At 39.2% G+C, this 72,089-nt stretch overlaps 1 protein-coding gene across 3 annotated transcripts; it reads right to left on the reverse strand.

Moving 5' to 3' along the window:
• Positions 1–10,921: 10,921 nt before the first annotated feature.
• On the reverse strand, positions 10,922–19,758 carry nr2f1a (nuclear receptor subfamily 2, group F, member 1a). 3 transcript variants are annotated; one of them, XM_052019544.1, is made up of 5 exons: positions 19,669–19,758; positions 19,258–19,433; positions 15,348–15,849; positions 14,100–14,627; positions 10,922–12,412 (listed from the first exon to the last, which is right to left on the reverse strand). In XM_052019544.1, exons 3-5 carry the CDS (start codon positions 15,790–15,792, stop codon positions 12,138–12,140), a joined length of 1,248 nt encoding a protein of 415 aa, XP_051875504.1. In that variant the 5' UTR covers positions 15,793–15,849; positions 19,258–19,433; positions 19,669–19,758; the 3' UTR covers positions 10,922–12,137. The 3 variants fall into 3 exon arrangements, with proteins under 3 accessions (XP_051875504.1, XP_051875503.1, XP_051875505.1); XM_052019543.1 differs by having other exon boundaries at positions 19,242–19,433; XM_052019545.1 differs by lacking the exons at positions 15,348–15,849; positions 19,258–19,433; positions 19,669–19,758 and adding an exon at positions 15,008–15,307.
• Positions 19,759–72,089: the final 52,331 nt, after the last annotated feature.

Here is a 72,089-nt window from a genome sequence, read left to right on the forward strand (position 1 = left end):
CACCGGGACGTCAGCAAATATTCTTCTAATGATTAGGTGGCAGTACAGCTTCCATTATTTTGTTCCCAACTGTGCATAAATTGTTTGATTTCTCCCTCAGTTTATTGGCGTTTGAAATATTGTTGGTAAGTGAGAGAAAAATGGTAGCGAAAACGATAAGGCAAAAAAAAAGTGAGCTCAATTGCAAACAATATAAAGAGGCTGTCGAAATATTCCTTTTAGTAAGTGGTGTTAATTCCATGCTGCCGGCGCTGTAATATTTGCCATTCCATATTAGGCAATCTGTAAATTAAATATTCAGCAGGAGATGAATAAAAAATATTGTTTAAATTGAAGGTGCATGCGTCAGCTGTACAGTCTTGCGGGGTATAATTGCATACGGTTAGGGAGAATGCATTGTGACACCACGCCTTACCTTAACACTGTCTATATATCAAACATCCCCACTTACCACATCTACGTGGCGCTGAACGCAGGGGATTTCAAACTTACTTTGATGTGCTTCATAAAACTGAGCTTCACCTGAATGATTAGCTCCCCCTCCTCCTCTTGTCTCTTATTAAAGCCACCTCATTCCTTATGTCCAGTGATAGCTTATTAAACTGTCCTTTGTCCTTCCGTGTGCTGTCTTTATAATGTTATGGAAAGCGTGAGTTAAATTTTCACACAGTAATCACGTGCAAAGTTCGAGGGACGTTAATGTATAATCCGAAGAGCAACAATTTGTAAACCGAGTTCAACTGCCTGAATGAATAGGAAGGAATAATCACTGAAACGTCAGATTTTCTTTTTTTTTCGTCCTCCACGGAAAGAATATTTGAAATATGTGCAGCATTTGAACCGTAATCAAAGAGAAGACTACGCAGAAGTATGGTCCTGAAGTTAAATATCCGTGATAACACAAAGGCTGGTTAAACTGTGAAAGAAACTTTCCTATAAACTTTAGTTTGAGAGAATTTTCGTAGCTCCCCTTCCCTTTGTACTTAAGACTCCCTTTCAGAAAGTGAGTATTCACAAAGACGTCTCTAAATAGTGTCTTGAAAGGTGTTCACATGAGGACACTGTCTCCTTTCTAGTAAAAGAGAGCGAAGATCTGACAGGTTTTGTTGTCAGTAGTATAGTGAGAGCTTTGTCAGATATTCGTTTTTCTTTCTCTAAATGCTCCAACTTAATAAAGACCCCCTGTCTTAAAGCGTGCATGCCCCTGCTGTCTCTGTCCACTCTGTGTCCAGCCTGTCCGCCAATCCCCACGTGATGTCTGCTAACATAATTTTAATGATTTTGTCAACGTACGCAGAATTAATTTTCATAAAAATGCAAAACGAACCACGTCCATTGCAAGTATGTTCCTAACCCCCTTCCCCAAATGCCCCGCTGTTGAGTAAGAAAGATTGCTCCCTGACTCGAAATTCATCCCATTTCAAAAGAAAGGATTTCAAACCTGCAAAAAAAAATTTGCCCCATTCAGATTAGGAGCGTTTATTTCTTGCCTGGCCTTTGAACAGAGAGGTCATGTCACTCAGGAAAGGGCTATTCCTTCCCTCTCCCTCTCCCCCTCGCCACAACGACAGCGTTCACTCGCTCTCACTCCAAACAAACCTCGGCCCGGGCTGGCTTTAAGGCAACATGCCACAAAGATTAAAGATTTGGCATTTTACAAGAAGACGAGGTGCTCCTGTAATCATAGCAACGGTACGTAGGCCACAAAGTGTTACCAAACAGCTAGTGATGTTCTCCCTGGAGCGCTCGAGTCTCAGGCTTGTAGGATTTTTATCGACTGTTGCTGCTTCGTTCCGTACCAAGTCTCTCTATGAATTAAAATTAAATATGGCTGACTCAATATCAGCAATAAGCCAAATATATTAAAAAGAGCGATGTGGCCGGTAAAAAGTCATTACCTGGCGCGTCTATATTAAAAAGCGCTTCGCTTACATTATGCTATTGAAGGCATTATCTGTTAGTTTTTCATTCCGTTTTTTTTTACTTGCTTGGTTATGCAGGAAAATGTATGTTGACGGGAACGTTTAGTAGTGGATTATTTACGAGGGAATCAGGGGGTCAAGTTCTGGTCTAAGTGGCACATCTGCGAAACATTGAGGCTACTAATTCACCAAAGGCTGCGTGGCTTTTATTGTAGACATATTGGGGAATTAGTAAGAGTCCGCGTCCCCCCTTCGCAAGGGGGAGGGGGCCTGATTATATCATGATGTATTGCTGGCTCCACGTTCAATCTGTAACACTGCAGCTAAACGCGAAGACGAAAAAAATCTAACAAAACACTCTAGCCATCCATTATGAAGAAAAATAGGAGCCATGCTGAGAAATTAGGTAAATAAATTCTAAATTAGAAGAATATTAACCACAACATCATTCACACAGCTCCACGCCTGTCTGTCCTGATGTGCAATTAAATTAAAGCAAATTCACATTAGAATGTTTCCAGGTTGCGATGCAGTTTATACTTTAAAAATCTCTACTTTACTCTCTTTATCTCTGTTGTAGATCCAATGCAGCGATGCTTATTTTGGGGCGGAGGGGTGGGGGAGCGCCGGGGTTATGCTATATTAAATCTAAAAAGACGATATGAATGGTTCCAGCTTTATCTCATAAAACTGTCCTGAATGTTCAAAGCAAATGTGTGCCAGTTCATCAATTTCTCCTTCCCTTTAAAACGATTCAACATTTACAATAGACCTACCTCGCACATGTCATTGCAGGAAGGCAGATGTTATTCTTTCATACGTTTCATACAGTGACTAGGTACATGCATTACGATGAAAACGTTCCAGTCAGCTCATGTTGTTTGCTAAATAATTGTTACTTCAGATATATTAAACTGAAGAGAAAATGGAATGTAATTCAAATCAATCAAACAAGCATGTGTGATTTTATTTTTACCTCAGGGAAATGATTAAAATGTTCAGAAGTAAAGAAAAACTGTCCTTTCGCCTTTATCAAAAGCGTTGTATGTGCAATTTATTTCTAAGTGTGGGCATCTACCGGTTTGCATTAACACCTAATACAATTCAAGAATATGTGCGCAGTTAAAAAGTGTTTTTATTTTAATTCGCTGTACTGTGAGTGGTATGGTGACAGGCTAGTGTTCGGGTTAGTTGTGTGTATATAGTAATCTATAGAGGGAGCGAGAGACCGTTATTAGATGCAAGTGCCGGCGACTTCTCAATACCTCTGCGTTAAAACAAGCCACTGATAAAATTGGTCTCAGCATGGTGTATAATTGCAACAGAATGTTTCCAAATAACATTTAAAGAGATAGTTGATCATATAGTCAAAATCACAGACTAGCCGCTGTGTAGTCAAATCGTTCCAACACTACTGAAGCAAGCCCAGGTGTTAGCAGAACCAGTAATGTTCCCTTCTCATGTTTAATTTTTCACATATGAGTGTAATGAAAATAAGGGAATGTGTCACATCAGTTGTATTACGGCTCAATCCCACTATAGTCCGAACAGCACCCCTGCGCACACGCTGGCCTACATGAGGAGGAGATTATTTTTACACATTTAATGAAGTAAATATGTCCACATATACGATTTGTGCACTGTAGAGGTTGTCTTTAAAAATGTATTGACGTCACTGTGATCAGAGTGTATAACAGAAGGAATCTCCTGACGTTCCCACTGAGTGTTGAAGGTTTCACTGTGTATAGCGCAAGTACTGAGACTGCAGCGACATCCCAACCGAAAGCATCTCATGTGCCCGCTTGAACTTCAAGTGTCTCCACTCTGCTCTTCGTCTATGATCTACATGGTTCCATTTACTTTACCGTTCCTCCAACGCCAGGTCCATAAGGCAAAGTCTTTCTCCCCCCCAATCAACCCCCACCCCTCTCTCGGCCACCCATCCGATCTCACATCTCCTTCCCCTCTTATCTGAGTTTGCATTTTTAATTGTCATGCTGTTAGAACCCTTTCTTGTAGCAATTCACGCTGTTCAAAACATGTTTCCTTGTGTATTCGCTAGCTTTATTCCACAACCGTGCCTGTTTATAAATCAATTCTTGCTCACTTTTTTGCAACCTTTTACTTCCAACTCCGTCTGCATCTCTTTTTCTCTGTCGCGCGCACGTATACACACACACACATGTAGATATAACTGAGATGCACATGCCACGTGTTGATAAATTTGTACTTAATGACAACCTACGTCCAATCTCAATAGAAATAAAGCTCTTACTTTTTGCAGACATCCCTCTCTGGTCGCTGCCTTCTTTAATTATGTGTGCTAGATTTCTTCCCTGTGGAAAAAAAAAGCCTGGTGTTTTGGATGGAATCTCGGTGCAGTGTTTTGTTTTGAGAAGGGACTTAGTGCCCCAAACCCAAAGGCTCCCAGTTAAGTGCAGATTGAGACATATCGGGTTCCTTATAAAAGGATCATTTCATGTGGGAGGTTGGACACAAAGTTTGGACTCGTGACTTGCATTCCTGAGCGACCTGCATATTTTAAAACAACAAAGCAAGCGAGGAACCAGGCTCAGAGCAAAACAAAAACTTGGAAGTCTGAGCGATGAGAGTCACTGTTTTAAAAAATTATATCCAATAATTGCTGTCCTTTCAGAACACTCTACAAAATGTGTATTGCAAATCTATGAGAATCTTGCCTCAATTATTTGTTTATGGCTTGAAGTTTATTTTGAAAGGACACTACATGCAACAGTTAAAATGAATTACGAAAAAGGCAAAATAACATATTTACAAGTGTATGGTGATACCAATTGTGTGCATCAGTAAAATGCAAAGTACTTTCCCAGAACTCAGCACGTTGCTACTGACTTGGCGTATAATGATTCCGTTCTTATGTAATGAGTGCAGTTATTAATGGGAAATCAAATGGGGGGAAACTCAGACGAAATGGTGACAGCTGAAGAAATGGACAGCGTCACACGGCGTGTGAAACCACAATTTAATGCTTGATGCCAAAAATGTGCCTGATTGCTTTATCCATTTCATTCATTTAACGTGTGAGTATTAAAGGTAGAAACTGAAAACGACAAATCCGGGGGAAATATCATGTAGGACACATAAACATGTGCTCAGTGCAGCTCAACGACGCTGCTGTGTTCTTCGCTAAACCGGATCGATTATTTCTACCATAAAACACTATTTGCAACACGTGTGGAAATTTGAGCCCCAGCAGAAAAATAAAGTGAAGACGAAATGAGAGAACAAATAGTGAGAACGTAGATATCTCTGTTACTTGTCTGTACAGGTCCATAGGCCGAGAATGCTAATGCGGCTTTGCCGAGAAAACTGGAGCAGCGTGCTTGTGTGTGTGTGTGTGTGTGTGTGTGTGTGTGTGTGTGTGTGTGTGTGTGTGTGTGTGTGTGTGTGTGTGTGTGTGTGTGTGTGTAGGGATCGATACCTGACCCATTGGTTTGGGCAATGTTTTATCTGGCCAAGCAATGATCTTATCACCCTTGAACGTTATATACAGCAAACGTCTTCCTAAATCAACACAAACGGTTCGCTCACAGAATGCATTTTACTAGCCCCCTTTTCAAGAAAAAAATCCTTTACGAATGGGATGCTTAATATCCGGTAGCTTTTATTTTTAATCTGAGATTCTAGACGTGTACATAACACAATTATGCAGCCGTCGTCTTGCCCGGTAACACTTTTGAGCCTGGTAGCTGACCTGTGTTTGGTCTTCTGCGGGGAGGTAGGGTTGGGAAGGGAGTGGTTGGGTGGGGGTGGGGGTGGGGTGTCTCAATGGCTGGTGGCTGGGGTAGGAGTGCTGGGGCAGACGGGTATGTTTGTGGGTGTGAGAGAGAGAAGTCACAATGTTTTGTTTTATTTTGCTCTAGAGCCTTTAAAAAAATAAATCCAATTGTCACGTACACGGCGATTATATCAAACCATCTTATGAATGATCCAGAAAGAAAATACATTTGCAACCCAGCAATGCTGTTGACAAAGCAATCTCAATGCATCTAACAAGTGTTACCCCAACCTCATCCCAACCTACAACCTACACTCTACATCACTCCTCCCCGACACGCAAGCACACACACACGCACACACACACACTTTCGTCTACAGTGTAAATAAGTTTCTTGAGAAAGTATAATATTGAATTGCAGTAACCTTTGAACTATTCGTATGATGCCATGTCATATATGCGTATTTATACAGAGTGTGATAAAATGAACAGTGATTATTAACGCAGATATATGGAGGGGTGTTAATCTAACATGAGGCATCGACTATTAAAGTATTTAACCATAAAGTATTTAACTACGTTTTATATTTTTCTGAGCACTGGCCGAAAGAAAACTTTTACTGTTTTAAAAGTTCCAATTCAAGGACAACCGTTTTGCTTTTTCTATTAAATAAATGGCTATTACGTCTCCCTTTAATCAGAGAAAAAGTCGCGGAAGGTCGTAATGGAGTTCCCAGTGGCTGACACAAGAATCTGGGTTGTGCACTTGCGCACTCTCTTCTAAAGATAACGAAATGTGTGGTGTGAACTTTTTCAGGGTGATTTTTTTTATGGAGTGGGTGGACGCTGGAACTCGGATTCATCGGTGTGGGGTTTGAAACGTTTTCCTGACAAGCGGGTATAATAAATGAGAGTCGCTTTCAGATGGATATCTCAGACGTGAAATTGCGCCCAGCTGGTTGTGTAAGCAAACAAATAGTTTCATGTAAGACTCTCGACTTGTAGGTTGATGAATAGAACACGACATCGGTAAATGGGTCTTTAACTCATTTAGGAATAAAACTCTTGGCTCTCTAAGTGAAAGACACGGAGACGCCATGTACCCAGAACAAGTCGCTATTTAAAAAAAAGTTTTATTAGTTTCCACTCCTTCACCCACATTTTTCCATTAATTCCAAATGTCACTCAATTACAATGGTCACCAGATAATTAGTGCAAAAATTGAACGAGTTTTAACTTCGACCGCACGTATGGAGATTAATAGGTGTATTTTGTGGAAATACTTGGTTCGGAAGTGCGAGAACTTGGAAGGTAAACGTACTTCTCTTATTTGACAAATGGCATCTGCCTGTAAAATAAAACCACCTCTTTCGACGACCACGATGGGGGTGGGGGCGTCCAATTTGAGTGTTTTAAAAACAAACTACTTTTCAGGATTAATCTCAAACCCTCGCTTTCTCCAAAACCATGGGATTCGCTCTGCAGCTTAAAGTCAGGCCGATCAAATATCTTTTTAATTTGTTATTTTTAAAGCGTGCTCGAACTGCAAAAAAAAAGTGGAGAGTTAAGCGGTGAAAATAGACAGGTGGAATGAAAATAAATTCATTTCGCTCGACTGGAACTGTAATAAACACATATTTAACAGAAATGGTTCAAACAACAGACAGTACTTCGCCTTTACATAGTTAGATCCCAAAGGGACTTACTTTTTTGATTTTTTTAAACAAACATTGTGATTACATCAGCTTAAAATACACCTGAAAGACACTGGACAATCCATTTGAGAAACTGAAATCAACCTAAAACAAAAGGGATATAAATTGGAATGGGGGCGGGGGAGGGGTGGAGGTGGATGGGGGAGTGATGTTAATTTAAAAGTTTTACAAAAAAAACTCGGTAAGAAAAGAACATAAAAGTAAGTGGTTAAGGGATAACCTAACAGTCGAGAGGAGAATACAATTAGGTCTTCAAGATGAATTCAGGACCTAAACTAGAGGGTAGACAAGTGTGAAAATTCAGGCAAAGAGGGGGAAGAGATGTTCTAGAAATGTTTCAGGGCAGTGGGCTCAAGAATTCGAGGAAACTGGAGAAAAGATGGGGTGCTTCGGAAAGTATAACCCAAACGGTGAGTTGAAAAACAAACTGGAACATTGGGAAAGACAAGAGGAAGAGTTGAAAAGAAAATTCGGATAAACAGAGGTTGGGGAGTGATAGTGGTGATAATTCAGGTCAAAAGGATGGGAAGGGAAGGATGATGAAAGCCTATTGAATCCTGCACCCAAGAGCTCAATAATTTGACAGAATGTACTTCCGCTTTTTAAAAATAAGAAGAGCAACATTTTTGTGAAGGAATAAAACATAATTGCAAAATGAACATCATTTATTATAAGAACAATACACGGCTGGTTTCATGTTTTATTAAAAGTACACTAACATAGTTAAATACATACACTTATCCTGCATTTGATTGCTCAGACTCATGTTCAGATTAATTTATGCATTGATAGTACTATAACCCCCTTCATCCACCACCAGATTCCCTCCCACCAAACATATACGACCCCCCCCCCCCAAAAAATAAAGACCAGCTTTTCAATTTCAGTTGCTGGGATGTAAAAGCTCGGGATATCTTATTGCTCCAACAGCTCCCCCATCCCATCTCCAAATCACCCTTTAAACTTACTAGATTTTTGGATTATTTTAAATTGTGAAACACCTTTCCTTAATTCAGGGTCTTATTTCATTTAGAATTTATTCCTAAGGCATGACACCAATCCAACCCCTCCTATTAACCATGCTGCAAAGTCAATGGTTAAAAGTCACGATGTCACAGCATGTTAGATCCTTCTCAGTAAAATAATTTGAGAGTCCTGCTTTTAACTTCAGAAGAATTTATTGGGGAGAAAAGAACAGCATGATTAGAAATTAAATCATTTGCAAAAATTTGTTTCAAGTAGGAAAGGAACAGAGGAACATTTAACTATGGAAACAGTAGTGTGTGGGAAAAGTGTTTACACTAACATTTCACAATTTTGATAGAAAGAAATCATTGTGGTAGGTAGAGTCCAACTAAAGAATACAAATAGAAGTAGCTGGAGAACATCCTCCAGGATAAGAAAGTATAATCTACGGACCAGACAGAATGGCCACACACTGTAAAATTCCCAGCTTTGTTTTTTAAAGTCTTGACGACAGAAATTAAACTACGAATTTTGCCTCCAAGATGCTTTGATTTTTTTTCTCTCTGTTTCACGAGTAAATACCGAAATTGGTCAGAAGAAAATATTATTTTTGGAGCGTCTAAAATCCTTTTAAGACCGCCATATTTGTTTGCTACCATCTGGTGTAACTGAGTCTGGCTTCACATGCTATCAAAGTATCTGAGTGGACTACGATTTCTCCAAGAAAAGGACAGACTTTAATATAAATATGTTTGTCACCCCCAATATAATCGGCGTTTTACTCAGCCTGCATCACAATACATTGTCAAATGCATCAAATAAATGTCGAATTCAGATACCTAGAGTTGAAATTAACCTTCAGTTCCAGTTTGAACGTTGATATTTTATAATAATGATCTGGACTTTGCTTTTAAAATAACTATTAATATTTGAATATTCAAATTAAATTGTATTGGTCGGAAAATCTACCGAAAGAGCGGCTCAGTTACATTTCTTAAATAGAAAATGGAAATTAAAACAACCATACAAGAGAACATTTCGAGAATAAAGCCTTAAGTGGTTTGGGTTTAGATACTGACATTTTCACAAAATGTCTGCGTAGGTTTACAGTAGTCGGTAGTAAAATAAAACACTATCGGTTATTAAACAATATGTGCTCAATGTACAAATATGTCTTAAGTGTAAAGAAAGTGGAATGCAGTATTTACACAGTGACAGACCTGCGTGTTCAATGCCATTATAGACAACATGAAGCCTATTAATTTCTGTAGAATGGAATCGCGCGGTATTAATAGGATGGGTTTGCCACCTATCCTAGAATCAACTCTTACATCTCACAATCAGAGCCATGCAATAGAAAAGGTTTGTTTATATATGTGAATTCAAACAAATAATTAGAAACAGTGCTTGAAAATAGAAAAAAATGCATTTTGGAACATAACTGCTACCCCACAATTGAAGAATGAAATACCATAGGACGCCCCGTCCTACCCTGTACTAACAAGTTTAAAAAACTATTTTAATTGGATTTAACGGTGAAACGATGAAAAATCATTTTCTATTAGGGCTTTGATGTCGATGGGCGGCCGTACAAGGGTAATGTAAAAGTCGGGGTTGAAGCAACCAGGGGCCTGAAGGGCAACGCTCACAGCGACAACAGACAATAAGTTGTAGTCAAGCCCACTGAAACTACCCTGAAATATCCATAATGTTAAGTGTAACCAGGGTGTGCGCAGTAATGTTTCAAGGGTTTTTTTTGGTACTTCATCTTGACTGCGTAGGCATGTATATAAAGTGTGGCTGCATATGTTGTTTTTCACTGCATATAAACATGTGCAGGAAAACGTATAGAGACAATCCATTTACACGTTAATTATTCCATCTAAAAGAGTCTATGGCCATCGCCTTGTGTATCCGGCAGCTTTGCGACTAGAATGTTAAAAACCCCAAGCGGCTAGATAGCAGGTTCTCGTTAAATGTAAATAGAAACAGAAAGCTTGGAGAAGAAACAGAAAGTGCACACACACGCACGCACACACACACACACACAAACATTTCACACATACACACGCACAATATACTTTCACTCCCACTAACACACAGACATTTACAGCCACTCTCTCGGCTTCACAATGTGCCTTGTGCTGCTTTACTCTGGGTTGGCTGTTACGTTTAATTTCGATGCAGAGTTGTTAAAGAAAGCTCTCCCATGACAGTGTGTGCTAGAGCTTTGACCCGGATTATAAAACATTAATGAAAGCAGCAACTGAAATCTACAACAGCCTTCTCTAGGCAAGGTACAGCAGTCTTTACATCTACCCTGTTTGGAGGCGATAGTGTTTTCAAATCTTCTTCCGAATATTGTTTTATGCAGATATAACCAGCATATAACTTTAACGGTCTTACTGAGAGCATGAGGAGGGAAGCACAATATTTATATGATTATTAAGGCCCCGCATTTATTTTCCATATATCTCTGGGATGGGAATCCTCTAAGATGTATATTGTCGATCACCGAACTGAGAACGACACCACCAGTGAACAGATAACACAGACACAGCTACGATAGATCTCTTTTATATCACTTTTGTAACTGTTCCAACATAACAACCATTTTTACAAGAATATTCCATCATACCCACAGAACAACGCCACAGTACAGCGTTTGCAAGATTACGGCGCTTGTACTTTTTTTCTAGACGTTGTGTTTATTTTAAAGTCTACAGGTAAACAGGCTTGGCAGTAGTGATAAGAAAGTTTGGTTACATGATTAAAAATTGGAAGAGGAGTGGTGATTTAGAGACTTGGTGGTGTTGGTGGGGGTGGGGGGGGGCAAATAGGAAAAAATAGTTTTTATTTCACGTGGAAAGTCGGATACATTGCGGAGGTGGGATGGGGGGCGGTTCTCATAAACAAAATAAAACTTTAATCAAGGTTAGTCCTGAATATAAATCAGCAACTTCAGCCAAACTAATTCCAGAGTTCATGGAGACCTTTGTTAAATCAAAGACAGAAGTGCCTTGGACACTCAGACCAAAACTACAGAGGCAATGGGAATCGGCACAGAATACAAATGTTCTTCAGAGCGTCCACAGCGTGAGAGTTTAAAAACACGTTTTCTCTATTAACATTTAGGAGTGCTCTCGTATAATCTGATCACTTTTAAAAACGTCAGTTTCGCCAATACTGCAGGCTGGTTGGTACGCTTAAAGCGACAAAGTTTCCTTTTTTTTAAATGTTGTGCTAAATTCTTTTATTTATTTGTTTAATTCTGATTTCAATTTTAATTCTTGGAGAACATAGTTTTGACGACATAAATCGCACTCGTTATATGAAGCAAAAGGTCATATAAAAAATTAGTATAGAATCACAGAAAACCTGGTTTGGAACCAGAAAAAAAATACAAAACAGATATAGATACACAGACACAGGACAAATTTATAATTATTTGGAAAATGTTATTTTCCCCCTAATTTCTGATTTGTTTTAAAATGCGCATACGATGTTTTTTTTAATTTTACAAAAAAAGAAAATAAAGACTAATATTTTACAAAATGATAAACAATGCTTGTGGTAAGTGTGGTTCTACATATGATGCAGGTTCAGTTCCTTTTCACAGAATAAATCCCACAGTCAACAGCTTGGCCTCTTGGAAGGTCCTTTTATTTTCACAGATATCATCCTATAAGAACTTTCAAGTCCTTGAATAGAGAGGGAGTCTCGCCTAAAATGCTTTTGTTTTTTTTGTTTTGTTTGGGGAGGGGTATCCTTCTCTCATCATTGGATGGACATATAAGGCCAGTTGAAGCTGCTCCCCGACAGTAACATATCTCTGATGAGGGTTTCAATTGGTGTTTTACCTACCAAACGGACGAAGAAGAGCTGTTCGATGACCGAGGAGGAGACGGTACGAAGAGAAGGCAGTCGCAGTAAGAGCTTGCCAAAGCGGCTCGGCTGGTTTGGGTACTGGCTCCTCACATATTCCTCCAGAGCACACTGAGATTTCTCCTGCAGGCTCTCTATATGGGCAGCATCCGACAGGCCACAGGCATCTTGACAGCCGAAGAAAAACAGAATTAGTGCCGCTATCAGACCATCTTTTGTTTTATTTTAATCCTGGTTTATTGTTTTGATATCAATCCACACACTCACTCCCCCCCCCTCTCTCTCTCTCTCTCTCTCTCTCTCTCTCACACACACACACACACACACACACACACACACACACACACACACACACACACACACACACACATCTCCAAGCTGTTGCTGACGGACTAGGTATCTGATAACACGAATCTTTTTGTTGTAAATATTTCGGTCTGATGACAAAAAAACCCAGCAAAAACATTGGATTGAAGATAACAAAGGCACTCTTAAATAATAAGTACAGATGTACGCCATTTCCCGCAGAGAACCGAGCCAGAGACACCAGTGTCCGGGAACATTGTGTGATAGATACTGGTATGTGTTATTGTTTACAGCATGCGTTGCACATACTTTCTGTGCATTCCACTGCAATGCAGTTTTTTCCTTAATTCTATAGAACCCGCTGTATAATCGAGCACGGAATTATATTAAAAAGTGTAATAAACAAGACGTGATATCCATGCATACATCACTCAGACAAAAAGGGCAATCAGAATATGCTGTGAAATCTCTATACTGGCAGTTTGGTACGGCAACTATGTTAACGAAGTGGTTATATTGTCTGCAACACTTTCCAATGAATATAGAAATATAATCTAATGAAGACAAGGTTAATCCCAGTGACTGGAGACTGGGGTTTTGCACAAATGTTCTGCAAAATAACATTTGCTGAATGAAAATAATCCAATGTATTAGTGGATGATATTTGCTGAAGCCTGTAGAATTTGAAACATTTTGTGAAACAAAAAAGAGCAGACAGTCATGCTTTCTTTCAGGATAAGGTATTGAACGATTTGTAAGCGCTTTAATTTATTTGCTGGGAAACCATATTTTATCATATGAATTAATAAAGTAAAATAGGAAGTTTGGGTCACGACCCAGCGCTTGGAAAGCATCCAGAACGAGAGGTTGAAAATACTATCCAGAAACCTAAGGTAAAGCCACAACAAGCCTCCTGCAGGCTTCAGTAACTTCAAGCGGCCCTCGCTAACAGGCTAGCGAGAAAGAAAATAGCAAAAAAAAAGCACCCTCTCGGTTATCTAAAAGCTCTTCGCTTTGGAGAACTTGGACAGCTTTGAGAAAGGCTTCCCATGAATTCCCCTCTGGCTAACAATCAAAACAAGTTCGGTCAAAGCTGGAAGAGGTGGTGGCGGTGGTGGGGAGATGGGTGGGAGTGGTAGCCGTGCTGCGGATGTAAAGCATTGGAACAGATCTATGAAATTTATTTTTAAGCAATAATAGCATCACCAATTAGTTACCTCTTGTTTTACCCTTCTCTTACTTTGTTCTATTTACCAACGGATCACAAGATGAAGGAATAATGTTTGAAGATTTAGGGGCTGTTGAAAACACGACTAATTTGTAATATTTACTGATCACTTTCTAATTTTTATTAGATTAAGTTATTTAATAAAACATGCTAGATAAAAAAATATTGGTATAGTGCCTGAGTAATATCATTCCATACATAAATAAGCTAAAACCGTATATCTCTTCTTGTTCCTATACTGTGAACAGCATTATTGATTTAGATCCAATTTACTGAACTTTCTGTCTCTTTCATCCTTCCTTTCTTTCCGAACTACTTACCTGATGTGAATAACACAATAGCTTTAAGACAGCTGTATTCTGCCGAGTCAACATGGAGAGCTTTCAGTTTTTCGACTTGCTCCTGGAAGATCCTTATGTGATCCATGAAGGCAACGACCCTGTCCGCGGACATCGGTGAGGCATGGAGGCCGGCAGCAGCCAGCAGAGGAGCCACATGCAACGGCATCGAACACTGGGCAGCATTGAGCACAAATAACTCACTCCAAGTCAGCCTTAACAGAGCCACCTGATCTGTGATCTGCAGATCTGGGAAAAAAGGGATATTCCTGGCCCATTCCACAGCGCTGAAAAGCAATCGTGCAGCCAGCTCACAAATGTTCTCGATACCCATGATGTTGTTGGGCTGCATACATTGACTCCCATACCGAGAGGTTGGGTAAGGCTCGGCCCGCAGTAGTAAGGAGATGTATCCAGACAGATAGCAATGGCCGTTCAAAGGGTCCCCATTCGTCAACGCGTACTGGCCTGGGTTTGGCTGAGTTGGAGGCATTCTTCCTCGCTGAACCGCTGACAGAAAGAAAAAACAGGAGAGGAAATGTACATCCACAGAGCGCATTACAACACACCCGAAGCTTCCGAAACGCACTGTTTTTATTACAATTATAAATAATATTTTTTAAAAGTTCGCGAATAATCAGTGAAATTTCTCCATGCAAAATTTCAATATGCGACATGGTAGAAATTAGACGTCTAAAATAGTAAATATTAAACATAGTTTTACCCGTCGAAGCAGACCACATTATGTCTCTTAAACAAATCTGAAGCATATAACATTGCAGAAAGAATCGCTGGATTGCAAAAACTCCCCCAAACTGTACCACCCACCCACGGTTACAATTGGAAAATTCTCCAAACATCTAATGCATGAATGCAAACGATTAACTTACAATTACAGGGGGGGAAAAGACCGATGTATTAACCATTTGAATCCACAAAAATATGCAGCCATGCTTGTAATTGTTAAACTCTATCAACTTTGAAGCTGGGAGATCGGGAATATTTTAGCTTAACCGAAACTGAAAAAAAGATGGATATTTTAGGAATATCCATTGGCAACCAGCATTTTTTTCAGAATCAATTGTATTTTACAATTAACTGGTTCGACTCCTCTGTTTTGGAATGAGTAAATGCCAAAGCATTTGATAAGACTGAACCAAAATCACATAGTGAGAGATTTCAAGCTCTGATCTCACACTTACAGCGATGATTAATAAAATAAATATTCACCTTCGCGTCTCATCCCAACTTTGAGGCATTTCTTCAGGCGACAGTATTGACACTGATTGCGGTGGTGCTGATCTATAGGACAATTCCGGTTGGCACGACATGTGTACGTTAAGTTTCGCCGAACACTTCTCTTGAAGAAACTTTTACAGCCCTCACATGTGAACTGGCCGTAGTGCTTGCCGCTGGATTTATCCCCACACACGACACACTCAATGTGCTGCTGTTGCTGGCTGGACGGCTGCTTCTCACCGCCCGGCTGGACGCTCTGACTGCTGCCTCCGAGCGGAGTGGAAGGCGGCCCCGGCTGGCCCGGGGTCTGCGGTGTGTGAGGAGCACCCGACGTCGTCTGCTGTTGCTGGCCCGGCTGCGCTTGTGCAGACTGGCCGCCCTGAGCTCCGGCCACGTCGTCCTGAGGATCTCGCCAAGTACTAACTACCATTGCCATATCTCGGGCCCAAAAAGTGCGGGAAAACAAGTTGATCGCACGGATTTTTTTTTTGTCCTGTTGGTAGGGAGCAGAGTTGGGTGGTGGTAACAGAAATGAAGAGAGAGAGAGAGAGAGAGAGAGAGAGAGAGAGAGAAAGGGAGAGAGAGAGAGAGGAAAAGAAATACAACTGCGATCAAAGCAACTCACCCAGACACACACACACAAGGAGCAGTGAATGAATGAGTGAGTGTTGATCAACAGTAACCGAAACAAATGGGCACCAAAAAAAAGAATAAAAAAGATCCCGATCAGGGTACGCAAGTGTCGGGAGGCCAGATCCAGGGCAACACGCAGTCAGCCATTCAGGAAAGCAATATAGGAGGGAACGAGGGGTTAAAGATTAGAGGAGTTGGGGGGGTCTGGGGGGGGGGAAGAAAAGAGACGATCACAATTCGAAGGGACACACACAGCAAAAAAAAATAACCACGCGATCCGAAGTAAAGTATGGCGAGTGTTAAATCCTTCTTCTCCGAAGATCTGAATTGTCAGAGAAAAAAACTCACCAGGACAAAAAAAAAGGACGGCCGACGCTAAAACGCCCTATTTTCACCTCTCATGCGGAGTAGGGAAAGAAAGGGAGGAAGGAAAAAACAACTAATAGAATATGCAAGGGGGAGACAAAATGAATGCGTTTAAACGGGAAGACTAGCGGAGCAATTTTTCCGAAAGGGGGATCTGCGCGAATGTCTGTATATAGTGAACTTTGACACTACTATTGAAACTGACACGTTTCTATGGAGATCGCTGCCTTATATGGAGCTCATGTCAAGGAGCCAAGAGAGGGGCTGTTGGCAACTGATAATCAAAGGCGACTGGTCATAGCCCTGAATTGGGGCTGGGGAGGCTAAGGTTAGCCAGCCTCCCGCTCACTATTGGTTAGCCGTCTTATTTATTACCTACGACGCTCTGACAAGCAAAATTTACATTAGATCTCCTGCGCTGGTATTTACTTTGAGACCTTATTAGTATGGGTCGCTTGTGGTCACCACAAAAAAGCAACACGAGGACCCCGTGCTTGTAATAAAACAATGCAGCTAGCAGGCTCGAAATGTCAGATTATCAGAAAAGTTAGTTGACAATCAAACTTTCTTTCCGTATTTTAAAGGACCATTGTCTGAAAATAAATAAATAAAACAGGAACCTCCTGCCTTTTGTGTCAAAGAGGGAAAAACATTTTTTTTCTCGTAATATTAATTCGGCGAGAGACCGTTTTACATATTTCATTTTTATTCTGTTTTGGATTGTGTTTTGAGGTCTGGCTGCAATGCCGGTGAGATTTCAATTGTGATTTGCAGAAGGAGAAAAGTTGCCATTGTCTTGAAGACTGGGGAGCTGTGCTTCTAACTGTAGGATAAGTCCAGCAGAAAGTGCGGAGGCTGTTAACGTGCCTTGTATTTGACGTAAATTAGATCTCAGAACAGCTGTATCCGGCTGCCATCTAGCGTACAGTAGACAATTATCAAATATAATACACACACCCGGCCGGATAATCCACCAGATGGGCTTTTATTGAGGGATTTGTTTAATGCGAATAATTTATTGAATTTTAAAGTAAGTATTTTAAACTTTTAATCCAAATGTTATTAACCCTAAAATTTCAGAATTAATCATTATATGAGCGGGAAAAGTGAATCCCCTATTCAAATAACACAGATTATTATTTGTTTCTCATTGTTCCACCTTGCCCTGCTCCACACATAAGAGAAACTAGGAATAACGCTTGAAATTTCAAGGTGCATGTTTATCACCCATTTTCTACAAACTTGACATAACAATACCTCTCTTCTCTATGTGAAGCAAATAGGCCATCAGCAATTAGATGCACAATCCATATGACTAAGAAAGGTATCCGTTCTTTACTATTAACATATAGTTTCGCAAAAAAATGCAATCTCCTATAATCCAGCTATTTATACCCCTTAAAAGATAACTTAGCCGTATTTTTTGCATAGTTTAGCGTAGATGCACGCAAACAAATTTGACCAACTGGTTTACTTTTAATAAAATAAGCTCAGTTCTTGCACCTCGCCTTGATTAAATACTACATACAATCGTATTGCATCCCCAACCGCCCCTTTTGTATATGCATTGATGAAGCGCCGTTATTGACTATGCAACAGTGGACCTCGTCTCGCTCCCTCCCTCTCGCTCTCTCTCTCTCTCTCTCTCTCTCTCTCGCTCCCTAAATAAAGTCTCAGCCATGGCTTATGATTAGTGAAAAGGTGAAACGAATAAGATTAGACGGGACAAAGGGAAAATTCTGTAAGTGTATCATCAGGGGTTTCCTCCTCAGAATAGGACAGAGTGGACATTGGGGGAGAGGCTGCCTCTCCTCTGGCAACTTGCTTTAAGTGTAAAGAGCTTAAAGTAGGCACCTGTAACCGGCGGGATGGAGAATCGTCAAAGCACGGCAGCAGGCAAGTTACAACTTTACTTTCATTGTCTTTATCGCACTTTGATTTTAGCAATGCCGCTTATAAATAGTCCGTGGCTGCTGAAACATGACAAGTCTTTTCAAGTGAGTCTTAAATATGACGCCGACAATAGATTACTTATGTATTCTCTTGCCTGTTGATCCGGGGCAAATAATTATTACAGTATATTGCACAAGATGCACCGAGATATTAAGGCTGAAAGCGACGGAATAGTTTCGGCACGATCGCAACATCGATCTTCAGGGTCATTCTGGTACGTATTTGCAAAAGGAAAGGAACGGCGGTGAATTAACGCTGAGTGTGTGTTCTGATTTCTGTTGATGTTGGCTTTAATGTGTAGACATTCGGGCTATGTACTCATAGCGCAAAGAGGCAGAATTCCATCTCCCCGTGTCAGCTTATGTGATCCTGCACAAAAAAAAATCGAGGGCGGTGTGGAAAGCAAGGCATGGCCAACTTGTGAGCCTCAGAAAGTAAGCTTCTCACCTGCTCTATTTGCTGTTTGATCACCTAATGAAAAGATCGATCCGCCAATGTTTGGCTAAGTGATAGTGTCAACAGATAAAGGAACAGCAAAATGATCGACTGGCCCCGGTATACAGAGACACAATACATACACTGCTACCACCCGCCCGAGCCTTCAGTCTCTCTCAGCGCTCTCCCTCTCTTTTTCTGCCGCTCCGTTTCAATTAACACAGCAGTGTGTTGTCAGAGGGCAGTGCAAAAGTAGTCAGAAGAAAATGAAAATTCAGCACCGTAAGTTAAAGAGAAATAACTGGATTCAATGCTCGGTTCGTATCGGATAGAAAAAAAAAAGTGGGGTTTGCTGGGGATGGGAGGGCAGGTTGTGGAAGCTGCGGTGGGGAAGTGCGTTGGGGTTAGGGAACTACCTCTTCACCCAGAGGAAGAACTATTTCAGGGCTGGGGTGGGGGTAGGGATGAACCGGTGGCAGAGCGACGTGGAGTCGGTACCTTACAGGCGTTCTACCTCCAGATACTTCGGTATCCGTGGCCGTACCTAGACTGTTAAGCTGTACCTGTCAGCGGACGTTCAGCTGTATGACTTAGTTACTCTTGTACTTTTTTTTTAGATTCTGAGGTTAAGAGCTGCTTTTCAAGGTGCACCCAGCACCAAAAAGATTTTATTCATATTCAGTTCTGGTCCTGAAAAAAAAACAAGCAGATCTCTTGTTATATTTCACGTCCGTGAATTTTATTTTCTGAGATTACAAATATTTAAGTAAAATCCCGAGCCTGCAAATTGATTTCCCCAGCTAAAATAATTAGTAACGTCTCCTGCAGGTTTCAGATGTTACTCGAATAACCTTGAATTCAGCTTGCTGAGGACTTCTTCAGATATTTCCAAACGCAATCTTATAAATGTAAAATACATACTAACCGTGATGATAATTGATATACTGCATCCAGAGAGATTTTCAGTGCAAAATTAATGCATTTTTTCCTTCATTTTTTCCCAACAAACCCACCCACCAAGAGCATCTGGTTTGTAGACATTTGTAAATCTTAAGAGAAAAAAAGGCTGGTCTTTTAGTGAGATCTCCTCCCCCCAGTTAGGGCCGCTGACCTGCCCCATTACCCAAGGTTTTTTTTTGCTGAGCTCCCGAGGGCAAAAAAAAAGAAAGAGAATTTTAACTTTTCCAGCTGTATCGAGTCAGCTACGGTGCAAAACTTTTTTTAATGTCAAGTTTTCTGCTAGCTTTCTTATTCAAATGCAAGCACGAAATGTGGATCACTTAAAAGAAAACTATGAATTAAGCGTCTGATTTTCAATTGCGCTCATGATTTAAAGGCAACTAAAATGTACTGCCGTCATAAACCATGAAATGCACAGAGAGGCAACATACTCAACAGCTTTCTAGTTTGTGCTGCACTTCATCTCACAGAATTGCAGCTTCAAAGTTACTCCCCAGAACGATGGCCCGGCTAAACTGAGATGGTTTTGGCCTCCAATATGCACAGGACACTTATTTTAGGTAAATAACTAAGCACAAATACTATACACTTCCTGGATTGATCATTTAAAAATGTTATTTGGGTCCTGCAGCAAAACCTCATTTAATTTAATCTGCATTAAATATGGTGAACAAGTGATTAAAATCATCCCATTCAGAGGTTAATTTCAGTGGCGAACTGAAACTGGCCGAATCCTACAGAATTCGGTGCTTTTTTTTCTCTGTGCCGTGTTCTGCCCAGAAAGTTAGGTTTTATCCACAGCACCAGAAATGAAGTTTGGTAGTGAGAGATGCGGCGAGGTTTAGCTGTTTATATAAGTAATGTCGGGTTTCTGGATATTTTTACTCAACTGTAAACAGGCACGGAGAACTTATAGGTCACATCATACGTGTGATAATAACAGCCAGATGTTTAAAACACATAAAATATACACGAAGCTTTTTTTCTTTAAAAAAAAGCAAACTCTCCTTTAAGTCTCTTGAAGCGTCAAAGAGAAGAGTGGGGGCCCTTTGTCCGAATTCAACCCTGGCTATTCTAGGGGCGAATTTGGTGTGAAAGGGACGAGAAGGTCACTTGACATCGCCTTTTATCTACTGGCGTTTTCTCTGTGGATCATCGGATCTGAATAGACACATCTAATCGCACTTAATGGAAACTTGGCGAGAAAGCGAAAACCTGCCTTCACCTGCATTTACCGTTAGAATCAGCGCAGCTAATTGCCTCACCCTTTGCTTTAATATAATCTCAAAACAAATCGAAAGCCTTAGGAATTCTTGGAGGCTTTCTAATTGGCTTGTAATAAACCCAAATTTTAACTCAATCCTCTTTCATTGACATGTCTGGGGGTGCTCCAAGTGAGCAAGTTTTTAATGAATGTGTTAGATTTATACGATAATGCCACTCCGGATGACAAAACAGTGCAGTGTTCAAAACTTCTGCAAATACTTTGCCACTGCGAACTGCTTGCTTCGTTGTCATTATATACACCGGTTTCTATCGACAACCAATTTAATTCAATTAATTTCCTAATCAGAATGAATAAAGCATTTTATCCTTTGTTTCTATCCTAAAGCCAGTTTATGAGAATATTTGAGTTTCCTCTCTCTGAGACTAACAAGGTGGTAACATAGTGCACATATATGAAAAGCAGAAATACCGAGCCTTCCATATAGCAATGTTTGCAGACATTATTATCTGTACTTTGTTGGAACTATACTAACGTACTTGTAGTCACTAGGTGTGCAAATTGAACAGCACATTTAATGGCCATTTCTAACATTAAAGAAGTCGAATCCTTGGATTTCGCTACAACTTAATGCCAATATAGAGTCGCACAGAAGGCAAAACAAAAACTATTTTTAGCAAGGTAGCACCTTTTAAAATTGGGACACGTGTGATGCAAATGGACAGTAACTAGATGTTAGTTGTGTTAGCAAAAAAAAACCCAAAGCAGCTTGAACTCGAACAGCACCAGAAGATGTTTGAACAATGAGAATAAAGTGCACAACTGATATTGCTGTGCATTCACAATATAGCCCCTGGATGTGAGTTTAAAGTGCACACCAGATTAAATGAAAAGTAAAATCAGAATGGTTTGGTGCAATGGTAAAACTTCCACGAATTGTCAGCGTGAAAGTTCTGCGGATTGCAAAATGCCTTCAGAATAGAAGTAGATTGGGAGTTGATTTTTGAGCAGTACTAATTGCAAACAATGATGCTTAGATTACTTTTACAATTAGACGGTCGTTGGATCTTGTTGGAAGGACTGTCAGATACAGCAATGGGTAATTGCTTTATTGCTATTTAGAACATATGTGCTAATTACGGTGGATGGGCGTATAAGCAGATACCATAAATCTATTAGGACCAAAAAACATTATTGACTGTTCAAGTTAAACGCTCTATTGTATTGCATATACTATTCGTAAACATAGTTCCATCATCTCACACCAATAGGTAAATTTATGCCCTGTGGAAATGTGATCGCTTCCCAGATGGAAAAACTTCGATAAATACACGTAATCAAACTTAACCTCCATTCTTTACCCGCGTAACTATTCACTGAACTCTCAGACTGAGCTAAACTGTTTTAGTTAAGTGAATTCTGATGATAGATAATGTCAATTGTTCAAGTAAAAGTTTACAAGCGTTCGCCTTAAAACATTCATGGTAATCTTGGCCCTTCAATCTATATTCTCAGATGTTATTTACTTTTGTGAAAGTAGTCAACCTTTCTGGTAGTGATGAGTACTTGGCTATGTGGTCTGATATAATAACAACTTGATTCCCCTTTCTGAACGTTCTTTATATTAGCTGTTATTCTATATGATGTGCTTGTTTTTACATGTCTTTATTTTACTTTTCTCCACCAAATTAGAGAGTTAAAGAAAATACTGCATTGCTAAAGCTATATTTGTGTGGATAGTCAAAATAGTTATTCTACTGTTTGATTTAATTGTGGTACTAATTGTCTAAAGTTAGGATTAAATAGTCAATTAAAACTGGACTATGTGTACGAAGTTGCTTAAAATTGCTTACAAATTGTATTCCCCAAAAGCGTGGTGTACAAATGGGACTTGGACACGAAACTAATGAGCATGATTTGTGGGAATAAAACAGAAAGAAGATTCTTATACGTAGAAATGGCAGGGAGGCAGTGGATGGAACCCAGTATTTAGATGCTTCGGTTTTCAGCATAGCTCGGTGTGTTATACTCGTGCCTTTGAGTGAGAAGGATTCGGGGTTTAAGACCCAGCCCAGCTATTTCAGTATAACATCCAGACTGTTGCTCCTGCTGCAGTACTGAAAGAGTGCTGCATTTTTGAGATGTTTCGGAATTGACTTTAAACTGAAGCCGTGCGTGCTCCCTCAGGTAGACTTAAAAATCCCTATAGCACTTCGTCGAAGAAGAGCCGGGAAGTATCCCCGCTACCAGGTTACTCTTTCTCCCTTAACCTACGCCAGCAGCAAGAGAAAACCTAATCACAATCACATTGCTGTTTGTGGGAGCTTGCAGTGCGCAAATTGGCCCTTTCCTTCATGATAAATGTGACAGGACTTCAAAAATTACTTCATTGGCAGGAAAGCACTCTGCGACGTCCCGAAACAGAAGTCGTTTTAAAAAACTAACTTCTACATCGACTTGTTAATTGAGTGTCCATGGGTTCAGACGGAACGCAGCGCATCTGTCTGAGAAGGTGACAGTTCTTCAGGATTAAGCAGAAAACGAGCGTATTCCCAAAGTGTACAACAAAGTAAGACACAGGTATTAAATAACAGCTCTTTTACTCCCTCTCCCTTCCCACCCCCACCCCCACCCCCACCCCCACCTCGCCCTCCCAATGGACTGTCAGGAGTCATAAAGAACACAATCCTTTTCTAAAATAAAAGTTATGAGGATAACAGGATATTTATTGGAATATTATTTGTTTTCTTTCCCAACGGCAAAGTGTTTAAATAATGGAAAATATCTTGCACAACGGGAGCCGAAGTTAATCAGAAAACCTAATAATTCTCTACCTAGGCAAGTTACATTTAGGCCATCTTTTTAAAAAAAAAGTCCGATTCATAAAATTAGATCAATTCCCTCAATTTTTAAATAGGCATATAATAATCAGAATAAAACATAAAGGTGACTAGAACTCTTGACTAGAATTATTCTGGTCTGCATCTCAAAAATGCATTTAACTTTACGTGTGTGAACTTGTAGGTAATGTCAATAGTAAAGTTCCGAATGCCCATTTGATATATAGCTGAAAGAATAGGCAAAAAGAAACGTGACTGAAAGTAATCTTCAATCTATAATTCTATCTACAGTAATTTTTTTTGTTCCAATAGATACATCGCTGCGGATTTTGATCACGTGACTTGTAACCTGCTGAAGAATGGGCAGCATTTGAATCAATATCACTTTTTTCCCCAGAAACCATCGAATTTCATATAACACATTCTATCATGATAGGTACAGATTGTTGACGAATAATAATTTGAAGTAACAGTTCAAAGTAACAGTTCAAAGAAATTTTTTTTAAAAAAACAAGGTGGTCAATGTAACCCTTTCAGGTGATATTGCTGATCAACTGAATCGACAGACTTTTGACTGATTTAAATTACATGTTATGTTTTTTTGTATGTCAGGCGCCAAACACATACAGCCGCCTCTGTGTGCGCGTGGGTTGGGGGAAGGGAAAAGTCTGGCAGCCTGGAAACCAGAAGTGGGATACAAATTAACAGTTATATGTGTATCACTGGAGCAGAGCTAATGTTTCCTTGTTTTGAGCTGAGTGCGGACAGTCAGATCTTCCGTGGTAATGATGCAATGAACATTTTCACCAGGCATGATTTAAACATCGCCGTTCCTGGTGAAAAAAAATAGCTGGTTATAGCAAAGAGCCATATCCAAGTTGTTGCATATTTATCCAAATCAAGACAAATCCGCTGAATATTAACTATATAAATGATGTTCTTTATTAACTTGTTTCAACGTAATAAATTAAGAAGGGAGACATACAGAAGTTTAAAAAAACATCGAAAACTTGTACGCTTTGCTTGGAGGATGAGCGTTGTAGGGGAGGGATGGACGGTGGTCTCATTCTGTTTTGAGCTCCCTCTGGAAGCAGGGAGTGAAATTGTTCCATTACCAGGTCTTTATTGCCCTCTCATCTCACATCTCAGGTGTTTGCACAGCTCCTCCTCTGAGGTTCTCCCACACAAGTGACAGCAGAAGAAAAAAGAAAATGTGCTTTAATGGTTTTGCTGAAACTGAAGGAAAGTCGACCATGTCTTACTGAAATAAGAGGTGGTGGGGGTGGGTGAGGAGGTGGGCTTGGTTGGTGGGGGCGGGGGTGGTGATGGCAGAGGTGGGTGGGTTGAAAAATCTCATTATTATAGGCAGCAAATTCGCAATGAGAGAAAAGGCGTTGGGCGCCGCCAGCAAGTCACAAACGTGTTCCAGTTCTCACAGCTTCACATTGCATTTTCACATACCGCAGCGATCAGAACAGATAACCTGTAATAAAAAAAAGTTTTAATAACCTGGCTAAATAGGTTTTAGAAGTATTTTTCATTTGAACATATTGTGCTTTTTACAGAAGAAAAACATTATTTCCGGAAACACGGCGGTAACTTGAGTTGTATTTGGTTTAGCTGTTTTATTTTGCCAAACTGTCACGATGGTTTAAAATTTAAACTCTTTTATTCTGTCACAACATTTCTAAGTACATATAATTCACATGAGATTCCCCGCCAACCTCAATATAATGTTATTTTACAGTCCACCTTATTGCAAATTTGTTGAGTGGAGAAATGCAAAATGTTAAAACCTTTAAATCCCATCAGACACAGTAAGGGCCGGAAAGAAACTGCAGTCTCTATCTATGATCCAGTTGTGGCAAATTTTGCACTCATTAAAAAAAATGAGCAGTATACAGTCTCATAATGTCACTGATTGCTACAAACCTAGTGAAACAAGATTGACAAAATAGTTGATTTTTAGTAATATAGAATAGTAAATAATTTGTCCGTTTTTTTCGAAGTCAGAGAAATAAAGCTCTGGGGAGACAATGCGAACACCTTTTAGAAAGCTAACATTTATGAATATATTAACATATCTCCAACATCTTGGAGCAGCTGCCGACTGAAATGGTATTTACGTCGCTAGCCATACCTTCAATTATTTCAGTCTTAAATTATGGTGATCTCGCTCTCAGCGTCCACCAGGATTCTGTGTCCTGTGCAATTAACGCTATCATATTTAATAATGTATAGAGCATAATATTATTTGCTTTTTATATTATGAACAGTAAATTCTTACTTTACATGCATAAATATAATGCCCACTTTGAGCGTTGCGACCACCACTGTAATATTACCAGGACGATGTACACGTATACGTTCAAAAACCAATGTCACTGATCATTCAGCGGGGCTCTGCTATTGATGCTGATTGCCCATTTATTAATCATTTGCATTTCTGTCTTAACAAAGTAACAATTGTAATGAGGCAGATCCCTCTCGAACACGTACTTTTCATCGCGTTGGAATCATTGTTTCACTGCGCAACTCGTTTTGACGTGGCTCTTTTATACTGATTTGCGAGGATTCTAATACTGTACTTTACTGTGTCCCTGGTTTTTATGTTGCTAATGGCTTTATGGCAAACTGACCAGAAGCAACTATATGTAATATGCATAGAACGGTTCATTTCATTCAGATTATAGTTCCATTTCCAGTATCTTATTAAGACAGAATTATCTATCTATCCATCTTTCTGATTGATATGCAATATATGGCAAGACGCTAAAAGTAGGCTGTAGGGAGACATATCATGTTTAAAATCGATATTTAATCCGTATCTGCAACAGAATATGATTCTCTTTCGCTTCGTGACACATTTTCATAAGTTAAATCCAAAGTCAGAAAGATAGCTTGTACGTTTTACGCGCTCTTCCCAAAATATCTGCATTTGTGGAATGAGAAGGACAGATCTTTGGGGAGCCGGAATTCCGGCAGGGGAGGCTGGCGCGTGCGCACCCACAACTAACATAAAATAATCAATATTTTACAGTGTAATTGTGGCTTTTGGTTCGGTCACATCAAACTTCTGTGGACCCGGCGTCATGATCGTCCCTCACGTTTTTTGCTCAGTTGTATTCACGAAGGCAAATGGTTGTTCAAGTCGACTTTTCCGGACAAACTATTCTTAATTATTTACTTTGTGAAGTGGCCCCATATTCATTAGATCACGTCAGGGTCAAGTTCTTACTCACATGTCCATCTAATTAAGTATAATACTCAGTAATTTTGGACCTAGTAATAAAAGTCCAGTTAGCCTTGGGTGCATACTTTGGGATTAGTATTTAACCCAATGAAATTATTAGCACTGGGCAATCAACTTAGAATGTAACCCAGCCAAATGAAATGATTCCCTAGTATTTTCTTTGCTGTATGTTGTGAGTGTCTATGGTATCCCCCAGGGCTCCTTCTCCCTGCCTGCTCCCTGATTTCGTGTATAAAAGCAGCTCTGAATGATGGATTACTGTGTCATTGGAGCCTGCGAAGGATTAATTTGTTTCATTGATTTCTCTTTAGGCAGAATGCCAGGATTCGCTGCTTCCCACCTTTACAGGATACTTCCAGCAGTAATAGACGGTAATAGCCTAAGACAAATCAGCCCATTCTTGTAAAAATAGAACCACAAAGCTCAAATCCCCCAGTTGGCTGCAAGGATGCACCTTTTCTATTGCATTCCAAGGACATTAATAAATAAGCTTTTTTTTACATTATTAAGGTTCTTTTGTTTCTCTAAAGACAATGAGATGAAAAGCATGCAAGCACAATCTCTGTAGGCATTCTTAGTTTTGGTAAAAAAAATTTGAAAAGTTAGAATCTTTGAAACAAGTTACAAGCTTTGAATAGTTCTGTTCAGATCTATCCACCTGAGAAACACATTGGCTAGCATTAGATCAATGAGGAACGATACTTGAATATTAAAATAAATAATACATAGAGAAAAGTGTTTTTGAAAACAGATGCAGTAACAGTAAAAAAAACAAAATAATATATGCCAAATGACAAATAATGTAATCACTCTATTGCATTTAGTTTCACTTGGATGTAATTGCACAATGCTTTGCAATAATGCCTGTTCTTTTTTTCTGAACTTTTACTTCATAATTGCTGAAAAGGCATCACCTTCGAAAACTACAACATTGAAATAGTTTATGAATATTTTGTATAACTTACAAAATTATATCTTCTTATTTAAAGCACCCTCATGACTATTTAATAAAATAATTTGTCCAGAAATTATTTTTAAGCATACTTGATTAATGAAGTGAAAGCTTTAATGTGCATGTTTCTTTGAGATGTATTGCATAAGTTACCAAGTAACACATTTAAAGAATTACGGTTCATAAAATGCAGATTAGTCAGTGCATGTTATTCATTGATGTAAACATGTATGTAGCATTTATGTAGAGGAAAACAAGTAACTTAATTATTCTACTTCACCAAACACCACGGCCCCCTCAGTAATGGCAAATACATCCATGTATATTAAAATAGCATTAAGTAAAATTGCTTTTTTCAGAAATTTTGCTAATGCACAAATAAAGTTGGAATACATTCATTTTGGCAACAAAACAGTGCAAACTGGCCAAATTACCCAAGAGTTATTTGGTTTAAATATTTCAGGTCCCAACTGTTTTCAGTATAGTAAGTATATTAAGTTTAAAGATCGAATACAAAACCCTTATTACGCTGGAAAGTATTTAACTTTTATTTGTTCAGTCATATTTTAAAGTTAATGAGATTATTAATAGTTAATAATTACATGTCAAACCTCACAGATAATAATAGGTCCATCCATTTTGAATAAATTAACCATATGAAATACTCCAAAAGAGCTATATTGCCAACAGTAAACCTGAATAAACAATCACCAATTTTCAGTTACTTTGATCTAAAAGAAAAATATTCAGAACTTCCTCAGTATAGATAAATGAAAACAGATGCTATAAGGCTACTAATAGCTTGCAAACAAATTGGACAAATCTATCAGTGGTTGTCATATACCTCACTCATTATTTTATCCACAAAACATCAATTCCTAATGTTTTAAAACCAGTACTTTGGTTTCAAGTTTGCTTCATTGCTGAGTTACTGTAAGCTGTACAACTAAATGTGTTCAAGATAAGACATTTTGATTCCTGTTTGTTAATGTATGGGTGACATACAACACTGAGCCTGTACTAAGTATAATTTAAAAAAATACTGCCTTTGTAGTTTGCCAGGTCTTTTAATTTCTTGGACTGGTTTTCTTCTGTACACCTTTATTTTTAGCATCAAGTAGAGGGGAAGAAACTAAGTAATCAAAGTCATGATGGGTCTATTTATCTGTGCTGGGAAATATATTATTTCATCAATACATTGATCTTTACTGTAGGTTTAATCATACATCAAAAATAAATAATATATTAACTAATATCAATAAATCTGATATATAGTAAAACCTGAAATTATAAAATCCTTTCAATTTTGAGAAGAAGCAGTAATTTAGATCAGTGTAATTGAAGAGTACTGGAAATGAAGTTTGACATAATTATTGATGTTGATGGAGTGTTTGATTGCCAAGGCTTTTAATTTTTTTATATATCCCAGTAATCACATCTAAAGCACAGATCATTGTATAGATACTTATTTAAAGTAGTAGTATGTATGGAATCTGATTGAACAGTATATTAAAATTGATCCATTTGCAATTGGCCCATCTGGATCACAATTGCACTTTCTTAGATTCTTTCTTAAGATCAATTGACAATCAGGTTTTCATTGTACAAAATAAACCCACTTTACCAATGTTTTCTTATGGAATATTTAAACAAAACACCTCATCTCATACCAAAATACTGGTCTGCGACATTCAGACATATCTGTAAGATATGTGCTGTTGGTCAGCCTGAGGCTTGGCTTAGAGAAACAAAAGCATTTTTTTCCTTCCATTTAAGTAGCTTGTAAGCTTGAGTGGTTGCTGGACATGAAGTGTGTGATATTCCAGTTTATGGAAATGTAAGGACATAGATCCAAGAATATTCCTACAGTTCTTGATTTAATTTCAATGGAAGACCTTGTGATTATTTTTAGAAGATGATTAGGCATCATTATTTTTTTCTCTAATTTCACTTTACAAAGTTTGCTATGGAAACTTGACAGGTACTTGATCTGTATTGATTCCAAGAATGTTAGTGATTAACAACAGTTGTCATTGGATAATGTTTTCTGTAATCTAATTTGTCCTATATAATATATATTTCCCTAAAGTTCTAGCTTTTAAGATTATCTTGCGGTATTTTACATTTGCTTGCTAAAAGGGCAAGCAGCCAACCCACTTCTAAAATCCTTCTAATGACCAAACCCCGGGAGGTTCTCAAGAGCAGCCAAGGTGACTTGCTCTCAGAATCTCCCTCTCTCTCACTGTGAGTGGACACTGCAGCAAGGTGCTGCCTTACTTGCACAAACACATTTTCAAAATATCTTCTTTATTACATTTAGTAATGTACCAAGGGCATTGTAATATTTCTCAGACTGGCACAGAATCAGAGAAATTATAAATATTAATTTCATTTATGAGACTAAATTCTATTAGAAGCTATTTTAGCACAGTTATATCCACACATTAGTAATCAGGATGGCACCCAGACCAAATGTTTTGCAGGAAGTAGAAGCAATCGCATCTCCTGCTGGTGAAAAAAACGTGTTACAAACTGAGTTGCTCAACAACTTAACAGCATAAGATTCAGGAAACTTGACAGAATATTTTGCTTCTGAATAAAAAATGAGATGTATATCTTGGTTGGAAAATGGAGACAGTTCCTATAATATGCAAGTTATACATTATGCTAGTTTATTAATTAGTAGAATACTTTAAGTGATTGAAGACTAGCTCTAACCACTAGCTAAATTTAGTTCTTGTCTGAATTCAAAATAATTGACCACCTTTTGCTCAGAAATATATATTTAACTCAGATTAAGCATATTTATAGGGCATGACTACTGTTTAATTTTTATTGGATAATTGAGAAAACATCCCTTCCTCATCACAATCAAGAGCAAACCTCTCAGAGATGCATAATTACCACGTTCTTAAGGTTACAAAGTTCTTCTCCATGACATTTTCATGCTCCCATGTTCCAATAGTATTTTGCCAACCTTTACTGTGACAAGAGATCTAGCATTCTCCTGTCATCCATTATTTTTTCATATTCATCATCTCTTTTACTAGTTTCTCTTTTTGGAATAGATTGTGTAAAATCCTATGTGTTAACTGTTATATCTCTTGCAAGTTTTTTCTTCATTTTCCTTTCAATATTTTTCTTTATTTCCATTTTTTCCTTTCTGTAGAACTCTAAGACCACTGGATTTCCACTTTCATGCATTCATGAAAGCTTTTTCTTTCAGCTTGATATTGTCCCTCACCTGAATCGTTGACATGGTGCTAAATAAGTCCATAGTCTTAGAGTCATAGAGCAATACAGCACAGATACAGGCCCTTCGGCCCAATGTCCATGGTGCCCACCCAGCTAGTCCCTATTTCCTGCATTCAGCCCATATCCCTCTAAGCCCTGCCCCTCCAGGTACCTATCCAAGTGCTTCTTAAATGAAACTATTGTTCCTGCCTCAACCACTTCCTCTGGCAGTTCGTTCCATATACTCACCACCTTCTGCATGAAAAAGTTGCCCCTTTAGGTCTCTTTTAAATCTTTCCCCTCTCACCCTAAACCTTTGCCCCCTAGTTTTGGACTCCCCTACCCTGGGGAAAAGACTGTAACTGTCCACCTTATCTATGCCTTTCATAATTTTAAACATTTCTATAAGGTTACCCCTCATTCTCCTACATTCCAAGGAATAGATACCTAGCCTGGCCAACCTCTCCCTGTAACTCAGGCCTTCTAGTCCTGGCGAAATACTTGTAGATCTTTTCTACACTCTTTCCAGTTTAACCACATCTTTCCTATAACAGGGTGACCAAAACTGTGTACAGTAATCAAAAAGGCAGCACCCCCCATCACTTATCTGCACCTGTATCATCTGTATCCTGGAATATTGAATATTTATGGAATATACTAGTTTAATATTGTACAAATAATTCTTTGACTTGTTTCAATACTTAGTAAGTGAAACTGTTGCCTTTTAAGCCATTCATTCCCCTTAATTCATTTATCATCTCTTTACAATTTGCCTCAAATCAATACTGCTAGATTTTGAGGTCAGTGGCTAATGAATTTTGTTATACATGCATTTGGTCATAGACTTCCTGTCATTTTTCTATCAACCAACTATTTTAAATGTCTTCTACAGGATGCCTGGGACTGATTTCAACCAGGAAAGCAATGATATGTCTCCTTAACCAATCAAATTGAGAAATTGTTAATGGGCAATGCACTGTTAATAATGCATATCAAACAGGAAATGTAAACAAAAGTAGTACATTCAATGTCACACAAAGTACAGAAAACAAAGTAAAGAGAAGGAAAGAAATAAAAGAAACAAATTTAATGAAGGATACTTACTGTTCCCCATATTTTCAAGAATTAATATATGAAGAAATAAGATTCTAAAGCATTTTAAAGTGGCAGAGAGAATGTTTAGCGTTAATTAAGACATATCAGCCATACTAAAATAAGTTGAATGGACATATTCTGACATTTCCTGGCAAGCTTAAGTTTCTTACATAATCCAGGTACCAAAACTTCACTCCTTGGAAACTTTGGTACATAGAAACTTCTTGATTCACAATTTAACAAGTGCAGTCTCTGGAAGTTACTGATCAGTTTACACTGTCATAACAGTGAGCAATGTCAGCCTTGCCAGCACTCCTACAGCAAAATTTGACCAGTGTTGAATGAAGTTAAGCACAAAATAAACCTGGCCTTCTGAAATTAGCTTCCTTTATCTAGTATAAACTGGCAGTTTTTTTAAAATAGACAATGCTAGAAATACTCAACAGATCAAACAGTAACTGTGGTGAAATGAACAATGGTTCAAGACAGCAACCTTATATCAGAACTCATTTGGATTTAAATTTTCATTTTAAAGCTCCTGTTAATTTGATAAAATATAGTTTGTTTACTTGGTGGGGTATTTTTCATCAGAGGCAAGTAACTCGGTACTTTGGAGATGCAGTTATTTTTTTCAGTAATATCACACGTGGTATAGCGATCATCTGTCAGTCAAATTGGTGCACTTTATCTTTCATTTTTTCATGCTGCTCCACTATTATTTTCATTGAGTTTCATTTGGCCTTTCTGTGAGATTATGGTTCAACACTGAACTACTGATATTATACAGCTGTGCTCACTTTGTGCAAAAGGACTGGATTCTAATGCAAAGTGGACAGAATGCAAAACGTTAATTGTTCCTTTGAATTAGAAGTCCTTGTGGCTATTGTTTCGTTTGTGATTGTTCCTTTTAAATTATGAGTTCTTGACAGCTTTTTAATTTTCTGGTTGAAAATAATAGAACTCAGTTGAAATGCAAAACCATCTTTTTTTCTTTGTCCTGTTCCTTCCCACATAATCCATGACACCGCACAACTCCTCTGCCGTACCGATAGTTTCCAGTTTCCTGGTGCCAGCTGGTTTATCTTTACCAAGGACATCTAATCTCTCTATATCTCCATCCCACACCAGGATGGGATAAGGGCCCTTCACTTAATTCTTGAACAGAAGCCCAGCCAGAGCCATCTCTGCTATCACCTGGCTGAACATCTTTTCCTCCAGTTCTACCCACTTTTCAAAATCAACTTGCTCAACCATGCCTGCCTTTGTGGGTTACAAGGAATATTCCTTATTTCAGTCTACTCAGACTCACTCCCTGCTTTTTTTCCTGCACATACTCCACTGTATTGATGATGTTTTCTGGACTCTTACAGAATTTGAAAAATAACTAATTAATTTTGCTGCCAATTTCCACCTTGCTGTCATTTTCATATGGCTCATCTTTAACTCTCCCCTTTCCCTTCTTGATTAATCTAGCTCCATCTCAGAGGATAGGTTTGTGACCAATATCTGTTACAAGCCTACAGACTTGTACAGCTATCTTGACTGCACCCTCATCCACCCAACCCTACTTCTTATCAAGACTCCACTCTATTCTTCCAAGTACTCCACCTCTGCTGTATTTGTTCTGATGTTAAAACTATCCACACCAATACCTCTGAGATGTCTTACTTTTTCATTAGCCTTGGCTTCCCCACTGCTATATTTGAGATGGTTTTCCCACACTTCTGCTCTCAGCCCCTCGAGAGCAAAGAGCAAAGATAAGGTTCCCTTCGTACTTGCTTGTCACCTTGCCTGTTTCTAGATTTAATGCATCACCTTCACTGAGAATGCACTACTGGAGACATCTTTCCCTCACCTTTCAGCATCCCAAAAGGACTCCCTGGTTTGCTCTTCATCCGCCAGTCACATCCCTCTTCACGGCTTTTTTGCATGCAACCACAGGAGATGGAACATCTGCCCTTTCACTTCTATCCATTTCTGTACCCCTTGTCCTTTTCTAACCTTATTCAGTACATTACTCAAGGCCTCAATAAGATTTAAATTTTAAATTTTTTTTTTAAATTTAAATTTTTAAAAATTTTTTATTAAGAGTGTGGTAACAGGCCCTTCCGGCCCAAAGAGTCCACGCCGCCCATTTTAAACCCAAATTGACCTACCCGTACGTCTTTTAGAATGTGGGAAGAAACCGGCGCACCCGGAGGAAACCCACGCAGACACGGGAGAACGTACAAACTCCTTACAGACAACGACGGGAATCGAACTCCGATCGCTGGCGCTGTAATAGCGTCGCGCTAACCGCTACGATTTATTTGAACTAAACTGGCTACTGCTCTTATTCTCCTTCGTTATCTCAATATCGTCAACTTCTTATCTACTTTCAACCCGAACACATCGGAAAATAAACCTTTCCCACTGACACACTTTAATTTCCCTTCTTTTGGTTGTCACCTTTTTATGATATTTCCACCTCATGCAGTTTAACAGCTCCCTTTTGATTTCAATATCCCATTCCCACCAATCTACTCATAACATATTATCTTACTCAGCAAAAAACAAGCTGCTGGAAGAACTAAGGCAGGGACTCGACCTGAAGCATAAATTATCCCTCAGTCTCCACAGATGCTGCCTGTCCCAATGAGATCCCCCAGCAGTTTGCTTTTTGCTCCAGATTCCAGCATCTGCAGTCTCTTACGTCTCCATATCCAACTTCTAATTGTAAGAACTCATGACTATAAGAAATAGGAAAGGAAATAGGTCATATGGCCCATTGAATCTGATCTCCACCCAGTGAGAACATGAGTGCACTTCTTGATGAACAGCTATGTATTCCTTCATCCTCATATTCCTGGCCTGCCTTGGTGGCAAGAAGTCTGATCATCAAAATCTTGAAAATGACCCCTAGACTGCCCAGGTAGGAGAAACAGATTTCTCAATATTCAGTCTGTCCAGCCTTCAAAAATAAAAATATGATTGATGAGATAATCTCTCATTCTTCTAAATGCAGATAATATAATCCTTTTCTACTTGATGGTCACTCATAAGACAATACCTTGATCTCTGGAATCAATCCAATGAATCTTTATTGTAACCACTATAAGACAAGTATATTCTTTGGGTAAGGAGACTAAAACTGCATACAGTATCCAGGTGTGGCCTTACTTAGCCATGCATAATTGCAACAAGATTTCATTATCCTGTAGTACTTCCATCTCTTCCTTTATTCTAGTCTATCTCATTTTGTAGCTTCTTCCAAATTGACTAAATCCTCATTATTCAAGCATTATCAGGCTCGTCTCTTAATGAGAAACAGCTTTTTCATTCCCCTCAAAATCAATTTGTTGACCATACTTTTCCTTGCTCTAATGCCTCTGAGATTGCTACTGGCTACCTTTCCAGAGGCACTCTTCCTCTTCCATTTTCTGAAGGAAAGTTATCTGAAGTCATACATTTCACCCAGAAGTGTCAAGATGGTGCTTTTTTTTGAAGAGGGAGTTTATAAAGAACTTCCTCTTTGGAAAAAAATGCACCATCTTGACACCTTTGGGCAAAATTTACGACTTCAGAAAAAACGTAACTATGAAGTCTGTATTATTTGACATTTTCATCTAAAATACATAAAAAGTATTTCTGTGTATATTTTTCAGTGTGTCTGGGTAGAAAAGCAATCACAGATTTTCAACATGTTGTGCCAACAGTTTCAGATTCATTTATACCATAATTATTTGCTATCTTCTCAGCCTATTTTATGCAGTCTGCTTCACAGCTTGGCATCGCCCAATTGATTTTTAGATATATTTTTTGCACAAATTTAGTCTGCCTCAAGTGATAATATGTGAACTCCTGATCCATTGTTCATGTTGCTTTTGAAGGGATGTGAAATAAGCATTTTTTGCCCATCTGAAGACTAAATGCAACAATAGTATCTGTGTATTATTTGACATATTCCTCTAAAAATACCTAAAGATATTTCTTCATATATTTTCCAGTGTGACTGGATGGAAGAACCACCACAGATTTTCAATAAGCTCTTTGTATTTCTGACCAGAAGGAAGAGAAAAGACAAGGCAGATGACCTGGAAAGGATGAAGGAACATATGGACGAGGAGCCAACCCACGTCCCAAAAGGTTGTACATGCGTTAGGTTCTGATACTGCTTGTACATTTAAAACACAGCCACTTTTAGTTTCATCATTGGTGGTGAGCAATGGAGGAAAGACATAAAGCCACCTTTAATCTGACTACTTTCCTCTGTGTGGACTGCAGAATCTCTGTTGTAAAAATGTTTTTCAGCTATTTGTCTGGCTGGGCGATGTGATTGCTGGTTGCTGCCAGAGGCATATTCTCCCAGCAAGATGATGAGGCATTGTGGCCTGAGTTGTTTGCCTCGACAGTAGTTTGCTTTGTTTCTGAAGAAGCCACTGGTTGAGACAGGACCAATGTGATCTGGGTGCTATCACTGACCCCTTGCCTCAAGGCAGATGATTTAAGTTAGGCCTCATTTCCAGAAAGGGGGAGAAAAGCATCTGGACTGTGTCACCCAGTTGGTATATACTGGAGAAAAGTTATCATTGTTTCTGTCAGCTTGTTTTAGATTGGAACAGTACTTCTACATTAACTCTTTGAGAACTGCAGTAGCATTGTGTACCAAATCTAAGATGTTACATTACCCTAGTTTAGACAATCTCCAGTGATATTGTGGTAGTTCCAGAGAAAAAGACTGATGGGATACTATCAGGTGGTGGAAAGTGGGAACAGGAACTGTGTGATAATTTCAGGGAAATGAGGTTTGGAGCACTTGGTAAATTAAGTTGTTAAATTGGTAAATTGGTTTATTATTGTCACATGTAGTGACAATAATAATATAGTGAAAAACTTCGTTTTGCCATCCATCCATACATATCATTTCATCATATCAGTGCATTGAGGTAGTACAAGGGAAAACAATAACAGAATGCAGAATAAGGTGTTACAGTTACAGAGAAACTGCAGTGCAGGCAGACAATAAGGTGCAAGGTCATAACGAGGTAGACTGTGAGGTCAAGAGTCCATTCTTATTACTCTAGGGAACCATTCAATATTCTTATAACAGTGGGATAGAAGCTGTCCTTGAGCCTGGTGGTATGGACTTCCAGGCTTTTGTATCTTCTGCCCAATGGGAGAGGGAAGGAGAGAGAATGTCCAGGGTGGGTGAGGTCTTTGATCATGCTGGCTGCTTTAGTGAGGCAGTGAGAAGTGTAAACAGAGTCCATGGAGGGGAGGCTGGTTTCTGTGATGTGCTGAGCTGTGTCCGCAACTCTCTGCAGTTTCTTGTGATCTCGGGCTGAACAGTTGCTATGCCAAGCCGTGATGCATCCAGATAGGATGCTTTCTATGGTGCATCGATCAAAGTTAGTGAGGGTCAAAGAGGACATGCCAAATTTATTTAACCCCCCTGAGGAAGTAGAGGTGCCGGTGCATTTGTGGGGGTTGGGGAACCAAGGGCTATTCTTAGCAGGACTGAATGCAGTGGAGTTGAAGCAGTGGGCTTGGGAAGAGAGTATTTCAGAGCTTGGACAGTTAGGATGAGGAATTGGGAATAAAACAAATGTCAGGAAGAATGTACAAAGTGGATGGTTAAGGAAAGAGGAAATATGATATGATCATGACAGTTGAAAATGGCTTAGATTCTATCTCAATAATTTGCTTCCTCAAGTTGCTGTGTATTAGTGTAAACCAACTTTGAGATTTGATTGATACCTGATCTTGCATAATGCTGAGGGACTAGATGTACTTAATTTCAACCCCTCAGTTTTTTGTCATTGGAATAGGATCGCTGATCTGTATTGAAAAGGTAAGAGATGCTATGTGTTTTTTTTCCTTTTAAAATTAATGTTAATATTCTAATTCATATTTATCAGGCACGTTTAAAATAATAAATTAAACATTTATTTTTAATTTGCAATCAGAATTATTTTTATAGTATTTAAATATACTGCGATTATTTTTGATGTCTCAGATTTGAAAACATTTAGAAATAGTTAAAAAGTCCTTTCACAGCATAATGTGTCAAAAGGCCATCAGGATGTCTGGGGCAGGATTTTGGGTGCTGCAGCCTGGGTCCTGATGCCCCTCATGGACCACTCGACCTTTATGGGGTAGCCATGGTACTGAAGCCCAGAGCTCCATTAGCCCTGTGAGACCACGACAGGCTGCCTTGGGGATAATGTGTAGAGTGGACATGAGGCTCAGGCTGACCAAACAGTATCTGGCCCATCACTTGTACTATTACTTACTTTAAATAATGTATAAATTCTTCAAATAATAATATTATTAATATATGTTTGCTCATTTTAATTGTATTTTGAGCCTTCACCAGTCCCCAGATGTTATTAAGGGGGACTTTGTAATGTTGATGAGCCACGAATTACTTTGCTGTATCTGTAAAAAAATAACCAGTTAACACCTTCAATTTTAAAAACAGTATACATGTAAAAAGTGTTAAGCATCCTATGTATCATTATTCATCATAATACACACACACGCGCGCACACACACACACACACACACACAGACACACACACACACACACACACACACACACACACACACGCGCACGCGCCTTTGGTCTGCTAAAGTGCTAATGTAACTTTCACACAGGATTTATATAAAACTTGAGTTAAAACTAACATCCCAGTAATGTTGCATTGCTAGTTTGAGACCAGTAAGTACAGAAAACAAAATGAGTAATACTTTCAACTACAAGTCCCATTCTCCCAGTCAGGACAGATTGCTGTCCTTGCTCATAACATTTAGCAGCAGATTTTTACTCTCTGGCCAGTAATAATTTTATTGGGATTGTCGGGAATGACCAGTAACATTGCTTAAGCTCTTTTTAAATCCTGTTTCACGCTGCCCTAGAGTTCTCTTTCATATGATGCTAAGCCCAAGTGTTGTGAGGCAGTACCCCCAGGAGAATCTCGTATCATCCACTTTATTGTACTCTACAATCAGGACAGGACCCTGTTCTGAAGTTATACTGCTACTTTGTCATGAATGCAAACTAAAACTGCTACAAAATTCATACAGGAGTATATCCTAAAAAATATATGTTGTCCATTTGGTGGCTGCTGTTACCAATGCTGCTCTATGTATCAACATGTCTATAATGTTTATAATTTACTGTTGACATCATCTGAATTATCTATTTTGGTTATCACAAATTTTCAGCATCTGCAATAGTATGTTTCTACATTTTTAGTTGGCTACCTCTAAGCATTAAGACTCTACTCAGTGGTTCCATTTTGTATCTCCAAATATTCCTCATCCTTTAAGTTTTAAAAGTCTCCCTCAATGCTTTACTATGGTCAAAACTGGCACATTTGCAATGGCAATCAATTAGTTTTGATTAAAATGTTTAACCTGTTTTGATAGGATTCACTCTGTTTAATTCACATATCTCTTAATTCTGCTGGTGTTGGTCAAGAAAGAGTATCAGTTTGAGGGCCTAGCCCAGGTTTGGAAGCTAAAGACTATCTAAAGTTTTAAAAAACAGTTAGACTTGCACTTAATACCTTTAACAACCTCTGAATTTCCCAAATGCCTTACTGACAGTGGCAAATTTTTCAAGTCACTGTTAACGGAAACGTGGTAACTAATTTGCACACAGCAAATTTCCACAAACAGCAAAATTAATCTATCTTTGTGATTTTTGAATGAGAGGTATACGTTTGCCAAGACAATAAGGACACCCTCTCCTCTTGTTCTTTGAGATATTGCTGCAGGATTGTTTGCATTAATTTCAGTGAGCAGGGGTTTAGGTTTGGTGCCTCATAGAATGATTGTGTGACTGAGTGCAGTATTCTCTTTACTACATTAATGTATCAGCTTAGAATTTTATGCTTAAGTCTCTTGAACGGTGAACTCAGAATTTTCTGACTCAGTGGTGGCAACTTACTTCATGTTTAATCACTCCAGTGAGGAGTCTCTTCCCCTTACACCTCTCTAATTCTATTGAATATGGTTTTTAAATTCGTTCCACATTTGTTTAGCATATTAAATTGTATACTGCATACTGGATGAAGTTTTTATTTCAGTGGCAGTTGATTGTGACTTTTTTTTTGCTTTTGGAAAACAGCTTACCATTTTAACTAAAGCATCCCTGCTATAATTTATTTAATTGCGTTCACATAGGATCTACACCTCTTTTCATGTGATATTTTGATTTTGCAGTCATGTTTGGTAAGTTTCTGCTCCTTCCAGTTTTGGGTCCCATATCTAAGGAAGGACATGCTGGCCCTGGAGGCGGTCCAGAAGAGGTTCAGAAGAATGATCCTGGGAATGAAAGGCTTAACCTGTGAGGAGTATTTGATGTTGCTGGGCCTGTACTCAAATGTAATTCAGAAGGATAAGGGGGGAAAATCATTAAAATCTACTGGATACTGAAAGGCCTGGATAGAGTGGACGTGGAGAGTTTCCATAAGTAGGAGAGTCTAGGATCTGAGGGCACAGCCTCAGAATAAAGGGACGTCCCTTTAGAACTGAGATGAGGAGAATTTCTTCAGCCAGAGGGTGGTGAATCTGTGGAATTCATTGCCACAGAGTGCTGTGGAGGCCAAGCCATTGGGTATATTGAAAGCGGAGGTTGATATTGATGGGTTCTTGATTGGTAAAGGGGTTAAGGGTTACGACGAGAAGGTGGGAGAAGGGGGTTGAAAAATAAAATCAGCCATGACTTTTGATGGGCCGAATGGCCTAATTCTGCTCCTGTATCTTATGGTTTTCCAAGTAAAATGACTTTAGATCCTGGTATATCATGAAGGCAGGCACGGTAGTGTAGTGGTTAGCATAACGTTATTACAGATCCAGCGACCTGGGTTCAATTCCGGCCACTGTCTGTAAGGAGTTTGTATGTTCTCCCTGTGTCTGCGTGGGTTTCCTCTGGGTGCTCTGGTTTCCTCCCACATTCCAAAGACGTATAGGTTAGGAAGTTGTAGACATGTTATGTTGGCGCTGGAAGCGTAGCAACACTTGCGGGCTGCCCCCAGAACATTCTATGCAAAAGATGCATTTCACTGTGTGTTTCAATGTACATGTGACTAATAAAGATATCTTACCTTATCTTATCTTATATTACCTTGTAGAGTTTCAGTAGCCATATCAGGATCATGGAATCTCTTACAATTCTTTCTGAAAATTGCTAATTTCAAACATACTTTCTAAACAGCTTTCAATTCAGTTTGAAACAAAATAACATCTCAAGCTAAAATTGAGCTCCTGACTTAGTTTAGTTGAAAATGTTCTGCCTAGTGTGGTACAGCTATTCAGACCCTCACTCCACACACCAAACAATAGAAATCAACACTTACACTAAAATGTATAGAATGTACAACACTAAAATGGGCCAGTTGGCCAGATGAGTCTTTGCGAGTGTTTATGCTTTAATGCCTCCTGCCATCTATTTTCATCTAACTCCATTGGTGCAACATTTTTATTCTCCTCTTGGATCTTGACCTTTCACCAATGCTATTTTGTTTAACTAGTCCATGGAGTAGGACTGAAGAATCTCTCAAAAAATCCTATTGGATTTATTGGTGAATATCTCACATTCATAAATCCAGTGTTGGAATCCCTCACATTTTATTGACCTCCACCATACCAAATTCTTTCATGATCTTGAAGACCAATATCTGGTCACACTTCAGTCTTTTTGTTCTGGAGGTTAGCCTCAATACTAACTCATCTCATCAGAACACCTGTTTTTCAATGGTTTCCACTTCTGTGTGGTGAAATAAAATGAAATGTTTGATCTACAAATTCCCACATGGAATTTTTGACTTTGTTGACATTAACCATGGATATTAACAGACCATGTGGGCCCTTGAGCCTTGTCAATTTTTGCTCACAAACCTATTGATTTTGTAGCCCCAGGCTTCAATGTACTTAGTAGTTAATTTCATAACCTGACTTTCAAGGCACAAGTCAGAGGTCTCAATTTACCTGAATGAGTCACATTTCAATGATACTCAAGAAGCTTGACATCATCCAAGGATAAACTAGCCTGCTTGATCGGCATCGCATCTGTCACTCTAAACACCCATTCCCTCCACCATTGGCACACAATGGCAGCAGAATGTACTATCTACAAAATGCATGATAGATATTTATCTGACAACATCTCTCAAACCTGTGACCCCATCACCAAGAAGGACAAGTATGGCACCTGCATTGAACCCCATCATCTGCACCTTCCCGCCAAGTCACACACCATCCTGAACTGCAAATACATTGCCGTTCCTTCATTGTCACTGGGTCTAAATCATGGATCTCCCCATGCAGTTGCACTGTGGGAATATATTCACAAGAAGGACTGCAGTGGTTCAAGAAAGCAGCTCAGCACCACTTTCTCATGGGCAATTAGAGATGAGCAACAAATACAGGCCTTGCCAATGTCACCTAGATCCTAAATAATGAATAAAAAACCTTGGAGGTTCAGATGGATTCCTAATGGGAACGAGATAAAGGAAACTATTGTGGCAATTATATAGTGAATTAACCTTACTTCTGGCACCAACATAGCATGCCCACAACTTCCTAACCCGTATGACTTTGGAATGTGGGAGGAAACTGGAGCAACCAGAGGAAACCGGAGCAACCAGAGGAAACCCACTCAGGCACAGGGAAAACGTACAAACTCCTTACAGACAGCGGCCTCGATTGAACCCAGGTTGCTGGTACTGTAATAGCATTATGCTAATCGCTACACTACTGTGCCTCAGATAATGGTTGGCTGAAGTATTCTGCCAATAAATCTAGAACTAAAGAATTCTTTATATGTCTGCTCGAGCACATGTAGGGTTCCCTCCACTTATTTCTCAGGTCAGGTGAGTATGCGTAAAGAGAACACCCATTCCTAATTAAACACCTATTAGATATCATGGCTCCTGAATTCAATATGTTCAGTGGTCAATTTCACCAGCTGACTTTCAATTGTCACTTTCACATTTTTATTCACAATAGTTGAAATAATAATCTAAATCTGTGGCTGCCACTGATGAAATGATATATTCTTCTATGAAACAAACCCTAAACACCACCCAGGTTCTGAGGATGATGGGAATTATACGGCCATGGTGTGGAGCCACAAGGAGCATCAGTGTAACTTGCTCTGATTTATATTTGCAATTGAATTACTAATGCCTTGTCCACCATAAGTTCCCTGAGGACCTTCTAGGTATAAGAAAGCATGGCAAAAATGTATTTAACTGCTGAAGGACCCACTTGCTGGGACAAACAAAGCAATCAGTCCCATCTGGGATGAATTACCTTTGTCTGCAGAGCTCCTGGCCATTTCAGCTGCTGGGATTTTATAAGGATGCAGGGAATTGGTGAAAGATCCTGGTAAAATTGGAATCCTCTCATTTTGCAGCCCCCACTCCTGAGACCTGCTGGATTTTCACCTTGGCCATGATTAGAACTTTGGTACTTTGTTATCATGCGTTTTCTCTTTATGTTTCTTACCTTGACTGAGAGGGTTATTAGGTGAATAGCCTGGAATTTCCAGAATGAAGACCACAAATGCTGTCTTTAGCAGTGTATTGAAACTCTTATGCCACAACATTCTACGGAAGGAAAATATTAATGGAAAATAGCAAAATCCTACTTTCTAACTAAAATTGGGACAAAATACTTCATTTTGCCTCAGTAAACCCACAGAAATGCTTCGTTTTTTAAATTTTTTTTTAAAAAGAAAGAATTGCAGGAATCAGCCCTAGTGATTCCTTGTGATTTTATCTGAAAAAAGAATTTGTGATGTGTGTCTGAAAGAAGGCTCCACCTGATTTTCAAATGGTGATTTTATGAGAACAGTCTCAACAAGTCTGCCGTGGCTTTTGAGTTTTCTTCTTTGGTCTTTATAAAATCACGTACCTTTCTGGCAGTGATGGAAGATATTGAAACTATATTACAAACCATAGCACGCAAGCTGGAGACTGATTGAAAAGTATGCAAACATATGTGCGCATGTGTGTGTGTGCGTATGTGTGTTCACACCTGTGTAAGTGTGTGTTTGTGCATGTGTGTGTGTGTGTGTGTTAATTACAGAGTAGGAACACAAAGGAATGTAAACTTGCAAAATGCAGAGCTGTAGGATATGGCCAGCAAGTCAGGCTGTGCTAATGGAATGAGGAACATTGAGCTGCTATCACGGATGGATGACCTGGTTTGTTCAAATATTCACAGAAAAAATGAGTTATCTGCAGTTTTAGAATTCAGTATTGAATCTGGAAAGCTGACAATGTGCCCAGACAGAAGATGAGGTGCTGTTCTTCAAACTTACATTGGGTCTCATTGTAACAGAGCAGAAAGCCACAGACAGAAAATAGGATGGGAATAGGATGGAGAACTGAAGCGGTAGACAATGTGAAACTCAGGGCTGTCCCTAAGGACTCTGCTCTGCAGAGTATTTACCCAATCAGTGTTTGGTCTTTCTGATGTAGAGGAGAACATGTTGCGAACACCAAATACAGTACACTAGATTGGAAGAAGTGTAAGTGGTGCTTGGATTCCTGGATGGTGGGAAGGAGAGAGGTGAAGTGGCAAGTGTTACATCTTCTGCAGTTACACGGGGAAATGCAGTATAAAGGGCAGTGATTGGAGGAGACAGAAGAGCGGACCAAGGAATTGCAAAGGGAACAGTCCTTCCAAAATACTGAACGTAGAGGGTAGGGGAATATGTGTTTGGTGGTGGAATCTTGTTGAAGCTGATAGAAATTGAGAAGGATGATCTGTTGAACGTGGAGGCTCGTGTGGTAGAACATTACAACTGGGGAAACTTATTCCTTGCTCAGCCCAGGAGAAGTGGGCATGGGAACAGAAGTGCGGGAAGTAGATGAGATGCAATCAAAGGCTCTGTTAACTATGGTGGACGAGAAGCCACAGTTCAAGAAGAAGGAAGACACCTCAGAGGCAACTGTGTGGAAGGTTTTGTCATCAGAGCAAACATGATGGAGATGTAGGAACTTGGTGAATAGAGTTCTTACAGGAGGTAGGGTGTGATGAAGAGTAGTTGAGACAGCTGTGGGAGTGTGTAGGCTTGTAATGGATGTTTGTTACCATTTGAAAATATACTTAACCACTTCATTGGGCTGCCATGTTAAGTGAAATATTTTGATATTGAGAGTTTGATTTGTTTGTTGCACAGTACTTTTTCAAAACTCCCTTTTCAATTGTCCTTGTGCTGATATAATGTTTTCTAAATTCTTTGAAGTCTTTGTTGAGCTGTGGCTGTTCTATGCTCATCAATTTCACACAGATAGATTGAATTTTCGGAAGGACAGATACAATACTCGTGGAAGTCTAGATATAATTGTACACCAGTTGTCAATACAAAAAGTGTAGCAATGACAGAACTACCAATATAACTGAAATTTGGATATCCATACACATGGAAATAGATGATTTGTGAGCAAGCAATAAAAATTTATGGATATTGGAAATGTGAAATAAAATTGGACAATACTATTTTTGAAGGTTAAAGAAAAATAAAAAACAGGAAATGCTAGAAATACTTAGCAGATTGGATGGCATCTCTGGAGAGCAAAACAGAATTAACGTTTCTGGTTGGTGACCTTTCATCCTACATTGCTCAACTAGGAAAGAAGTTTGTGAAGTGCTGTTGGTGGGGGTACTTCCCAATATCAAGGCGATTCATTCAGAATTGGCTCTGATTAGATCCTGAATCACGAACTCTGTTTTTCTCTGTACAGATGCTGCCTGACCTGATGAATGTTTTCAGAGTTTCAGTTTTTATTTTACATTTCCAACATTCAATGTACTTTGCTTTTGGTTTTAAGGAAAATAAGTAACTTCATTGTTATTTTCTGAAAATATTTATTGGAGAGGAAAATATTCACTAATTACTTGATTATACTTCCCTCTGCTTATATTTAGGGTGTTAGCATCTTTTTCCCACTGTATGAACTGGATCGTTAAATGACCAGCAACAGTAGGCTTTGCAGATCACGTTGCTGCATTGGATCAGGTGGGATGATCTTCTTCAGCTTATCCACCTTATTTAGGAGATCAGTTTTCATGGAGGCCTAAGGCTTTCCTCATACCAGCCACATCTGCTGATGCATTCAATGGTGGTGTGTGCAAGATTTAATTTGATAACAAAGACACTGAATTTGCTATCAAATTAAATCAAAGTAGCCTCACTTTCAAAAGTTGCAAACTACAGATTGAAAAGTTGAGTCTGCCTGTAACAGAAAGAACATGGTATAAGTCATACTCTGATTGTAATGTTTCCAGCAATACCCAATAATATTTCCTTTGTATGGATCCATCTCTACAACTGGGGTGGAGATGGGTAAAATGAGTGACCCCGTATCATTGCACAATAAATGCCATAGGAGATTTTGAAATCAATATAGAGTCAATAGGGTACAATTAAATTAACTAAAAGATTACTTTCCCAGAATTCCTTCGGCTGGATGTACATTGTATGCTGCTCAAAGCGATTACGAGAGAAATTGTGAAGTGGCACAATTTACCATTGCCCTTGAAGGTTCATTTGGAACTAGAGAAGCTTCACAGGACTGGGATTCAAGTAGGAATTATGGTCTTTAAAAAAAAGAGAAGCAAACTTGGCCCCTAAATCACTAGCTGGTGAAATAATGGAAAGAAAGCTGAGAAGTCGACTGGCAAAGCAGTTATATAGCAAAACCTAATAAAACAGCTAGAGAAGTTTATAATGCAAGTTCCTGTTTAACAAACCTTCTCAACTTCTTTGAAGATGTTACAAGCAAAGTAGGCAAGGAACTCACCGTGATGTGATTTATTTGTGTCAGTAAGGTTTTGACAAGGCCCCATGTGAGAGACGGCTAATAAAACTGAAAACCTTTGGAATCATGAATATGGAATGGATTTTTTGCTGGTCCTTTGACTGCAGTCAATCACTGTGTGTGCGTGTGTATGTGCTTGTGTGTGTGTATGTGCGTGTGTGTGTATGGAACAGCACAGCACAGGAGCAGACCCTTTGTCCCACCATGCCTGTGCTATGATACCAAATTAAACTGCACATATGCTTGTACGTGGTCTGCATTCCTCCGTTCCCTGCCTGTTCATGTGCTTGTCTAAATGCCTCTTAAATGTTGCTACTGGATTTGCTTCTACCACTTCCCCTGGCAGCGCGATCCAGCCACCTACCACTCTCTGTGTAAAACAAAACTTGCCACGTAAATCTCCTTTAAACTTTACCCCTCTCACCTTAACGATATGCCGTCCAGTACTTGACATTTCCACCTAGGGAAAAAGACTCCGACTACCTACCCTATCTAAGCCTCTTATAATTTTATATTATTCTATCAGGTCACTCCTGAACCTCCAACGCTCCGGCGAAAACGATCCAAGTTTGTGCAATCTCCCCTTATAGCTAATACTCTCTAATCCAGGCAACATCCCAGTGAACCTCTTCTGCACCCTCTCCAAAGCCTCCACATCCTTCCTGTAATCTGGCGGCCAGAATTACACACAATATTCCAAAGGTGGCCTAACCATGTACGAGCCAGAGTAACTTGTTTTCTGTTTATTTTTCCTCTGCCTGAAGAAAGATATTCTCTGCTTAGCACGTCTGAGTTTCAGAGCTCACTGTTTGGAACACTGATCAGTGTGATTTTTTTTTTTGGCAGAATAAATAATTAAATAACTTAATGTTTGTGATACTCAAGAGACCAGAGACCAAATAAAATCAATTAAGAGTGAAAATCATTTCTCTGTTTGATGCAGGGGATGTATGCTATAAAAAGTACATAAAAGTAATTGATGCCTGATGCATATTTCTTTTCAGATTATAACATTGCTTTTTAATACCATTTCGTGAAGCTGCTATATTCTCATGCCATAGAAAAAATACATTCCAATGGACGTCCATTCACGTCCAGACCACAATATTATAAGCCCTTCATTTATTGCAATAGATCCCAAAAGGGTGAACCCCAGTCATTGGAATCGTAAGCTCTGTTAGCAAGTGTCACGTACCTCTCCACCAGAAAAACATCGGGGGCATCAAAACTCATGAAACCCTCCCAGTCTGGACACTGTAGGCTGACCCCAGGTCAGGTAATAGTATATAATTTGCTGGGGAGGAGAGAGCAGTTAAATGCAGGGTTAGAAAGACATTTCCAATCGGGCAGCTGACCCAACCTTGCAAAATAAAATCCAGCTGATCTACAATTCTGCACATGTGTACCTATAAACTACAGCGGTCTGATTTTCATTCCTCTTATTTACTAGACACTACTGAATTAAAGATGTGTGCTTTGTCCTTTTCTTATTGCAAATTCCAATGCATGACTTCAACACTGGCATGAACTTTTCATATTTTTCCTTACACCTTTGGACCTTTTGCTTAACTCATTTTCTCAGCCCAAGTGACTGAAGTATAGCTTATGAAATCATCAATAAATCCTTTCCAGGTAGAACCCACCTCTAATAATTGTTGATGGAGCTGTACTGAGAAAGGAATGGTAGGGAATGGGGGGCGGAGGGGGTGTTTGCTGGTAGTGGTGTTGAGGAGGGGGAATTGATTTGTTTCATCCCTTTTTCCTAATAAAAAAGAAAATACAGAACAGATGTGCAATAAATTCTTATGCACTCTCCAAAAAGGTTATCATATGAAACCAATAATGTCATATATCCAAAAATGTTAAAGACATTTTTATTTGCATTGACACTTAAAGGAAAAGGTTGATATGAAATTATGACTTATACATATGACATCTATTTCATGGCTAACGTTCTAAGTTTGCTTTCCAAAATCCTTTTCATAGATGTGATTTCATTTGAAAAGTCTTAAAAAAGTAACACCATCAGAAGTTATTCTCTCCAATTAAGCATGACTGTCACAAGTTAAAGATAATGTTTCATGTAAGAGTGCACGGTGATGAACAAATTAAAGTATTAATTATATTAATACATCAGGCAACACATAAAGATTTTTATTTAAAAAATCAATTGATAAATGCATTTGTAATATTATAAAAGTGAGCCTGTTTCCTGTTAGTTTTTCTCTATTGTGAGTTTCTATATTTAAAAATAGTTTAAAATTTTTGTGTGTAAATATGGTGCATTAATCACATAGCCAGTGGAAGTGTTCAATTTTGTCGCCAGTGGGAGGATGAATGCTGTGATAATGATTGCAGATACATTGGATATACAGTATGTGTTGTAGTTTTATTATTTTGTTCTTCATCATTTTCAGTTGCACTTGTTCTAGTTATGGACTAACATCCTATGACACCATAAGATATGGGTTTGTGTGTTCATGGAGGTCACTGCTTTCCTCTGATCCATTGCATGTAAGGGAAAATCAAGCTTGCATTAACTTTGCTCCAGATTCCAGCATCTCCAGTCTCTTGTGTCTCCCGTCCCTTGCATCATTTCCTGAATGGTTGGTAGATTATACATAGTTTCTAAGTTTGTGAAAATTGAAGTTGACAAAAATATACTCTGCACTCATTTTTCCAGGAAGAAAATTGACCTAAAAGGTTCAGAAGCAAAGGCTCCATATGGCTGATGCTTCAGAAGTACTTATTTGACTGTAGAATGCTTGGAATATATGGAGGTCATGAAAGATAAAAGAAAAGATTTTCTGTTTTTCATGTTGAATCAGAATAGAAATGTATTAGTCAGTTTCTAAACAGAATATTTTAACATGAATTAATTTTATATTTCAATCGATAAAATGTTAGCATAAAATGTTCAAGACTGTTTGTGAAACCTTTGAAAGCTGCCATATTTGGCTTTACAGTAAGGTATAAAAATGTTGTCAGCAGTTTAGCAGGACCATACATAAACCATTGCTAAAGAGTAAGAAGGAGGATTTGATTAACCTCCCAGTAACATCATGCACATTCTATTAAATCTTAGGCAAGCAGGTAATCGGTGAAGGTCGATGATAGGCAGATCTCAGCACTCACACCATGTATCCTCCATGCATCTTGGATTTTTGGGCTAAGTGTGTTTGTGAAATGCACATCATCTGAGCAGTTCCAAGCCAGTGAAACTCCCCCAGTGGAGTGGAGCCTATGTAGGTGATTAACAGCTCTGTGATTTTAAAAAGGCAACCTTTACTTGGTGTGGAACCTCCAATAACTTGAGCTAATGGACTATTATACAGCATGCATTTCATCAATGTTTTAGTGATAATTCAGTTTAGCTGCGTTGAAACATTTGGAGTAGGTTTTCACTTTTGCCACATGGACAGCAATGTGGCAGAGCAGATCGTCTCTCTGTTATATTGCACATCTGATTTTCATTCCAGATTAATGCCCATGTGGTAAAAGTAGAATTTATCCCTTAATATTGTTTCAAAATCTTTCCTATAATTTTTGAGCAGTCTTTCTTTGGTTAACTCAATCCTCATTACAAAATCTCCTATCCTTGTGTGCAGATTCCCTGGATGAGGAGAACAGGACATGGTTTAACTTCTCTGCTCAAATAAAGAACAAAGCCAACAGGACTTGACAATTACAGATGGCATTCACCACATGGAACAAGCACACCAGAAAATCCCACCATTTTATCACAGCCCATTATTCACTCATTTTCTGACAGGGTTTGTGATTACAGATCACTTGATTGACTAACTAGACATCTGCAAAGTGAGTTACAGAACAGGTTTGTTTCATCTCACAATAATCAGATCATGTTGTAATTCTTCACAATACTTATTTGCTGAAATCCTATTTATAGTAGAACAAAATATAATTAAGGCCTTGGTTTTCACAAAATACACATATTTAAACACATAATTCATTCTACTGCAAAGAATTGTTTATTTGAAATGAAAGCAACCTCAGGCACATTATTTCTAGAATTTGTTTTTCTCTATCTTATGTTGCGTCAGTACAGATTTGTTGTACCTAGTTCTTGTTAAACCATGCACGATGGGTAATGGCTAACTAACTACACTGCTTGGGTTTTCACTTAACAAGGTAAAGAGCTGTATTCATACCAGTCATGGCATACCTGATTTATTGTACTTTGCATAATATTTAGTTTAAAATTATCATTTTTGTTTAATTTTGTCCCTCAAAATGAAATTTGGTGTGCACTAATAGATTCCGAAGGAACCGTGCGATTGCAAGATTTGGATGTTCTGGTTCAATTACGCATCGAGAAATTAATACAAAAGAAAAAAAAATATCCCCTTAATTCTTCAGAATTTCAAAAATCTCCATTGTTTTTCACTGTCACTGTTTCTTGTCTGCAAAGGTCCAAAGATCAGTCACTATACCCTCACTGCATTTCAGGCACCAGGTAAAAGCTTGTTGTAAGTAAAGGTCAATTCTGAAGCTCTATTGAAATTCTCTCCTTAAAGTCAGTTCTTTTTACTCAGGAGTTTCCAAAATGTGATTACAGATGGCATTTTGTACTTATAAACACATACAAATGTGTTTACCAATTACATCCATAGCATCCTGGTTACTTGAATGCCTGTGTACTGTTCTAATTAACTAAGAGCAATCCAACTTGAAAGCGACAGCACTAAATATTCAAAGAACATGTTGCATTTCTATAGGCATTAACAACTTGAAATAAGGATTTATTTGAGAAAGGTGTTACTGCCAATAATTAAAAGTAATTGCATCATCAGTTTTTTGAAGTCATTTTGGATATTATATTTAAAGGTGCACAAAACTTGTTATTTGCTATTAACTTTGCTATTAACTTGCTGAAAGAAAAATGCTATTTTTCTTTTCAGAGAGAAAAATGGTATTTTACTTTTATTTATTAGTAGTACTGTAAAACTTATAAGAAATGAAAGTGACAACCTGTTTTGGAAAGACTGCAGAAGTTGAAATCAGGCACGTACAAAATCAAAAGTAATATATGTTCTGTTACAGGCTTTAAGATGAGTTTGGGTTCAGACGTTTCTGTGACAACACAGGATCAGGTGAAATGGATACATCTATCCACGCAGTTCCTGAAGAATAAATTGGTTGTTTGTGCACAGGATGGCCAGCCAGCCTTTCTGCAGATTTCCAGCGCGAAACAAATTGGGTGCCAGAGTCACAGGTCAGAGGTGAGAGGTGAGGGGTTGTCCTGGGCCTTCCTTTTTGTACACTGACAAGTTGTACTCCAGATTTGGACTTCATATGCTGCAAACCACCAGCAGCCTTTTTGTGAAGAAAATTACTCGGGATGAGATCCATTTGAAGCAGTTTCGGAACAACAGCTTTCATTATTATATCCCTGGAAAACAAGAAATTAAAACAATGTTGACAATAGATCAGTCTACTATTTTGTTTTAAATGCAGACATGTTGCAACCTAAACAAAAACACTTGTTTGCTTTGCAGTTAAGAGAAAGCTGGTCATGAATTTCCAGTATGTGTTGCTGGCAGGCAAGACTACCTGCTGGCAGCACACACTTGTAAAACTACCCCTACAGAGTAATGGACACCATGCAGCGAGCTACAGTGATATAATCAAGACCACTAGTTTACAGTACAGAACAAGTCTTTATCACATGGGATTTAGGGATTTTTTTTAATTAATGGTTTGGGGATTACACACTGTGAATCTCTTCATTATTAATTAGGACCATTGGTTTATGAAGACTGAACAAGTTAATTTTCACTTTATTACAAGGTTTTCAGGATTTTTTTTTGCTGGAGATCATATCCCATGGTTGTAGCCATAGTTGTGATCTTAGCTATGATCTAATTGAGCCAGTTTAGCTGATATCATAAATCACTACAGCAGCATCAGACATTAAATTATGGGCTTTAATTCATTCCTCACGGAGCATGAGATTTTGTACCCATTGATTGTAAATGTGTTTATTTTGTATTGCAAATTAAAGTGGAAACATTTTATAATTTTTCAGAATCTCAGACTCTCATGCATATAAAATGGATTAGGTATAAAAATGCACCTTTTCATGCATAAATTATGCAAAATTAGCATTGGCAGATGTTTTGAAATGTCTGCATTCATTTCCTCTTGAAGTCCCATTTATTTGGAAATTGGATTGGACACTTCCTCATCATACTTAGTGTATGTGATGACATTATTAACATGCGTAGTGTGTGTATATCGAACTTACTGGCAGAAATTGAACAAAAAAAGCCATGACCTACAACTTTCATTGCAACAGACAGATAAACAAGGAATATATCATATAGAAAGCTGGGAACCATATTTGAATTAAAGGGTCCCCATTGGGACATCGACTTGTTTTTTATTGACCCTCAACAATATCACAGCATCTCCGAACCCAATGCTGTGATTTGCGGTGATCGATATGAAGTGAACTTATTATGGCACAGGCCCATTAAACTGAGTTGTTAACCCCCTTCTCCCACGTTCTTCTCTTTCATCACTTGTTATCCTCTTTCCCCCTCCCTCACTATTCCCTCTCACTTTTCCACCCTTTACCTGCTGCCTTCTTCATTCCGTGGCAGCCTGTGTGGTCACTACAGAGAGGTCACTTTAACGGTTCTGACCCACATGGAGGAGCAGGCAGCTTATGAGTGGCCTCAGTGAAATTGCAAGTTGGCTCCTACTGCTTTTGAATGGGGTAAGAGAATCACAATAGCCATTTCTCAAAAAAAGAATATCCCATTCAGTGATTTTTTTCAGGTGGCATCCAATTTGTCAAAGGCACAAGCCATAGGTCTACCAGAACCAGCTGCCACTCTTAGACAGGCAATATAGTGAATGAGTGACCAAACAGGCCTCTTTAGCTCACTCTGCCATTCTCCCTTCTCCCCTCTCCCATCGGGTGGAAGATACAAAAGCATGAAAGCGCGTAGCACCAGGCTCAAGGACAGCTTCTATCTTGCTGTTAAGAGACTATTATACAGTTACCTAGTACGATGAGATGGACTCTTGACCTCACTATCTACCTTGTTATGAACTTGCACCTTATTGTTGACCTGCACTGCACTTTCTCTGCATTCTGTATTGTTTTACCTTGTAGTACCTCAATGCACTGTGTAATGAATTGATCAGTATGAACAGTATGCAAGACAAGTTTTCCACTGTACTACAGTACAAGTGACAATAATAAACCAACTCCAATTCCAATTTCACTGAAACATTCTATAAAGGTTTACAAAACTTTGGGTTAGGATTTTTTATCCGAAATATTTGGAACAACTCAGGAGGAAGTGAAGCATTAAAAACATAAGTAAAAATTCAAAATTATTATTGTTCTTTTATTTGATTAGAACAGAGAGAAAAAGCACTCACTTCGTAGCACAGACTTTCATTAAAAAATATTGTTACATTGTGTGACTTCTTGGAGTGGCAATTGGATTGTAAGATCCTGAGTCCTTTTGGTTAGTTTCTGATCTCAACTCTGCTGACAGAGATAAGAAAAGAAGAACTGGTGAGGTGATTCTCTACAGGGAGAAAGGAATATCATCCCAGATCCTTTTGTGCATCTCATGCCATTGGGAGGGAAGTGGGAGTCATTCACTCTCTTATGTTCATATCAAGGCATCCTGAGGAAGACCAAAAGGATCAGAAAAAAACACAAATAAATTTTGAAAATATTGACAAGATTCAAGCTTTGTTTGTTGAAGGATTTTACGGAACTTTGAAATACTTTTAGAGCTGTAACTAAGCATTTCCAAATGTTTACACATGTACAGCTGTGATTTTTAGGGTTTTGGCAGAAAATAGTTAGCTATGACTGCATCACTTGGGATGCTCAAGACTCTTATTTCAATTTAATGCTGGGTGTGTTAAACTCTCTTAGAGTGATCAGGAGGATCTTTATGATTGAAACTCATCTGGGAAGATATATTAATGAGTATATTGGTACGGTGGTTTTTCTGCCTTCTTGACCATTGAGAATTGCATATTCATAAGTGGATGAAAGAGCAAAGAGAGTGAAATCTGTCATGTCACTCGAGTGAAGCAGACTCAAAGTGAATTGACTGCATGTTTTACACAATGAATAAATTTCATTTCCATTGCTGTAAACCAATTTCATATCCAACATTCACAAATTGTAAAGAAAATCAAGTCTAACTTGCTTTTCTACATAATAAAAGTTTGATTTTTTAAATAATAAATTAATAGTTTTGAAGGTTGTTGCTTCAAATGCAAGGAGGTGATATTTTCCAGAATATAGGATTTAATCTGAAAATCAAATATTATAATTAATTAGAAACAAAAATGGTCTGCTAATTTAGTCTATTAAACCTTTACAAATAATTTAATTAAACAATAAAATACCTGCACTGACAATTACTTTGAAGTGGCATTCTCTCATTAAAAAGATCTGATTTCAATTTCTAGATCCATCGTTTATGGAAAGAATACATCATATTTCCAAAAAGAACCCAGCAAGGTTGGGACAACATCTGTATTTTTTAATGTGTCATCTTTTGAACAGGAATAAGGTTAGCCTCATTAGGAAAACATGAGCACTAGCACGTCAACAGTACTTTGCATAAAGCTTGTCCTTGAAATATACAAAAATAAAATTGTGCTTTAATGGGGAACATACTAAACAGTCAAGATATACATGTAGCTTTGTCCTTGGTCAATCTGTTCAATTCTAATTCAATAATTGGATATTTCTCTTTATTGTGAATCATTTGTCATCAGGACCCATATTGTTTCTCAGAATTCTTGCTTCAAGAGTAGCCTGAAAAGATAGAATGTCACAGTTTCAAATTTCAGACAGATATTCACTGCAAACTCAGTGGGGGTTTGCAGCTTACACTGGACAATGTCAGGCATCTGGTATTGGGAGGCAACTCAACAATTTCAGGGATTTTTTTTCCAGCCTTCTTTGAATATGGCAGCTTCTTTCCCCGCATCTACAAATGAACATATCACCAAGGGTCATGGCCAGGGGTGAGCAATTCTTTTCTGCCAGCGTTTCTATTTCTGAGGACTGGTGAGAACATTGGTTAACAGGATGCCTCATGATCCTCTAGACAGACATAAGTGGGCTCCATCAGTAACATCCAGTCCAGGCAAGTGACCTGGAGCTCCCAACAAAGGGCATTGCTTTTTAAAAAATCTCGGTTGAGGTAGCCGACGCTGGGATCAAAAAGAAGTGCTGGCTTCGATAGAAGGTACTTGGGCAACTGTGCTCTCGCTGGTGGACATGTACTGGTTGCATGGAGCAGGCAATTTACACACAGTGGTGTGGCTTGCCACACAAGTCCCATGTAAATTAGATTTACTGCCTGCCCTGCTAACTCTGGCATGACCATTGTTGGAGGCCAGAACCGGCCTGAAAAGACATAGTTGTTGTTCAACCTGTTTTGTTTTGTCTAAGTTTTCTTTGAGGAGGTACACAGACTTTGGGCACTCTTTTAAAAAAAACAGTAAATGCAGCAGATGGGGGCAATTTCTTGGAAAACAATTCAGGGGGTGATTGTTCTCAAATTCTCTCCTGTTGTGCTGATAATAATCACAGAAATTGTGTTTATGCACTACAATTCTGAATGTAGGTGAAGAAGTACAAAGAAATTAACATCTTTTGTTACCTCTGTTGATTATCTTACCTTAGAAGTATCTTGTGACCTTAAGTTGGAAGAGTCTTTGGTGGAGTGCATTGGCTGCAAGACAAGTTGAGTAAGCCCAATAACAGGTAGGGTTCTTCTCTTTCCATCCCCTGTCCCACTTATGGCTGTAATAGATTGAATCGAGATGAAGCTCTGATATGTTTGTAACTGTTCTCTTTTGGTCAAATAAACCCCTCTCGATTTACGTTGTACTGGGTTTAAGGTGCTTCTCTTTCTGTTTTTCATGCTTCATTTAGAATACAAACTGATGGCTGGAATTTCTCAGTGCCTCATAAATGATGTGAAGATTGAATGCTCAAGTTCACATAAATGTCATTCTTTTCAGCTTCATCCATGCAGTTGGGATACTTCGACAGGACTGCACACTGACATGAACCTTCTTGCCCAGGCTGAATGGCTAATTGCAAACATGGTGACCTTTCCAGGTATTCTTTGTTTTTTTTGCTCTGTTGTTTTAATCTTAAAATTTCAACACGTAGTGAAAGGTAAATTGTACTGTCTAAAGTGAATGGTTATTTACTGTCCTTCCCTCTCAGGCAAGGAGGTTATTTTGAGCTTTATAGCATGTAAACCGGCACCACTCCCTTCAAATCTTCTTATTACAATTTAATTGGAACATTTTACTTAACTTCCAAGGTCAAGCCTGGAAATATGTGACGGGCATATCTTTTTGTAAAAATCATGATTATTGATTCCAGTAATGCTAAAAATTATCCATCTGTAAGACAAACATGATGATGCTGGAGGAACTCAGCAGGCCAGGCAGCATCTGTGGAGAAAAGCAGGTAGTCAATGTCTCGGGTCAGGACCCTACCTAAACATTGACCGCCTGCTTTTCTCCACAGATGTTGCCTGGCCTGCTGAGTTCCTCCAGCATCATCGTGTTTTTCATCTAGATTCCAACATCTGTAGTCCTTTGTTTCTCTATCCATCTGTAAGCATTGTTTGTATATCCTTGGGTTAATGTATTCTATCATAAATTCTAAGATCATCATTTAAAATGAAAACTGGCTATGTAAACTTATCACATTGTAGTTATGCCCTCCTATTGCTGGTGGCAATGTAGCATCTCAGTTTTGCATCTCCCAGCTTTTGTACTGCACAAATTATCAATGAATATTGTAACTCAGATTTAATTTAGTTTCTTCCACTTGAATATTTGTCGTTCTTGTTGGAAATTTTGAAGAGCTCAATGATAACCAGTAAGTTTCTTAATAATTACAGTAAAAAAAATTAAACGAATGTCTTTTGCTTTCCTAATTGAAAAAAAGTAAAACAAAACCATGAGACTTAAAAAATGTGATGACCAGATTTTGTAGTTTATTCTGAAAATGCTCCAGCAATCAGCTTAGGCCAACTACAGAGGCAGATTTGTAAGTATTATAAGATTGAAATTAAGTTAATATCTATTTACTGAGAGGAAGCTTGGTTCATTGGATTATGGTGTAACTTCAATCTTACCTTAAATGAAAACAGAAGATACTAGAACTTCATAGCAGGTCTAGCAGAAACTGTGGAGAGTTAATATTTCAGACCCATGATTTTTCATCATAAACTTTTGTCCATCTGACCTGTTGAGTATTTCTAGATTTTATATTGCTCCTTCAGATCTCCTACATCTAAATTGGTTTATTATTGTCACATGTACCAAGGTACAGTGAAAATCTTGTCTTGCATACTGTTCATACGGATCAATTCATTACATAGTATAAGGTAAAACAATAACAGAATGCAGTGTTTTTTTTCAATTTTAGATTAATGAGCTGAATAGTGCCAGCTTACATCCTACCCTCACCTTCACATAGTCCATCTCCAACTCCTTCCTTGCTTTTCATCCCTTCTCCATCTTATCTTGTGAATGCTGCTTATCTGTTGCTACGTGCCTGTGATGCTGCTGCAAGTAAGTTTTTCATTGTACCTGTGCATACACATGCTGGTGCATATGACAATCAACTTGACTTTGACTGTTGGTATCCTACTGTTTAGGATAAATAAAAAAAGAAAGATGTTAGTTGGATGATACCTGTTTGCATTTTGTAGATGATCAGGGAATATGTGTGGAATTCTACGGTGTGGAAAATAAATGGTGAGTGACCTTTATGCTGCCAAGGATTATATATCAACTTTGAGACAAAGTCATCAAAAAGAAGATGCCCAAACTGGTCAAGCAGCAAGTAGCATTCACATACTTGTCGCAGCTCCCCCAGCTTATGCTATCTTGGTTTAAATAGTTACCTTGGTGGTTTATTCCATCATGGATTGATGTTTGCCTATTACTTATGAAGAGCTTTTACTTTCAGGAAACTTGCAGCAGAATAGAGAGGTGCACATGTAACTGGGAACATTGTGTGCTGTGCTGTTTTCAAAGCAAGGACAAGTACATCATTCATATAATGCACTTAATGGTAAAAGCTCAAAGGTGTCATAGACATAATGGCATACAGCAGGGAAACAGCCCTTTGGCCCAATGAGTCCACGTCAATCATCAAGCATTTATGTTAATCCCATTTTCTTGTCTCCCAACGTTTCCTTCAACTTTCCCCAGATTCTACCACTCACCTTCACAATAGAGGAAAATTGCAAAGACCAATTAGCCCACCAAACTGCACATCCTTGGGATGTGGGAGGAAACTGGAGCATCCAGGGGAGAAAATGCAAATTCCACACAGACAGTGCCGGAGGTCAGAATTGGACTTGGGTCACTGGAGTAATGAGGCCACAGTTCTAATAGTTGTGCCACTGTGCTGCATAGGTGTAAACTCTGGGAAAGTTTGATATGGAGCCCAGATACCAGCACAGGTGAGGTAGGTTTTAAGGAGCACCTTGAAAGAAGGGAGAAGGGTAGAGATGCATAAAGGGTTCAGAAGAGAAGTCTACAGTCTAGGACCCATGCAGCTGATGACAAGGCCACCGAAACTGGATGCATAAGAAGTTAGAATTAAAGCAGCACAGACAACACAAAGGGCTAATGGAGGTTGCGGAAAGGTGGAGGGATGAAGAAAAGGATCAGAATTTTAAAGTCACCTGGAGAGTGGGTTTGAACACAAGAACACAAGAAAATAGAAGCAGGAGTAGGCCACCAGGCCTCTTTAGCTCACCCTGCCATTCGATATGACCATGGCTGATCTGTGCTTTCTCCATTTCCTCTCCTCTGCCATTTGGGGGCCCTTGGTGGTGGGAAAGGAGCAGGTAAATAGAAGGGGATGGAATTCAAGTGTTTATTGAGGAGTGGACGAGGAAGTCACAAAGGGAATGGCCCCTACAGAATGTGGAAGGAGGAGAGGAGGTACTGGAGTTGGAGTAGTGGAGTTCCTAGATATACTCATCGTGGTGGCTATCCCTCAAGGTCAAGGATGGTGTTCTTTGTTCCGTTGATCTATTTATGGGCTCTCAAGTGGCTTATGAGTCTTAGGGAGTTATCAACGGGCTGTTTTGGAACGTTGTTAGCTTCCAGCCACCACATTGCCTGCTCCCATTGCCCTCCCCCGATCGCCGAAAGACTTGAGATGTAGCCCACAGAGTGAAGACACCTGTGCGTGTATTTGTTTAACGTGTACTTGATTTTGCACTACAAAAAGCACACGGTACTTCACAAATCAACCAACTGATTCCAGTGGCATGGAAACCACGACGATTGGAGCTGATGGATTTGTTGCAGCCTTCATCCACCTTCACAACTGTTGAGTTTGAAGTAACTTCGTCCGCCTGTTCCACCGTTGAGGTCTTGGTTGGATTGTTCTTTGTCAGAGATCTCACCATCGACCTTACCGCCATGGGTGACCCTACTAGGAGCATAGCTCCAGACGGCGTCGCTCTCGGGATCTCAGGACCACACAAGCTTTTCCACCACGACAAGGTGACAATCCATGGAGAAACTAGATATAATAGAGGATGATCCGTTGAGTGTGGAGATTGCTGAACTTGAAGATGGGAGGAAGAGAAACTTTCTCAGGAGGTTCTGGGAAAGAAGAAGGAAAGCAGAGGAGAATGCAATGGGTAAATTTGAAGGGAAGTCAACTCTCTGTGGGGTAATCCTTGGTTGAAGAAAATGGAAGACAGGAGAAAGAACTGATACAGAAAGTAGGAATGTCAGAATAGATGCAACAGTGAATAGGAATATTGATAAGTGGGACAGAGTCCCCAGAATAAAGGTATCTGCCTTATCCCCAGAAATGGAGATAGAAAAACTGAAGAAAGAAAGGAAAGATTTGGAGATGGACTATATATGTAAATGAGGAATGGGTTTAAACTAATACCAGCGTCAATGAAAATATCCAGTTCAGGACGAGAACAGGAAACACCACTGACACATTAATCTATGTCCTGGAAAACAAAGAAATTGAGAGGATCTGAGTAAGAATGGAACAAAGAGTCTTCCATGTACACCACAAAGAGGTAGGCATAGCCAGGACCCATCTGGGTTCCCATAGCAACACCTTTTATCTGGAGGAAGTGAGCAGAGTGAAAGACGTTGGTCAATGTGAGAACAAGCTCAGCCAGGTGGAAAAGGGTCATCGATGAGGAATGCTTCAGCCTTCGTTCAAGGAAAAGCAAAAAGGTCCTTGGGCAATCCTTGTGGGGATGAAGTATTTGCACAGGATGACCTATGAGGTAAATAAAATGATTAGGATCAGGAAACTATTAAGATGGCGAGAGGTTCAAGTGTCACTGTTTTGAACTGGGAAGAAATTGGTTAAGTAGCAGTTAATAGAATTAAGAAAAGACTAAGTCAGTTCTAGGGGCAAGAACTGGCAGGCAGTGGAAGTTTGGGAGATTATGAGTTTCGAAACCATGAAGGGAAGAAGCAGTGATATTGAGAAGAGGTTTCAGAGGGATGGTGTCCCACCACCATAGGATGAAGGTTTTCACTGAACAATAACAGACCGGCGGGTTTAAAGACGGTATTCTAGTCATATCTGAGCAAGCACCTTCAAGGTCAGAGGAGCATAAGTTAAGTAATCAAGTGGAGTAGAAACTTAATGTTATGCTGGCAATTCACAATGAAAAGATCTGGAGAGTCTAAGATGCTGGAAGATTGAGTCCAGGTGGGAAAGGAATCCTGTAGATGAAAGAAAAAGTTCGCCTTCTTGGTGAAAGACTCTAGCCAAAGAAGTGGGTGCAAACGCAACAATGTTGGAAAAGAAGCTCAAAAGCATGAAGAGTTTGAAGTTTATTACATTAAAGTCATATGGGAACAAAGTTAAGGCCTACCCCCCAATTCAAGGACTGATTCTTTGGGGTTGTATAGGGGTGATGGAAACATGGAAATGGGTGAGATTGGCAGGACCAATAGGGTCAGACAGCAGTGAAGGGGAGAAAATATCCAGAAGAATGCTGGTTTTCAAAGTTGTTGGACATACCTAAAAGGAAGAAGAATGCTTTTCTTATTAAGATGCCAGACGAGACAAAAGATGAAAGGGAAGAATGGACCAGAAGAGCGAAGAGATAAAGTGAATCAGTTCTGCTGAAGAGAGAGGCCAAGTAGGTGTATTTGGTGGAATGCTGGATAATTGTGAAATATCTGCAATTGTGCATAGATCTGAAACAGAAGTCAAATTTCTCTTGCATCTCAATATTAGATTATAATTATTGTTGTAAATTAGGAACACCATATGTAATTAGCGTGAAGGAAGGTTAAACACCAGTATGAAAATGACCAGATAATTCACTTTAGAGATGTTGGCTGAGGAAAGATTGGCTGGGAAATGAGGATAAATCTCATTTTTTTTTGGAATAATTCTATAGAATCTTCTACATCCACCTGAGAGATCAATCCGAGAGGAAATATGGCACCCTTGACAATGTCTCAGTACAAAATTGAAGCGTTAGATTGGGTTTAGTGCTCATTGCTCTGCAATGAGACACAAACCCACAATTTTATGACTCAGACTAAAATGTTTCTGCTAAGATTCATCTTGAATCAGTGCTTTTTAAATGATAACTACATTTTTTAAAATCATGTCTTTAATGGGACTTTAAAAACGTCTTCATCATTAATTTGTACTTGGCTAAGTTTTGAAAAATTAATCTATTGAAAACAGCTGGCTCCAGTCCTCAAATTTCATGTAATAAGATTAGAAATAAAGGACACCGGAATGCTCAGATTTTGCCATCAATCAATCCATGCGATATGATACTAAACTGAAGATTCTAGTGAGCCAGACCAAGTGGTGGTTGGGAAACAACCCTTAACAAATATGTCACTGTAAATCACAGCTCTTACCAAATATAGTAAAGACAGAAATAGTGGTAAATATTAATCTGAAATCCCCTTTCCTTAAATGACCAGTGTAAATATATTTTAAAATGGCTCCAATGACAAAATATTTTCTTCTGGTCAAAATACAGCCTTCTGAATTAGCAAAGCTTATACCATACACTCAGGTTTTATTTTACTGGGTGGGTTTTTCATCCTTCTCTGCCAATCTTGGCTCAGTCACACAACGTTTTTATACCTTTCTCTAGATGCCATCATTTTGGCTCAAACAATATTCAGATATCTCTAGTTAACCAGATCTTATGTCCAATGTATAATGAGGAACCTAACACCCACATAAAGACCCTTCAAAAATATTGGTCAGCATTAAATGAACATGCTCCAGGCCACTCTTCTGAGGACTTTGTTTTCTTGCTGTGGCCTGGCTCGCAGTCAGAAAGGACAACAACAAAAAGGTATGTTTCTTTCTTTCAACTTGCCTTAATATGCAGTCAGAAATAGCAGCATTCCTTTCTGTTTAGTTTGTAAAATGGCATTGACTGTCCAGTCATAGTTGCCCTGGAGATATCGGTCCTTGGAAGGCTAGTTTCAGGCTGGAGCACAAGACAGATGGCTGGAATGGTAGTGTAGGGCAGGCATGGTAGTGTAACAGTCAGCGTAACACTATTACAGCGCCAGCAACCTGGGTTCAATTCCAGCGCTGTCTGCAAGGAGTTTGTATGTTCTCCCTGTGTCTGCGTGGGTTTCCTTCAGGTGCTCCGGTTTCCTCCCACATTCCAAAGACGTGAAGGGTTAGGAAGTTGTGGGCATGCTATGTTGGCGCCGGAACTGTGGCGACACTTGCAGGCTGCCCCCAGAACACTACGCAAAAGATGCACTTCACTGTGTATTTCGATGTACATGTGACTAATAAAGATCTTATCTTATCTTGAACCATGTTATAAAAGATATTCAATGCTGTTTGGCAGAGAGTTTCAGGGTTTTGATTCTGAGTGCCCACTCACACTCAGTCTGACCATCTTCTCTTCCTGACCTTCTCAAAAGCTACCCAAGTCCATCACTGGATAAATGCCATGGCACACCCAAGTCCTGAGTTCCAATTACAGAAAAGCCTTTCTGGTTACAAATTCAGTTCCAGCCCTTTAAACAAAAACTGAACTGGGGCTTTTCTATAATATTTCATGTTCCCAATCTTGCTGGGCAGGTGTTGGGACATCAGCAATATTTGGCAATTTGCAGCACATCATCAGTGACTGGCTTAAATAGAACTCATACCCTGTGGATATATTGATAAGCAATCTAACACTTATTTAAGGGGAATTCATGGAAACTCCATACACCCAAGAGCAAAATTCATCTCATTCTCCCTGTGTGAATTTGCCAGGAATGCAGACTTCTCTAAAGTGCAAGGACACCACGTGACAATCCTGCGCAGACCACTGCTGGTCTTCTTCATAGCTCAGAGATGGAGCAGACCTCATGATGTGTGAGCCTTCTCCTCCTCTTCTTCCTTGTCTACAGAATGCAGTGAGAAACTAATTGTTGAGAGAATAGCCCCTGCTCCCAACCTCTAATGAAAGGTTTCTGATCTGAAATGCTAACTCAATTTCTTTCACCACAGATACTTCCTGACCTGCTGGGTATCTAGCATTCTCTGTTACTTTTCTGTTAAATGCTGTGCTATTGCGTCTTTCCCACAGGTATCAGTGGGGAACAAGATATATACGTCTAGATTAGGGGTACTCAGATTTTTGCACTTGGAGTGACAGTCTCAGGTGAAGCTGAAGATAATGGGAAAAAATTGTTTCCATGACATTTGGTGCATGATGTGCTAATGATCAGACGCCACAGAGCATATGCAGTAATGTCAAATGACATTTAATGCTTATTCTTCATCATGTCCAAGCGAGGCCTGCAAACTGGCTGGGCCTTGAGCATTTTAGTAGGTCTTATTCATGGGGATTCACAGATTCTAAGGAGTAATTTACAGTCGACAATTAATCTACGTGCACTGAGTTGTTTGAGAAAGCTGGAGTTATGATGCCATATAGAACTCTGGTTAGGCCGCATTTAGAGTATTGCGTGCAATTCTGGTCACCTCACTATAGGAAGGATGTTGAGGCTTTAGAGAGGGTGCAGAGGAGGTTTACTAGGATGCAGCAAGGACTAGAGGGCATGTGCTATCAGGAGAGGCTGGACAAACTTGGGCTCTTTTCTCTGGAGCGGCAGAGGCTGAGGGGTGGTCTGTTGGAAGTGTATAAAATTATGAGGGGTATAGATAGGGTGGACAAGCGATATCTTTTTCCCATTATTGAATGATCCAATACCAGAGGGCATGCATTTAAGGTGAGAGGGTGTAGGTTCAGAAGAGATGTGAGGGGTAAGTTTTTTACTGAGAGAGTGGTGGATGCCTGGAATGCATTGTCTGATATGGTGGTGGAGGCAAATTCTTTGGGGGCATTTAAGAGGGGCTTGGATGGGCACATGAATGAGAGGAAAATGGAGGGATATGGGCAGTCTGTAGGTAGGAGGGATTAGCTATGTCAGCACAACATTGTGCGCTGAAGGGCCTGTTCTCTGTTGTACTGTTCTATGTACCTGGTGGAAACCCAGTTAGTCACTGGGAGAATGTGCAAACTCCCCGCAGACAGCTTCTGAAGTCAGGATTGAATTGCTGTACCACTCAGCTGCCCATTCTTATCTTCTGTAAGTAGGTAAAAGCTCTTCAAGTGTTCAACCAGGTACTTTTAAATGTGATGAGATTATATGCATTCACCACCCTTTCTAGGCAGCAACTAGTCTCTGTGTGAAAGAAAAATAAATCCTCAAATACTTCTACAATTAATTAAAATCCATGTCCCAAGTTTTTGCCCTCTTTGCCAAGGGAATAATCACGCTTCCCATTGTGTGGTGACCTGTACGGGTTCCAACATTACCTCCATGTTCTTTTATTCTATGCCTCAGCAAATAAAAACAAATATCTCATGCACCCACTTAATCACCTTAGTTACCTGTCCAGCTAACTTTGGGGATCTGTGAAAATGCACTCATAGATCCCTCTGTACCTCCACACTTCTTTGCATCCTCACACAGATGATTTATTCCTTTGCCTTGTTTGCTTTACCTCATGCTCATCTGAATTGATTTCCATTTGATACTTATTGCCCACCAACTCCTTCCATTGATATCTTACTTGTTCCTTACTTGGACACAGAAAGAGGCCATTTGGCCCATCAAGTCCATACTAGTTTATGACATAGCATCCCATCACTCTCCACTGCACCATCTCCAGTACAATTATGTCCTTCCTATAGTGTCCATAACTGTACACAGTCCTCCAGGCCACCGTTTCCCACACTGTCACAGATGTCATCACATCAGGGGATCGTCCCCTCAAAGCCTCCAACCCGATAGTGCCCTGACTCCACATCTCCCACATCTCTTGCAGTCCTCTCCCCCACAGATGCTGCTCGACCTGCTGAGTTCCTCCAGCAGATTTTTTGTTGCTCCAGATTCCAGCATCTGCAGTCTCTTGTGTTTCTGAATCACACCACTGTCAGTCCCACTCCCCGCACCTCCCCTTTACTTCCATGTAGTTCGGCAAATTGGAGTCAAAGTCAAAGTTGAGTTTATTGTCTTCTGCCAAGTACATGTACACACAGGTGCAATGAGAAACGTGCAGCAGAATCACAGGCACAAAACATCATATAAGCAGCATTCACAAGAAAGACACAAATTAAAAATAAGTTATACACAATTTTTACAAGAAAAAACAAAATTGGAAAAAAAAGCAAAGCCTATTTTAGTTCAAAGTGATCAGAGTGGTCATAGTGTTGCTAAAGTGTAGTGATTAGGGTTTTGCTGGTTGGTTCAAGAACTGAATGTTTCAAGGGAAATAGCTGTTGAGGCACACAGCATGGAAGTAAGTCCTCTTGTCCACTGAGTCTTAAAAAGTAATCCAACTTAATTTCTCTCACATACCCATCAACTTCCCTTTAATGTTTTTTGCTGCAAAGGGGTGATTTCCAGTGGCCAATTAACTTACCAGCACACCTTTGGAATGTGGGAGAAAACTGGAGCACTGGTGTGAAACCCACAGGACAATGTGCAAGCTCGACATGAACGGCACCCAAGATCAGGATTGAACCCGGATCTCTAGAGCTATCTTTCTGTAGCCTACAACATGTTTCCATGCTATCAACTACACAACCAATTTTGATATCATCTCCAAACTTCTTAAAGTGGCTCCTGCATTTGAGTCTATGAAATATACCACAAAAAGTATGGGATTGGCCTGTGGACCCAGCTGTATATCACCCTCCAGTCATTATCCTCTTGGTTTCTGCCACTGATCTAATTTTTAATCCAATTTGCTATTTTCCCATGGATCTCATGAGCTTTTGATTTCTAAGTCGATGCCTGATGTGGGCCTTTGTCACACCTTGCTAAAATCCTTGTACTACATGTATTGGTATTGGTTTATTATTGTCACTTGTACTGAGGTACAGTGAAAAACTTGTCTTGCATACTGATCGTACAGGTCAATTCATTACATAGTGCAGTTACATTGAATTAGTACAGAGTGCATTGAGGTAGTATAGATAAAAACAATAACAGTACAGAGTAAAGAGTCACAGCTACAGAGAAAGTGCAGTGCAGTTAGACAATAAGGTGCAAGGTCACAACAAGGTAGATCGTGAGGTCATAGTCCATCTCATTGTATAAGGGAACTGTTCAATAGTCTTATCACAGTGGGATAGAAGCTGTCCTTAAGCCTGGTGGTACGTGCCCTCAGGCTTCTGTACTTCCTACCTGATGGAAGAGGAGAGAAGAGAGAAAGACCTGTGTGGGTAGGGTCTTTGATTATGCTGGCTGCTTCGCCAAGGCAGTGAGAGGTAAAGACAGAGTCCAAGGAGGGGAGGCTGGTTTCCGTAACACACTGGGCTGTGCCCACAACTCTCTGCAGTTTCTTGTGGTCCTGGGCAGAGCAGTTGCTGTACCAAGCCCTGATGTAACAGTGGTATCATTTGCAAACTTGTAGTGAAACTTATAATGAACTAGTCTCATTGGCAATTGAATAATTTGCCATTGCAAGTATCAAACAAGTTAATAAGGAAACTATGATTATTGACCTGGTATAATTTATGCCAGATTTCTGCATAATGTTGTACATCTCAGACTGAACTACCAATTCTCCTGCCTGGTCAAAACAGAATGTAAGGGACCCAAAAATGGTGTGGAAGGTCTCCTCCCTGGTAGTGGCACAGCTACAATCACTTTACAAGTGTGTTCAATGTAGAAGATCAAGGTAGTTGCATTCTGAAGATGAACAGCTTGTTTACATATTTATATTGGACTGCTATGACATCAATAGGACATGTGTACTCCACTGAGTTCACTCTTTACAATAATGCTAATACTGAGTGTGGATGAGAAAAGGTGACCTAAGTTCAAATGGTTTATGACTCTAAAGTCAACTTGATTTGATCAAATTATCCTAATGTCAACATCTCAAGCTGCATGCAAAATGTTGGACTATTCAAAAAATAACAGCGATTATGCACTCTGATGTTTCTGTGTAATGTTTTCTGGTGAAAATAATTAGAAAAATTATTTTCATATATTTACTTTGAGTACCAATTTCATTACCTACATGCTGCAGCATGATGTTGACATCCAGTAATTTGCTCTCTATTGGTAAAAATATAAAACAGGGACAATGTATGAGAGCAATTAAAAATATTTAGTCAGCAGCAGGCTGAATGATAATACTGCCATCATGCTATAAAGTGCTTTTCCTAATTTCAGCTCTTGTGAGCCAGCCTAAAATGGATTCAGAATGTATGTGGGTAAATGTCCAGTATGCAGTAAATAAGGCTCTTGAGCTTCAAGACAAGTAGTCACATGGGTTCATGATATATTGGCAACCTCTCAGACCTAGCATAAACAAAGGGAGGAATGGATAGTTAATAGACCTGGCTATACTTCACATGGGAATGTAAATGGTGCAGTGGTGGAACTGTTACAGCAATGGATACACTTGAGTGTTCAAAGACAGAATCTAGTTGATTAGAATTAAGCAAAATAGAGGGGCTTTATGTTGGTGAGTTTATCATACTGGCCACCAAATAGGGCAAATTCACAGGCAAGTTGCAGCGAGTTGCAAATGACAATAGACTGACCATTTATCCTGAGATGGAGTTCATAAATAACAATGTAAAAGATTGAGGGAGGGAGGAATTCCTGAAATATGTCTAAGTGAGTTTCTACCCAATGTAAGAAATTAAAGCTGGATCTAATTTTGTGCAATGAGGTGGGACAAATGGAACTTTATTTTGTGGAAGAGTATTTAGGAAACAAAGATCCCAGTGGATATGGTAAAAGGCAATTAAAAAAAATCAATATTTCTGGGAGGAAGTTTAATTTCAAAGACTTGAAAAGGAACCTGTCCCAGGAGAAATAGAATCAAAGATTGGCAAGTAAAAGAGTAATTGAGTAAATGGAAATCTTCACTGAGGAGATTGTTCAAGTATAGACCACATTCCCATGAAGAAGAAAGAAGAGGATCCAAAATTCGAGCTCTCCAGATAATTAAAGATATAGGGCATAAAATGAAACAAAGGAAACTCAGTTGAGAATCAAGAACAATACCAAAAGTACAGCCAGATCTGAAAAATGAAACTGTAGAAGTGACATGAAGAATGTATAAGAATAGATAAGCTTGCAACATAAAAGTAGCCCGAAAGCCCAATAAAATATGTAAATAACAAAAGGATCGTTAAAGAAAGGGTGGGCCCTCTTTGAGGAGATGAGTCTGGCTGAGGTAATAAAATTAACATTATAAATCTTCACTAAGGAACAAGATCTCGCTAATATCACCTAGCAGGGAAATTTCACAGGTTAAAAATAAAAGAGCAGTATTTAATGGGGTTGATAGTGCTCAAAGGGTAAAAATCACCTGGTCTAGATGATACCTTAATTGTTAAGGGATGTAAGAGCGGACATTGTGGAAGCTCTGACCAAAATCTTCCAATCTTTATTTGATAGATGAGTGGTATCAGAAGACTGAAGGATTGCACCACTGTTCAAAAAGGGGAAAATAGGGTAAACCCAGAACTCCTGGGCAAGTTTAAAGCTAATCACCATGCTTTAGAATGGAGAAAATTTACCTTTTGGTACCAGAAACGAAAGCCTCCAATTCTGTGGAGAGACTGGAGAAATCGGGCTGTTCTCGTGAAAGCAGAGAAGGTCAAGGGGAAATGAGAATGAGGTGGTCTGGTTAAATAAGACAGAATTATTTCCTGTGGTACATGGGTCAGAGGTTGATTGAAGTAACTTTCTAAAATTAAGGAAAAGATACTTACCATGTTGTTAAGATCTGGAGAGCACTTCCTGAAATGGTAGTAGAGGCAGATTCAATACAACTTATAAAAGAGTATTGGATAGTTCTTGCAAAGAACCTGCAACGACATGAACAACTGAATCGACTCTTTTCCTTGCTGTGCATGTATCGGTCTATATTTTGTACTTACAAGGGCAACATATTTTCTTCCTCTTCAAATATGCTTTCTTAGAATTAAGTATCAAAAGATTTTCTTACACATACAATCAATTTTTTACATTTAAAAATACAGAAGAATTTCTTCTTGCTTTTGAAGAAAGAAGCTCAAAAGTAGCCGTATGCGGTTTTGAACACAAGAAGCAGGAGTAGGCCACTCAGGTCCCTGAAGCCTGACCCACCATTCGATATCGTCATGGCTGATCAGGCCTCATCTCCTCTTCTGTGCCAGTTCACCACTGCCGTCAATTCTTTGATCTTTCAAAAATTCACATCCCACATTTCACAGCAGTGTTTGTCCAAATACCCTTCCAGCTTGAAACCCGACTACCGAAACCGAATTCAATACTCTCAGCACCAGAACACTAATACACAAAACCACCCTCCAGACCATTGACCTCCACATGAAACATCCATCCCTACCCCAACCCACCTATTGCATCCCTGACTCGACTACCCACACCTTAACCCCCCAACCATTGATTGACCTTGACTTGATGACATAGCCACTAACTGCTAATTGCACTTCCAAACCACCAATCTCATCCCTTGACTTGTCTATTACTGCTCACCCCAGATAATGGTACCTGATGCCTGATAGCTGATTCTGATCCAATCCTAATACCAACTCTTTCGCCATCTGGCACAATTGTTCACCCTTCACCCAAGATCCCTGGCCTCTTTGTGCCCTGCCAGCCACCAGCGTGTGAAAGACCATTTCAGATCACACACACTCACTCATTAGTTGCCAGCCTACCATGTTGAGACTGTTCGTCCAGTCCTTTCTGGTACCACCACATTCTAGATCGATATACATAATTGTAAGCCATGTATTCTGCCTTTTATCTACGTACTAATACTAAAAAGTTAGACTCTATTAAAAATATTTCCATCCACATGCAATTTACATTTCTAAGTTGAATCGAGAAGTGAATTGAATTTAGATTAAAAGTTCTTTTTGGATTCTTGTCTGCGATATCCCTTGAATGGAGATTTAATTTGGAAGGGATTACTTAGACAGAATGTGAGACAGTGCTGTGCAATTCCTTACCCCATCCCTTTTCCCTTCCTGTGGAGGGTCCATCAGTTTGGAATAGTTCTTGTCCTCTTTGAAGGTCTCTCCAGTTTCACTGAAATCAGATTCCTTATTCCCGTGGTGCTGCTCTGCAATGCCAGCATAAACAACCATCAACAGCTGTAGAGAACTTTAAAGAGTCTGGGAATACAATGCAGAACTGTACGTTCATGAATCCTCATCCTCTTAAAGTAGCATTTCAGCACCTTAATGCTAAATATGTCATTTAGATATTGTTTAGCAAAATAGGTCAACCATGAGACTCCCAAATTCCAAAGACAGATGTCTACATTCTCTTAACACACAATCATGATGATAAATAACTGGTCTAATTGCTGACAGCATAACCAAAGAAAATGAATTATAAATATCTACACAATAACCAACCACATTTGCAATATT

The sequence above is a fragment of the Pristis pectinata genome, chromosome 7, assembly GCF_009764475.1.
Source record: "Pristis pectinata isolate sPriPec2 chromosome 7, sPriPec2.1.pri, whole genome shotgun sequence".
In the NCBI taxonomy this organism is placed as follows: Eukaryota; Metazoa; Chordata; class Chondrichthyes; order Rhinopristiformes; family Pristidae; genus Pristis; species Pristis pectinata.

Coding starts and splice junctions, on each gene's coding strand:
- nr2f1a (XM_052019544.1), bottom strand. CDS start 15,792: ATGGCAATGGTAGTTAGTACTTGGCGAGATCCTCAGGACGACGTGGCC. Junction 14,628..15,347: donor AGTTGGGATGAGACGCGAAG/GTGAATATTTAT, acceptor TCTTTCTGTCAG/CGGTTCAGCGAGGAAGAATG. Junction 12,413..14,099: donor TATTGTGTTATTCACATCAG/GTAAGTAGTTCG, acceptor TCGGCTGTCAAG/ATGCCTGTGGCCTGTCGGAT.